The 68,985-nt window shown below is 52.1% G+C and overlaps 1 protein-coding gene and 8 non-coding genes across 9 annotated transcripts; 3 read left to right on the top strand and 6 right to left on the bottom strand.

Moving 5' to 3' along the window:
• Positions 1-9,615: 9,615 nt before the first annotated feature.
• LOC112545608 (small nucleolar RNA U3) lies at positions 9,616-9,831 on the bottom strand. Its single transcript, XR_003089134.2, has one exon. It is a non-coding gene; the product is annotated as a small nucleolar RNA U3 (small nucleolar RNA).
• A 4,696-nt stretch (positions 9,832-14,527) lies between these two features.
• Positions 14,528-14,609, bottom strand: TRNAF-AAA (transfer RNA phenylalanine (anticodon AAA)). Its single transcript has one exon. It is a non-coding gene; the product is annotated as a tRNA-Phe (tRNA).
• Positions 14,610-16,505: 1,896 nt separating this feature from the next.
• TRNAI-AAU (transfer RNA isoleucine (anticodon AAU)) lies at positions 16,506-16,579 on the top strand. The gene has a single exon. It is a non-coding gene; the product is annotated as a tRNA-Ile (tRNA).
• A 2,128-nt stretch (positions 16,580-18,707) lies between these two features.
• Positions 18,708-18,779, bottom strand: TRNAE-UUC (transfer RNA glutamic acid (anticodon UUC)). The gene has a single exon. It is a non-coding gene; the product is annotated as a tRNA-Glu (tRNA).
• A 2,135-nt stretch (positions 18,780-20,914) lies between these two features.
• On the top strand, positions 20,915-20,986 carry TRNAC-GCA (transfer RNA cysteine (anticodon GCA)). Its single transcript has one exon. It is a non-coding gene; the product is annotated as a tRNA-Cys (tRNA).
• An 11,907-nt stretch (positions 20,987-32,893) lies between these two features.
• On the bottom strand, positions 32,894-32,965 carry TRNAG-UCC (transfer RNA glycine (anticodon UCC)). The gene has a single exon. It is a non-coding gene; the product is annotated as a tRNA-Gly (tRNA).
• A 2,172-nt stretch (positions 32,966-35,137) lies between these two features.
• Positions 35,138-35,219, top strand: TRNAS-AGA (transfer RNA serine (anticodon AGA)). The gene has a single exon. It is a non-coding gene; the product is annotated as a tRNA-Ser (tRNA).
• A 10,227-nt stretch (positions 35,220-45,446) lies between these two features.
• Positions 45,447-45,519, bottom strand: TRNAK-CUU (transfer RNA lysine (anticodon CUU)). The gene has a single exon. It is a non-coding gene; the product is annotated as a tRNA-Lys (tRNA).
• Positions 45,520-53,916: 8,397 nt separating this feature from the next.
• LOC142821472 (zinc finger protein RFP-like) lies at positions 53,917-58,674 on the bottom strand. The gene is made up of 5 exons (XM_075912471.1): positions 58,408-58,674; positions 58,077-58,099; positions 57,250-57,365; positions 55,166-55,213; positions 53,917-54,480 (listed from the first exon to the last, which is right to left on the bottom strand). The coding sequence occupies exons 1-5, from the start codon at positions 58,672-58,674 to the stop codon at positions 53,966-53,968; spliced, it is 969 nt and encodes a 322-aa protein (XP_075768586.1). The 3' UTR covers positions 53,917-53,965.
• Positions 58,675-68,985: the final 10,311 nt, after the last annotated feature.

Genomic DNA, 68,985 nt, shown 5'->3' with positions numbered 1-68,985 from the left:
TTGCCTTGAGTGCATTCCCTCAGCAGTGTTCAGGCCTGGCCGGCCAATCACAGCCCTGCCCTCTCCAAACCTTCTGTAGATTACTGTTGCTAATGGAAACGCACTGTTAATTACATAATTAATCAAGCCATTTTGCTAGGGATGCATCTGGGCAGTTGCATTTGAATTATTAAAGAGATTAAACCTTTTAAATTTCTCATGTTAGTTGATCAAACTTTATTTTAAATTAAGTAAAATATTTATGTCCAATACATACTGTGGAGGTAGGCCTCACTAGCCTGGCCAAAGACTGAACTGTATGCAGTGTATACTGTGTCAGAAGGGAGCTTCCTAAGAAAGTTGAGCAAGAAACCACAATGCTGTTAAACAAACAAACAAACAAAAAATCGCACTGCTTGCTGTATATCGGGTCATCTAAGAGTAAAGTGCCTTACTTCCTCTTTTCTCTGTAAATTTCCACTGTGACTTTGTAAGAAGGTATAAATATCTCAAATGTTTGTGTGTGAGGAGAGGCTTGTATCGGTAAGGGGTAACTCCCTGCCATCTGCAACACCACCACCCCCAGCTGGGATATTAAAATGGTTTTGTCTGACTTGAACCCTAAACCTAGGGTGTGTTTATTCCACAACAGTTCTGATGCTGTGACTCAGATCCACACATCCTGCTTTTCGCTCGGGAAAAACCATGGGCCACTCCCTACCTAACTCCAGGCACCACAAGCAAGGTGAGGAGCCTTTTAAATCCCTACTTTGAGAATCAGTAGAGGGCTTCCGGTTGGCTTCAGGTGCTTGGTGGAATTGCTGGATCCAAACCTTTAAACTCAGGTCAGTTCAAAACCAGTGTGCCTGCTTAAAAAAACCCCACAGTTCTGTCAGGAATTTGGAAATAAGAACATTCTGGAGGGAGAGTCTGGTATATAAGTCCAGTTGTTAAATCATGCGTTTGTTGAGTGTGTGAATGTAGGTGACTGAATGCATGATTCCTGAGAAATGACCATTGAGTCTTGTCACCTCCTTAGGATAGACTCCTGGGGCATCCATCAGCCACCCTGGCTGCCCGCTGCAAAGGAGCAACCAGCTCTAGCAGTTAAAGTCTTGGATGGTATGAGGCCTCAGTGGTGACTAACTCCATTTACCCCTCCCTGTGTCTAGCTACATCCTGTTACCGGGGGGTCAGGATCACCTCGGCGACAGAAATCGCGGGATGATGCATGGACAGTGCAGACTTCCCCACTAGTGTACCTGTGTTTCCCTGTGTAGATGAGGTAATAGGTACTGGACAGTCAAAGGAGATTCCCGTTCCCCCTTAAGGGGACTCCAGCATACTATATGTATGTGCATTGCTCTCCTAAAACTTGCAGGTTTCTGGATCAGTGGGATGCGTACACATAAAATGATTCATCTAGACAATTTCTGGTGAAAGGTACTTTTAACATAGGTAAAATAGTGCACTTGAAGGGTGCCTTGGAATCCAGAGGATCTAAGATACCCCAGGTTCAATGGGATGCCTTTTTCAATTGGTATGAGGTGGTGTCTAAAAGGAAAACTGAATTTCAAATTAGGAGTCTAAAAGATTTGCACAAAAACAAAAATAAAAAAAAATCTTAAATTACATTTAAAACAAATCAAGAAAAATGGGCTGTTCCTTGAAATCCAATCTGCAGTGGTATAAGAAAACGTCCAAGCTCTTAAATAAATCCCAGGTAAGGAGTCTAAAGGACTCCCCCAAAAAATTAAAAAGTCAATTGAAATCTTTTAAAACAATCAAATTTAAACATTTGGCTACAGCAGGGGTGTCCAAACTTTTTTCAAAGAGGGCCAGATTTGATGAAGTGAACATGCGTGAGGGCCGACCATTTTGCCTGACATTCTTTGAACCATTAAAATTAAATGCAAATTAACTATTTTATGCAAAGTTTATTGCAAACGGCATACTTTTCATTTCGTCACATGGATGACAAATCTAAACAGGTGTTAAATCACTCTGCCTTTCATATCTGAAGGCCAGATGAAAAAAAAAATCCAGGAAGCTGAAATATATGTCAGGAACATTGTAAAGTACATTACATATTATTGGTAATAAAGGTTGTCTGTCAACTTTTAAGTTCAAAAAATATGAAGAGGAACATAACACCAAGTATACATGTTGTGTCCAAATATATTTATAACTGATTTAGACCAACTGACATTAACTGAGATTTTACAATGTATTCATCTCAATACATATGGATTCGTTGGGGGCCATAAAAGATAGATATTGCCAAATTACCTGGGGGGCCGTATTAAACCGGAACACGGGCCGCAATTGGCCCGCGGGCCGGACTTTGGACATGCCTGGGCTATAGACACTTTGTTAAATCTACTAAAAAAAAGAGATAAGAAATTCTATTAACACTTAACTGGTTAACTGCATAACAGAATGGAATAAATACATTGTAAATGTATTGTAAAAGCTGCACCCTTAAAGGTTAAATTTGCTCTGTAAGAAAACAAATCATACACTTTTGGCTTGCTTTCAGATCCAAGGTTGTATGAATAACTAACTGCCTGTTTAGTTCAGAAGAATGTGGGGCCCACTGTCCCCCATAAGTAAGCTTGTAACATTGTATATGATTCTTTTCTAGAAAAAAAAATTTGATTGCTGGAATAGTAACTAGCAAACGCCTTGTTTTAAAAAAGAGTTTCTAGCAGTAAATTCTCTCATCACAATAATTTGAAGCTTTACACGTTAAAAACCCTAATCAGCAGTACAAGAGGGAAACTAAAACATGCCACCTTTAACTTAATAATTGAACAATAAAGTAATCCACTCAAACCCTCTAAAACTGGTGTGCAAAACAGAAGCATACCATTGAGTAACAGCAGGCTAATCAAAATTAGCAAAGACCTCTGTAAAATATTCTAAAATATAATGTGCCACCATCACGGGGGTAGAAATATTTTCTTTGTCTTTCAAAACATCAAAAAGCGCTGGTACCAGGTTAAAAAAAAAAAAGCAACCACCGTGGTTCTCTGTCATGACAATGTTTTTGTGGTGGTTTGTGTTTTAATGTTTTGCAAATGTGCACAGAATATTGTTTTTAAATAAAAAATATTTTAAGTAAAGCAAAAGTGTAACTTTAAATAAAACAAAATTAATAATTGGGCCCAATCAAAATTTAGTAAAAAATACTAGTGTAAAAATTGTTTAAGCTAAACTTTTGGGAGAGGGGGAACCTATACAGGAAGGATGGGCTCCACCTAAACCAGACTTCTGGCACTAAACATTAAAAAGGCCATAGAGCAGTTTTTAAACTAAGAGATAAGGGAAAGCCGATTGGTGCGGAGACTCACGTAAATCAGATGGAGACTTCTCTTAGAGGAGAATCTGTTGATAGAGATTCTCTAAGCTGTAGTCAGAAAGAGAGGAGGGGAGAGGACAAACCATGGGCCAGAGTAGACAACAACTGCATATAAAGGAATCCAATGCATCAGGGAGGGAAGACAAATAAGCAGTGACAAATTTTTAAAGTGCTTCTACACAAATGCTAGGAGTCTGATTAATAATATGGGTGAACTAGAGTACCTCGTATTAAAGGAGATTGACATAATAGGCATCAGTGAAACCTGGTGGAATGAGGAAAATCTGTGGGACACAATCATACCGGGGTATAAAATATATCGGAAGGATAGAGCAGGCCAGGTGGATGGTGGAGTGGCACTGTATGTGAAAGATAATGTAGAATCAAATGAAATACAAATATTAAATGAAGCAATAGGTTCAATAGAATTGCTTAAAAGTTTTAATAACCAAATTATGTACAACCACCGCAAAGGCACTTAGCCCTACAATGTCACGATAAATTCAACCTATGTATCTGGAAATGCAGCAAAAGGAAGAAGACATTGACAAAGAAATACAAAGCCTAATGCTGGTAAAAGGACAATCGTAAGAGGCAAAAGCAGGTGACGAGACAGCACGGTCTATTCAGTGATTGATCTTCGGATAAAGAGACTATAAAGTCTCAAAGGGGGGGAATGTGGAGGTAGGCATCGCTAGCCTGGCCAAAGACTGAACCGTATACAGTGCGTCCTGTGTCAGAAGCGAGTTTCCTAAGGAAGTTGAGCAAGAAACCACAATCCTGTTAAACAAACAAACGTCTTGCTATTTGTTATCAGGTCAAGCAGAGGGTACCATTTAAGGATAAAGTGCCTTACTTCCTCTTTTCTCCGTAAATTTCCACTGTGACTTTGTAAGAAGGTATAAATATCTCAGGCATTTGAGTGTGAGGAAGGGGCTTGTATTGGTAAGGAGTGACTCCCTGTTGTCTGTGACAACCCCCCCCCCCCCCAGCTGGGTTATTAAGGTAGTTTTGTCTGTCTTGAACCCTAAAGCTAGCATGTGTTTATTCCACAACAGCTGGGAGCAGCTGAAGCCAAGTGCCCTGTTCTACTGTGTCAACAATCTCTGAGGTGGCATGAAATCCCCTCTCCAGTTTCTAACCCTGAAATATCGTCTTTATTATGTCATTCCCGGCCTCCTGATACAGCCTTTGAACTCTGACTGCAGAGCTATGTCTACACTGGTGGGTTCTTGTGCAAGAATCTGCAGAGCGTCCACACTGCCCGCCCGCTCTTGCGGAAGAAGATTTACAGTACGGCATGGTAAGAGAGGGCTTCTTGTGCAAGAGCTGCGCTCTTTTTTAAACAGGTGTAAATCCTCTTGCACAGGGGCTCTTGCACAAGAGGGCAGTGTGGACGCTCGGCAGGGGTTTCTTGCGCAAGAAAGCCCTATGGTTAAAATGGCCATCGGAAAGTTCTTGCACAAGAAAGCATCCACACCACCATGGATGCTCTTGCACAAAAGCATAGCTCACACATGGCAGTGTGGACATGTTCTTGCACAAAACTTCTTGCGCAAGAACCCAAAAGTGTAGACATGGCCCAGATGAGATGGAGAGATGCCAAAATAGACTAAGCCATATTGAGAGAGGCTTCTGCCAAAGCCAGCGATTGAACCAGAGACCTTCAAATCTTCAGTTTAACACTCTCCCAAATGAGCTACTTTGACAACTGTTAGCAGCTTTCTAAGGCCAACATTTCTCTCAGGCATGTTTTTCTCTGCAGCAGTGGTTTCCTTCTTTCCAACACTCCTTCCCAATCAGCCTTTTTCTGAACCAGCAGTTCTACCAGTGCCCAGGGGAGGCCTCTTCTGTGACCCAGAAACACATAGGAAAATGTGATAAAAGGGCATCAAAAGGTAACACTGGGAGTTGAACCCAGGATCTCCACTTTACTAGACAGGTGCTTTAGCCAACTGACTGCAGAGTTTGGTGAAACTGTTCTATTCTATGGTCCCAGACAACATCACTGACTGCAAAAGTGCCACCATTCCCCATTTCCCTGCAGCCCTGGCAGTGTCTGGCTCTGTGGACACAGATGGCTACTGCTCAGTGGGCAGAGGCTCTAACATGCACATCTCCCCCAGCCACTGGGGCTGTAGAGTTGCCTTTGAGGTTTGGCACAGTTGAGGGGAGGAAGAAGTGCAGCAAATGTTGATCACCTGGCTTGTAAATCCCTTGGTCCTAGGGTTTGGGTTGGAGTCCTCAGGAAGGGACCTGGCCTTCTTCGATTTGCTCATTTCTTGAGGGCACAGAATTAAGGAGAGAGAATTTTTTAACCCCCCAGCAATCTGAGTTGGCCAAGGAGTTAGTAAGAAATTTTTTGTCAACATTTAAGTAGAGACAAGGAAACCCTCAGGGGTGTTTCTGTGTGTTTGTAGACCAAGGTTCATTCAAATGGTTTGTTTTTTTGTGGACCTGCCTCGACCGCACTCCTAGAGACTCTGAAACAAAGAAGACACATGAGAAGAACCCAACTTTCTTCCTTTTGCTGTGACGTGGATGGATCTAGCTCAGGTGTCACTCAGGGGGTCTGTCTGCAAGTGAAGTACCTGTGACAGCACCTGTGCTCCTCTGCCCCTCATCAGCAATGCCATATACTTGGGGGAGCACATGCTCTGAGACTTGTAGAAAAAACAACCTGGACCAGGCACCATTAGTCAAACACCCTTTGATAGCTCAGCTGGCAGAGTGGAGGACTGTAGCACGTGCTTGGCAAGTAATCCATTGGTTCAGTTTGGTTGTTGAAGGAGACAACACATAACTGGCTCCAGCCCCCACTCAGTAACCTGGGGAAATGACCCACCGGGCTTGGGCCCCTCAGAGGCAACAATTCCCCACTGGCCAGGGCAGAGCCTCCCTCTCACACAGTCCTGGAGCCTTCTCTCCCTGGTCCTGCCTCCCCCATTTCACTCAGCTCTCACTGATTGGTTGTACCAGGGAGGGGCCTCACTACTAGTCAGTGTTCCTGTTCCAGGAGCAGGGTGAATTTTGTCTTGTGAACCAATATGAGGTCGTGTGAGTCTGTTCGGGGGTGAGCCCCCGCAGCACCTGCCAGTTACTAACAAATATCTTAGCTACACGTTATGGGAGAAAGACACTAACCCAGGCATGTCCAAAGTCCGGCCCGTGGGCCAATTGCGGCCCGCGGTCGGATTTAATACGGCCCCCGCTTCTCCCGGCTCCCTGGTGCTCCTTTTAATTGGCGCGCGCAGCGTGCCGCTTCGGGCCGCGCTGCCGCCGCGGTCCTAGACCCTGCCCTGTAGGGCACGTCCGCAGCCCCGCTCGGCTGCGGGTTCGCCCTGGCCCCGGGCCACTGTGAGGCCAGCGTGCCCTGCACTCTCTGACCCCGCGGGCCCTCCGCTTTGGGGCTGAGAGTGCGGGGACAGCCCCCGCTTCCTCCCCCTCTCCTGGCTCCCCGGCGCTCCTCTGAACTAGCACGCGCACAGCGCGCCGCTTCCGGCCACGCCACCGCCATCCATGGCAGCCGCTGCGGTCCTAAAGCCTGGCACGTAGGGCACGTCTGCAGCCCCGCTCCCCCGCGGGTTCGCCCTGCCCCCGTGAGGCCAGCGTGCCCTGCGCTCTCCTGTGCTGCAGTCCAGATCTCAGATTCACCCTTCACATTAGTGTAGGCAAGTTTTTTTTTCAATTGAGATGAATACATTGTAAAATCTCAGTTAATGTCAGTTGGTCTAAATCAGTTATAAATATATTTGGACACAACATGTATAGGTGGTGTTATGTTCCTGTTCATATTTTTTGAACTTAAAAGTTGATAATATGTAATGTACTTTACAATGTTCCTGACATATATTTCAGCTTCCTGGATTTTTTTTTCATCTGGCCTTCAGATATGAAAGGCAGAGTGATTTAACTCCTGTTTAGATTTGTCATCCATGTGACGAAATGAAAAGTATGCCGTTTGCAATAAACTTTGCATAAAATAGTTAATTTGCATTTAATTTTAATGGTTCAAAGAATGTCAGGCAAAATGGTTGGCCCTCACGCATGTTCACTTCTTCAAATCTGGCCCTCTTTGAAAAAAGTTTGGACACCCCTGCACTAACCCAAGGGATAATTAACACTGGGCTGTGGCTAGTCTCTGCCTTCCCCAGGGCCAATAGGAAACAGATGGGAGACAAGCCATGAGGCTGATCCAAGAAGCTGGCTAACTCCAGTGTGAGAAGCACATGGAAATAGACCCAGAAGCAGATGAGAGAACAGCATGAAGACATCAGGGCTACGTCTACATTTGCATGATCTTGTGCAAATACTCTTTAGCACAAAGGTTCTTGCCAGGGCCGTCCTTAGGCATACGCAGAGTATGCAGTCGCGTAGGGCACCACACTTTCTGGGGCACCACTCTGCTGGCCCGGCATGGAAGGGAAGCATACGCGTGCGCTCTGCACCCGAGCCAGTAGGGGCACTGCCAGCTCTTACGGCCCCACCAGAAGACACCACCGGGCCTAGGGACTCTGGCGAGGAGGCCAGCAAGCTGACCCTGGCTGGGGAAGGGGAGTTGACAGTCCTTGCGGCAGTGTTGGGAGGAGCCGGGTCTGCACCGGGGACAGGGTCACACACGGTGAGCCAGAGGGGGCGGGGTAACGCGTGGCTTGGCGTTGCAGTGCCATTTTTAAAAACAGCCAAGCCGCGCCTCAGCAGGAGATGCGCTGAGCAAGGCGCAGAGGCATAGAGCATCGCTAGAAGCGGGACTATCATCTTGTGATGGTCCGGGGCTGCGAGCACTGAGTGGCCCGGCTCCGGCACGTAGTCTGGAGCCCGGGCTGTGGGGACTCCCAGGGTCCAATCGCAGCAGACTCCAGCCCAGCAAACGGGAAGGAAAAAGGGAGGTGAGGTGAGGCAAGGTGGGGGTGGGAGAGGAAGGGGCTTGTGCTGATGGGAGGGGGGCAGGTCAGGAGAAGAAAGGGGAAGGCACCAAGGGGTTGGGGTGCAGGAGAGACTAATGTGGTGGGGGGGACAAGTGCAGACAATGAGGAAAAGGGCAGGAGGGGAGGTGTCAGTGGGAGGGGGGACAGGGTGATGCTGAGAGAGGAGAGGGCATTGGGAACTGGAAAGGGAGGTGCCGGGGAGAAGGCTTAAAAGAAGGGGTGGGCATGAGAAAGGTGGGGATGGAGCAAAGCATGTGTGAGGGCACAGAGGGACAGGAGGGGAATGGAGCAGAGACTGGTGAGGGGGTGGGCATCAGGAAAAAAGAGGGCAAAGGGGGAAAGGGCAGTAAGGGAAGAGGAAGGAACCAGGAAGGTCCAGGGCTAAGGGAAGGTGCAGGTGCAAGGGGATTCTGGAGGTGAAGCAGAAAGGCAGACACCTGCAGGTAGAGGCCAGCACCAGAGGAGAGAGGCAGAACAAGTATGGAGAGGGAGGTGTTAGATGAGGAGAGGTAGCTCAGCTGATCAGAGTGGGGCTACTGGAGGAGTGGGCACAGGGGGGAGAGAAGGGCTGGTGGAGGGGGGCATGTCTCAGGAAGGCTGAGGGCAGTGAGAAGGGCAGGAGTCAGGAGGGCAGAGGATGGTGGGGGGCTGGAGGCAGCAGGCACCAGGGGAACTGATGGAGCAAGGGGAGGAGACATGGCAGCAGAGGGAAAAGGTAGAGGTTTATAAGATATTTATTAATAACTTGGGCGCCAAAACAAGCCACATGAACTCAGTACTGGTGCACAACACAAAATTCATTCTGCTCATGGGAGGAAACTCTTAGGCTATGTCTACACTGGCACTCTTTGCGGAAGAGTTCTTGTGCAAAAACTCTTCCAGAAGAGAGCATCTACACTGGCATGTGCCTTTGTGCAAGAGCATCCATGCCAGTGTAGACGCTCTCTTGCGCAAGAAAGCCCTAATGGCCATTTTCACCATAGGGCTTTCTTGCGCAAGAAATTCATGTTGCCTGTCTACATGGCCTCTTGTGCAAGAACAGTTGCGCAAGAAGGCTTATTCCTGAGCGGGAGCATCATAGTTCTTGCGCAAGAAGCCCTGATTTCACTCATTAGAATGTCAGTGTTCTTGTGCAAGAACTCCCCGTCAGTGGAGACAGGCAGCAAGTTTTACCGCAAAAGCATTTGCTTTTGCACAAAATCATGCCAATGTAGATGTAGCCCAGCATCAGTACCAGAGCAATACAAATAAAACCAGGAATTAAGGAAAAGCCAGAACAGGATGATAAAGTGAAGCACCTGTTGCTCCCTACTTCAAAACTAACTTTGAACTTTTTGACATTAGCCAACCACTCAGCCTGTGCTCTCTTCCTCTAGTTTCCTAATAGGAAAGAAAGAACAATCATCAACAGCAGACAACAACGACATTAAAGCAACACTGTCTGCTCACTTCGTGCTCAGAAGAGAACACTATCACTCATCCTCATGGCTACCAAGGCCAAACATTTTCAGCTACATTTCTTTAGTTACCAACTATAGAAACAATTGCCAAAAGCACAGTCTTATCAGAGCCCTCCTTGATACACACTCACACTCATGTGCATTCACTTTCTCCTCATGGGGAATGTTTTCACACAAAACTTAGAAAACTAAAGAACAGAAATAATCTCAGCAAAGTGCTTGTCCCATTCAAACACACTCCACTAGATTTAGAAATCTGCATATTAGAATATGCCCCATGTCCGTTTTTACAGAAATATGCCTCCTGATTAGCATGTGGAGCACCTGGCACCCAATCAAAATCTCTTGCTGTTTCTTCCTGAAACTGCAGTTCCTGGGGCTCCTTTAAGTTAGCTGTAACAAACTGTCAGTCTGTGGACCAGCTGGGTCCAGGAACCCGTGCCTGCCAGGCAGAGGTGGAAAGTGACTAAGTAGAAATACTTGATTACACTACTCAAGACCTTTTTTGGGTATTTCTACTTTACTCAAGTAATTTATTTTTGTCACTCTTTGACTTTTAATCCAGTTGGGTTTTTATAGACAATATTGTACTTTTTACTCCACTCCCATTTCCAGAGGCGCTGGGTTGCTCACGACTTGCACCATTCTGATTTGCTAAAGCCCAGCTGCATATGCAAGCACCAGTCATCCAAAAAACAGCCAATCCACAAGCACAATGCCCCTGACAAGGAAGGAGCTTTTTAATAGCTGCTCTGACACCTTGTAATTCAAACCCAGTATCCCTGCAAGCCCTGCCAGCCTGAGACCTGAGCGAGCAGGGTGGCTGCCCAGGGTTTCGTGCTGAGGGGGTGATATGAGCAGTCTCATGTGACCTTACCTGGGGCCAGGCAGCTAAACAGGAGGGAACCCAGCAGCTTGGGTCGGGGGGACAGAGGCACTTACTTATGTCGGGTGAATCCTCTTCTCTGGGGGGAGCAGAAGCAGGGTGGGTGGGTGCCGGGGGCAGGGGCTCCCCATTCTCCCTGGGACAGAGGCCCCTGTAGAAGCCCTGTGGGGGGAGGTGGGGCAGGCTGTGCTGGAAGAGGCTGGGGGTGGGCAGCTGAGTGGGGTGGGGATTGAAGAACAGGACCCAGAAGCCTGATGCTGAAACTCCCCCTTAATCTGGAGTTTCACACCCTGACGGATCAGAATAAAGTGTCTCAAAGGAGCTACAGCCCCACAGCCCAGCCTAGGGATGGCTCAGCCAGTGGTTTAGATGCACCGGGACACAGAGAGACTCAGGAGCTGCTCAGAGATAACCACTGGCGAGAAGCAGAACAATTCCCTGAGCAGTCGATTGGTTCTGGCTCATTTGCTGGGACTTAAGGAGAACAACAAATTCCTGTGACTGGCCCCTGCTCAGCCAATCAGAACTGGGACTAGAACTGGAAGGCTATGTCTACACTGGTGGGCTGTGTCTACACTGGCAGGTTATTGCGCAAGAAGGGCCACACTGCCCACTCGCTCTTGTGCAAGAAGTTTTACAATAAAGTGTGGTAAGAAAGGGCTTCTTGCGCAAGAGCTCTTCTCTTTTCTAGCAGATGTAAGTCTTCTTGCGCAAGAGCTCAGGACAGGGGTTTCTTGCACAAAAGAGCATCCACACTGCCATGGATGCTCTTGCACAAAAGTACAGCTCACACAGCAGCATGCATTCTTGCACAAGAACCTGCCAGTGCAGATATAGCCCATGGGACCTTTAGGAACAAAGTCCAGCCCCCTGCCTCACAGCAGGACTAAACACCATCCAGATCTCACCCAAGAAGGGAAGCTACTAGGAGTGGGGTTTGAACCAATGCAGACAAACATCCATTGGATCTTAAGTCCAACACCTTAACCACTCCGCTATCCTGGTGGTGTTAGGAAAATCAGACATGAGAAAGGTCTCTCCCCAAACAGCCCAGGGACTCACTCTCAGAGCATCTGCCCGTCCCATCTCTGTGCCAGGGCTTCCCACCATGAGGGCGAGAGATGCCCCCTCCCCACAGTGAGGAGGGAAGCAGGGAAAAGGGAAGCCAAACAAGACAAAACCCAACGTCCCCAGGGATTCTGAGGGACAAAGGCCTGGTGGGGAAAATTCCCTCCCCCCCTTCACCCAGTGTTTTCCCTGCCTTGCATTTGGCCAGCCCCCATGGATCAGGCCAGTGTTTCCAGCCTTTGTGTTTATACCATGGACTGTCAAACCATTCACAAACCTTTGCCAGACCGGTAACATTTTATTTACATATCACTGTGCATGCGCAGACTGCACTGAGCACCGCACCGGGCTAAAATCTACTCACCACGGGTGGGTAGATTGCCCTAATTGCCGAGCCCTGCATATCTGCATACACATTATTCAAATAAGTGTAAATATCTGCAAATGCTGATCTGCTCACTCCCCCAACCTTGCACGTGCTGGGAACTGGGAGCAGTTTCCCTGGACCCAGGCTGGGATCAAAGCCCCCTCTGCTGGGAGCAGCCCTGGGCTAGATCCGCCCCCTATACCCCTGGGGGGGGCTGCTCTCTGCAGAAGGGAAGGGGGTATCTCTTACCTGCCCCCGCAAGGGGCAGGGACTGGGCTGGGGGCACTGCCCTGGGAGAGGTTCCTACATCGCACCGGCACTGCGGGAGATTCCCCCTCCTGGCAGGTGGCACTGGGGGAGCTCTGAGGCTCCAGAGCAAAGGCCTCCAGCCCCCCAGTCCCTGGGATTAGGAGGTCCTGGAACCAGGCCCCCTGGAGTAGCACTGTGGGTAGGGGGCTCTGACCCACAAGGCGGCTGGCCCCAGAGACCAGGGCCTAAGCTTGCCCAGGCTCACGCCAAGGGGCTTTCTGTGGTGCCGGACGGGGGAGGGAGGCCAGGCCCAGGCCAGTGGGAGAAGGGGCAGCGCTTGCCAGGGAAGCAAGGGGAGCTGCAGGGAGTGAGATGCGGCGTTTCTGCCTGGTGTCACTCAAGGGTCCTTCTGCAGGTGAAGCGCCTGTGACACCCCTGTGCTGCTGGGTTCTCCTGCCCCTCCCCTGGGAGGCCGTCCCCTTCAGGGGGCTCTTGCCCTGGCACTTGTCCAAGGGCCACCTGGGCAAAGCAGCCTGCCCTGGGCACCTTCCATAGCTCAGCTGGCAGAGCAGAGGCCTGTAGTAGGTGCTTAGCAAGTGCCCGTAGGTTGCTAATTCAACTTCAGCTGAAAGGAGAGATTCTTCTCCCTCCCCTTGGCTGCAGGCCTGGCATTAGGACCAGGTGGCTGCCTGGGGTCTGCCCCTTTGGGGCCTGCTGCTACAATTGACAAAAAGGTTTTGGGTACCAGCTGCCAATCAAATGTCTTGGGCTGTGCAGGCCTTGAGTCATGGCAAGAGCTGGAGGTGAATGGCTGCACTTTGGAATGGGAAGGGGGTGTCTGGAACCATAAAGTAGAACAGTTTTAGGGTTGCTTCCCAGGAGGGCACCATGGCTTAGTTGGCTAAAGCACCTCTCTAGTAAGCAGGAGATCCTGGGTTCAACTCCCAATGGTTCCTTGTTGCCAGGTCAATGTGTCTTTTCTTCCCACCATTCTTCAACATGTATCTTGAGTTGGTTTTACCTTCAGTTGAGCTTGATGGTGCTCTCACAGTGGGAGTAGGATAGTAGCAAAGAACAGGAGGTGCCCTGGGGGTTTGGTTTAGTGAGGCTTAGCTAGACTTGCTAAATCAAGCTCTGGAAGATGGATTGCAGTAGCGATCTCCACCTGAGTGAAGACATGGCCTAATGATGCAATTAGTTAGATGTCGACACTAACAGGCTCACTATAGGTAACTGATAGAGGCTACATCTACACTAGAAGTTTTCTCTGTAAAAAATACGTTAATGAGGAACTCAATTGCATGAGTCCTGATCTCATTTGCATATTTTCTGCCAATGGGATTGTTGTGCAAAAACAAGCAGTGTGAACATTTTTTTGCACAAATCCCCCTTTTTCCACAAGATTCTTATGCTCCCAAAAAAGAGGTTTCCTGATCTTGCAGAAAAAGGGGGTTTTGCACAAACAGAAAACTTCCATGCTGCTTGTTTTTGCACAACAACCCCAGCACAAAACCAGTTTGTCAGAAAATATGCAAATTAGATCATGACTCATGTAACTGAGACCCTCATTACCAGGGCTCTGCAAATAATGTAATCTACTCACCCATGGATGTAAGTAATTACATCCCAGAAGAGCTGGAGCAGAGCGATCTGCGTGTGCGCAGAGCGCAGAACCATGCGAAACCGTGTGGCTGGCGAGCAGAGCTCCCCGCTGCTTGGCAAGCACTGCTCATTAGCACATCTTTTGCTGAGAAAACTCACAGTGTAGACACAACCGGAGACTCTGGTGCTGATCATGCAATAGAAGCACATTATGTTTAAACAGCTGCCATGTGAATGTACCTGAAAGTCACAAGGATCAATGATCTGTGTGAAAGGCAGGTGGCCAGTAATTAGAGCCCCATGTATGTTGTGTGCATAAAGGAAGGTAGGAATGTGCACTGGGTAGTCTGATAATGGTGTTTAGTGAAAAGTAATAGGTGTAACGGCGTTGCGCAAGAGGGTTTTTCTTGCACAAGAAGGGACAGTGTAGACGCTCCTTCTGGTGCAAGAGCCTCTTCTGAAAAAAATGGTGGCTCCTTAGCTATGCAAATGAGGCTCATGCAAGAAGCTGCAAGTGTAGACATAGCCCAGGTGTCCCTTCTGCTGCGCCAGGCACGTTCTTCTCCGGGGTCTCAGGACTTGAGTACCTTGTTGCCCTACGAATGGGTGTGACCAAAACACAAACCTCACTGTGAGCAGGATTTGAACCTGCACAGGGAAGCATTATTAGATTTTTAGTCTAACGCGTTAACCACTCAGCCATCACAGCACCGAGTCCTACCACCTCAGGGAAAATGGTAAATAATTGCAGTGCCCAGGCCTGATGTCACCTGACACAGCAAACCATTTCAACAGTCATGCAGAGGGGTCCTGGCTGCTCTGGTCTGAGGCTGCCTTGGAGGTGAATTCTGCTTCCAGGTCTTCTCTCCTCCTTCTTGGTCTTCTTCCTTCCTTTCCCTTTCCCTCCTTCTTCCTCTTCTCGTTTCCCCTTTTCCTTCTTCTCCCTGGTCTCCTTCTTGGACCCCAGTTTATAGAGTGAAAATTGAGTCCTGCTTAACCAATTATTTTAGTATAATTTTACTAACCAAAGATAACATACTATTACGATTTACCTAACCAATCATACTGCACCACCTTTGTTGATTTTCCCCCAGCAAAATTAATTATACAGCAGACAGAAACAGTTACAATCCAGACAGCGAACACACAGACAAACAATAGGAAAGCGAGGAGGATAATCAAAGAATGCCAATCGCACAAACACAACTATTGCTAAGGAGTTTTTTGCCAGACAAAGTGCTGTTAACTAAGTTTTCTCCACCCACCTTCAGATCTGTTTCTTCCTTGGTGACAGTGGGTGTCATTAGGATCCAAGCCCTTTCTCATAGCCTAGTGTGACCCTATTGAAACACCATTTAGATGGAATGCAAGCCCAAGCTCTACAGTTAATTGCTGCCACTCTTCAGTCTGGCTGCAGAAGGCTTTACTTTATATTTGCCAAATAGCTAGAGGTCTTCCGCTGGATCCATATTGTTACAGAACCTTTCCAAGTATAAGACCCACAAGCACAATCAACACAACTGCAAGGAGACACAAACCCTTAGTGTTCTGACCCAAAGTCAGATGCCTGATCTTTTAGGCCACACAGTGTTGGCCTATTTAGGGATGGACATTTTGAAGTGTGTAAGAAGGGAGCAGTCTAGGTAGGCCCCCTCACCCTTTGTTCTGCCAAAGCCGGTGGGGTGGGGTGGGGTGGGGTGGGGTGGGGCTGGTTATGGGGAGGCAGAGTCCTGTTCCTGTCTCAGGGCGTCCCAGGGATGCTCCTTGCAGCTCAGGAGGAGAAAGGGGCTCTGGGTGGAAGGAAAACAAGCAAAGCTGGTCCCAGTGGGCATGTGCTGAGGCTCCAGTTCAGCCTAATTGAGTCACTGCAGGCTCATGTAGGTTCCATGATGTAAGGGGCAGCACTCAGACTCTGAATCCTGTGAGCTGAGTTCAAATCACCGTAGAACTTGCTGGGGCTGGGTTGGTTGTTGCAAAACCCTCCCACTTTATGAGCTTTGAGCTCCTTGTCTGCAGGCTCCCCAAAGAGAGAGTTCTGGGTGTCTGGAGCTCAGTCTGATGCTATGGTTTGGCTGAGATGGGCTGGGCCCTAAAACTTAACCTGCCTGGAGCTTGCTGCTTACCCTTGTGGTCCCCAGGAGCTGCCAGGCTCTGACTCTTGCCCCCCTGGCGTTAACAGGTGCCCCCCTCTAAACACTCTTCTAAATTGGTCTTTCTTGTCTCTCTCGGCATTTTTCTCCTCAGCAGTGCACAATAGAGAAGCTGTTGCCAGTGGCCCTGCAAGGAAAGATGAGCTTTGCCTTCCCCCCTCAGCCTGACTTGCTACTTGGCCCCATTCCTGCCTCTCTTCACAGGCTGACCCAGTGGTTGAAAGGGGCTGCGGCTGCTGCTGACAGGGAAGAAGCTGGGAGGCAAGATGCTGGCAGCAAGAGATTCTGACTACCTCTTTGCCCTGGGTCTCAGTGCGCCATGCCGGCCGCCAGCCACCTTGACCAAACCTCAAACTAGCTGGACTAGCCAGCCAACGTCACAATGAGTTGCTAGTGGCCCTGTCAAAGAAGAGCCCTCGGCAGCTGCAGAGACATTTGTGAGCTCAACTACCGAAGGCCGGCTAGCTCAGTTGATTAGAGTGTGGTGCTAATAACGCCAAGGTTATGGGTTCAAGTGCCATGTTGGCCACACAGTTGTTTGCTGTGGTGACTACTTCTGTCCCTGTCAAACACATGCTTTAGCTGCCTGCTATGGACAGGGAAGCAAAAACAAGCAAAAGGCTGAGAGTGTTGCAGGACTCAGGCCAGAGAACTGATAGGAGGAGGCTCCAGCCTGCACAGACCCAGAGGCTAAAAGGGCCTTGACCTGGTTGGCTTTCTCCAAAAGCAGGCAAAACTCTTCTCTTCCTTCCATTGTCCCCAGTGGGGTGACCTGATGCCCAAATTCCTGCTGCTGCAGTGGCTGGCCCAAGGCTCCCTGCAGGAGGGGGGCTCCATATGTCCAGGAGACTGGGACCATGTGCACAGCCCCCAGCGCTGCTACCAACCACCTGGTCACGTGCTTCAGTGGCCCAGCAGCCCCTCCTCGGAACCTGCTCCTGCTCAAGGCCCCCCTGAACCCACCCAGGCTCCTGCTCCTCTGACTTCTGGACTAGCCAGCCCACATCACAGTGAGTTGCCCGTGGCCCCATCAGAGATGAGCTCGTGGCAGCAGCAGAGATGTCCCTGCAGCTGCCTGTGGGGTCTTTCCCAAAGGGCCACTCATGGGCCTGCTGGCTCAGCTGTTTAGAGCTTGATGCTAATAATGCCCAGGTCATGCCCAGGTCATGGGTGCAAGCCCCATGCTGGCCACAGGGGTGTTAGGTTTGGTGACTTGCCTTTGTGTAGCTGCCTGCTATGGACAAGGAAGGAGAAAGAAGCCCTTAGAGGTGAAGCAGCAGGAGGGAAGCAAGGAGCAGAGTGTCAGCTGCCAGGCGAGAGTCACAGGTGCCCCTCTGCCTCCTGGGACCACCCCTCCCTGAGCCGCCAGCCCCCTGTCTCTCACCGTGCACCCCTTGGGGAGTCCACTCATGCTCCCATTGCCTGGCGGTGACAGAAGCGATGGAGACAGGCTCCAGGGGGCAGAGTTGCCCCACTGGGAAAGTTCCTGCTACACAGGGGAGAGGCAGCGGCTCCCTCCACATGGTCTCCAGCCGGCTCCCTGGGGGTGGGGCCTTGGCTGCTTCCTTGCTGACCTAACAAGAGATCTCTTTGCCCCGCCTCCATGAACTCCTCACAAAGCTGATTGGCTGGCTGAGAATGCCACCCAAGGGGACAATTGCTCAGCTGCTCCCTGAGTGACAGAGCAGACTGATCGGAGGTGTCAGTGGAGCAGGTCACCAGCCCAGCCCCTGAGCTCAGCTCATGCGGGAGACAGCCAGGCAGGAGTCAAAGCCAGGCAGGGCCAGGGGTCGGGAAAGGGGCGACTCAGAGAACAGAGACAGGGGTGCAGTAAAGAACATCCAGAAATCCAGCCTAACTCCTTGGCCGGCTGCCATGCGAACCACAACTCCATCTGTAGCCAGCCCGCCATGCTTTCCCTGCCCAGTCCCACAGCTCCTTAATGAGCCCTGGACAGCACTGGGGAAGCCTGAGTCAGACAGTGCCCAGCAGAACCCAGCAAAGGTGGAGGGAAAGGCTGGTACTTGGGGTGGGGCCGGGGGCTGTTCTGAAAGGCTGCAGGCGCCATTAGACCCTTTTGTCCTTCCCTGTCTCACCCCAGCGCTGAGCAACACTCAGTGTCGGTCTGAGCATCCGTCCTGCTCTGGGACGTGTCTCTGTGGCAGGAACCTGCCCAGGTGGCTCCAGCAGTGAGGCCCCTCCCTGGCAGCACCGAGCAGTGAGAGCTGAGTGAAGGGGGAGGCAGGACCAGGGGGAGAAGGCTCCATGACTGTGTCAGAGGGAGGCTCTGCCCTGGCCAGTGGGGAATCGTTGCCTCTCCGAGGGGCCCAGGCCTGGTGCGTCATTTCCCCAGATTACTGAGTGGGGGCTGGAGCCAGTTCTGTGTTGTCTCCTTCAACAACCAAACTGAACCAATGGATCTTGTGCCGTGTGTGCCACAGAGCTTCCTGCAGGGCTGCCCACATGGGAGAGGGGAGGGGCAGTTTGAGTCACCCAGCTCTGCCCCTTCTGAAGGGCTTGTGAAAATGACAGGTGCTGCCTTGGCAGTGAGGGAGAGGTGGGAAAGGGGCCCTGAGTGAACCTCTTGGGTCACAGCTGCTGTAACAATGAGGTAAGATGAATGAGTGGACAGTTGTCATGTGAAAACTGAGGCTGGTTTCCCTGACTGGGAATTGAACACAGGCCACAGTAGTGAAAGTGCTGAATCCTAGCCACTAGACCATCAGGGACACATAAACAGGGGTCTTCCCTTACCTACACTAGCCTTTCACAGGCCACTTTCTGTCCCCTTTGGTATGTGGGTTCAGTCTCTATTACCCAGAGGGGACAAGAACAGAAACCAAACAGAACATCATAACAGCAAGACTGGGCCATGTCAGTTGCCCAACTAGCCTAGGACCCTGTCTCACAACAGCAGACAATTTCATTGCCCAGTGGGAATCCTCGGGACAGACAATTGTTAAGTGATCCCTCCTGGTGCCCATTCCTAGCTTCTAGAATACACAAGCTAGGGACACCTGCCCTGTCCATCCTGGTTAAATGCCATTGGTTGACCTTTCCTGCATTAAATTATCCAGTTCTGTTTTGGACCTTCTTGTAGATTTCACCTTCACAACATCCTCTGGCAAGGAGTTCCACTGGGCACAAAAATGCTTCTTTTTAATTTATTTTTAATTTGGCTACTTACCAGTTTCATTCTGTCACCCATGATCTTGAGTTGGAGAAAAAAAATTCTTATTGCTTTCTGCACCCGTGTCAGTATTATATGAAACTCTGTCCCATCGCCCCTGAGTCTAGACTACATCTAGACTGTGCTCTCCCCAACATCCCCTCCCGCAGAAGAAATGCAAATCTGTGGATCCTTTTTGAGGAAGAGATTTTTCCAATATTTGGCCCCGTGTAGCCCACCTGTGGTGGGTGGGGCAGGGAAACTGCTCACAACCAGGGGAATTAGCTCCGGGGGCAGAGCCCTCACTTAGCATGTGAGAGGCAGTGGGATCAATAACCACATTCCTCAGTGTCTGTGGTGTTCTCCTTCCTTCTTCTCACAGGCAGAGTCGGGGGCTCTGAGCACCCAGAGACCCCTCCCTCTTCCTCCCTGGTCTCCGAAAAAACCCACCAAGTAGGGCACGGAGCCGCTGGGCCTAGGGGAGTGTTGGGAGAGGGGCTAGTGCTCCCTTTGCACACAAGAGGTAGGAGGATTCACTCCCATCTTCTCCTGCCTGTTCGCTGGTGCTGAGGGGCCGGCCCCTTTCCTGCCGCCCCAACTCTTATTCCCACAATGCACTTTGTGCAGGGCCCGTTGGTCTTTGTGCCAAGGTGCGTGGCTGGGAGCCAGGACTCAGGACCCTTCCCCAAATATACAACCCTCCTCCCCACCCTCTGTTCAGCTCACACTGTCTGGCTGCCTCCAGCATGGGCTGAGCAGGTGACCTGCCCTACAGCTGGGAGAGCATCAGGCACCTGACCACAAGTCTGATGAGTCTGGGGACCAAGCTCCATTGGGCCTCACACACCCAGCACAGGAGTAAACCTGCCCCTGGGGAACCTCAGGACAAGGAATGTAAAACCCACAGAGCACAAGGCACTGACAGCCACCAGCCCAGCCCCAGCCGGTCCCACAGAGACTTGAACTCACATTGCAAGAGTCAGAGTCTTGAGTGCTGCCCCTTACACCATGGGACCTACATATACAGTTTCTTGGGGGGGGGGCACCTGGGACACTCAGGTCTCAGACTGGCTTCTGCTCTCCTGGCTTCCACCAACAGCTTCATCTCTCAGGACTCTCTGGCTACGTCTACACGGCACATTGATTTTGGAATGAGCTGTTCTTGAATAGTGATTCCAAAATAGCTTATTTTGAACTAGCACGTCTACACTGCAGGGAAACCTCAGAATAGTCCGAGGCAGGCTCCCCTAATGCAGACGAGCTACCGATTTAGAGCCCTGGGAGAAATAACTTAGAATGGGCCTAGGGAGGGGCCATTTTGAAGTAGCGGAAGTGGCGCATCTCCACACGCATTATTCTGAAATAGCTAATTGGGTACAGGCGTTATTCCTCGTAGAGTGAGGTTTGCAGAAGTTGGAATTTAGCTGTCTGATATTTCAGAATTTTTCACATTAATGGAATTGCTGCACAGACTTTGGCATTGTTATTCTAAATGGCCATTATTCCAAATTAACTTTTCTGTGTAGACATAACCTCTGTCCTGACCCAGCTCTGCTGCGTTCAAGACAAATTTCTCGTTATGGTCCATCACAGTCTGGGGTCAGTGGGGGGTCCGTCCCACCTGAGATGTGTCACACAAAAGCCTCGTGTTCCCTGTCCAGTGCCTAACAGGGGCTGCAGGCATTTGTTTTGCATGGGGGTGTAGCTCAGTGGCAGAGTGTTTGACTGCAGATCAAGTGGTCCTTGGTTCAAACCCGAGTGCCCCCTTGGGAAATCTCCTTTCAATAGAAACAATTACTTCTCCAGTTCTATTGCATCCTGGATTTCTGTTGTATGTGCATGCTTTAAAAGAATACAAACTATTAATGTTTTCTGGCACCAATACACATAAACCAGGCAAACCCTTCCCACAGCTGGAACCAGCTCAAACCTAGTGTGCGTCTGGTTTCTGTTTCCATCCATTCAACAAGGATGTGATCTAGATGCCCATGGGCAGGTCCGTGGTCTCCATGGGCTGGGCTGTGCAGAAGAACAAGAACCACACCCAGCTGGGGAGGAAGGGCTGCTGTCAACCTTCTGGAGTTCGATTTAGTGAGTCCAAGTAAGACCAGAAAGCACCTGACTAGTGGCCAGAAGTCTGCTCTTTGCTGCCTTTGGTCTTGCTGTGAGGGCATGGCCAAGCTCAACTGCAGGAAGCTGACTCCAGCTACGTAAGGAGGGATGGTGGGAAGAGCAGAGACATTGGCCAGGCACCATTGGGGGCTGCCTCCCTTACCTCCCCCGTACCTGGCAGGTACCTGGGCCAGCTTAGCCATGGGGCCGCTCTCTGGGACAGCAAACACGGACACAAGGCAGGATTCTCTCATTCTAGAGCCATTCATTGGTTTTTCACCTGTCACAGCTACAGACTAACAGACCCCCCCCCCCCCGAAGGGAGAGACTATGTGGCCCCCAGACCTTTTGTTTGCTGTTGCCCAGATACAGAGCATAGCTCTTGCACAAGGAGCCCTCTCTTACCACGCCGTACTGTAAATTTATTCACGCAAGAGTGGGCAGGCAGTGTGGATGCTCTGCAGATTCCTGAGCAAGAACGGCTGTACTTGCGCAAGAAGCCGCGAGTGTAGACATAGCCTAGTGTCACCGTCTAACTAATTGCACCATTAGGCCATGTCTTCACTCAGGTGGAGATTTCTGCTGCAATCCCTCTCGGGGATTACGTCTACACTGCAGGCTTTTTGCACAAAATCTTGCAGAGCGTCTATACTGCACACATGTTCTTGCGCAAGTAAATTTACAGTACAGCATCTGAAAACAGGGCTTCTTCCGGAAGAGTTATTCCTCTCCCCATGAGGAATAAACCCTCTTGTGCAAGAGCTCTTCCACAAGAGGGCAGTGTTGACAGGCAACATTAATTAATTAATTTCTTGCGCAAGAAGCCCCTATCTGAAATGGCCATCAGGGCTTTCTTGCGCAAGAGAGCGTCCACAGTGCTATGGATGCTCTTGCACAAACGCACATGGCACTGTGGACCCTCTCTTGTGCAAGACCTTTTGCAAAAGAACTATTCCACAAAAGAATTGTTGCACAAGAAGCCACCAGTGGACGCTCTACCTCCACTTAGATCCCCAGGAGGCACTGGGGAATACTAACTTTAAATGGCTCTGGGCAGGAGTTATTTTGAAATAGCAGCAGTAGAGGGACATTATCCCTCGTGCAATGAGATTAACTGATTTGGAACTAAGCCATGGCTGGCTTTTGGGGTGAGTGAGTAGGAAGAGAGAGGGGCCACTGGAGGCTCTTGGCCCTTTGGATGGCTCTGTGAAAAAAAAAGGGACCACACACCACTGAGGAACATGGGTATCAATCCCACTGCCTCTCACGTGCTAAGTGAGCACTTTAGCACTGGAGCTAATTCCCCTGCTATGTGCTTCTGGAATTGTCGGAAGTGGTGCTAAGCTGCAGGACTTCTGTCCATCCCTGGGAAGTTGACACTACCTCCATTTTCACTTGAGGTAAGTAGTGGGGCTTCTCGGAGGTGGAGGGGAAATGGGGGCGGGGCAGACAGGACACCTCACGAGCGACTGGTCGAGGCCTCGCGATCGACCACTAGATCGCGATCGACCTGTTGGTGACCACGGAACTATACGGAGTGTGCTTGTGTGTGTGTGAGAGAGTGCATGAGTGTGATGTGTCATATGCATATGATAAACATTGATTAATGTATGTATGTTCAATAAATGTGGTGTGTTGCCTTCTCCCTCTGAAAAAAATCCCAGGTGCTTTTTTTAAGCATAACACAACCACAGTTAAGTTGCGGCCCTTGGCACGTGCTGTGGGAATCATTGTGGCTCCTGTGTGAGCAGAACAGAGGATTGGGGGCGGGGAGGATTCGTATATTTTGGGAAAGGGTCCTGAGTCCTGGCTCCCAGCCAGGTGCCTTGGCCCCTGCACAAAGTGCATGGTGGGAATAAGAGTTGGGGCAGAAGGAAAAGGGCAGGCCCCGCAAGCAGGTGGGAGAAGATGGGAGTGAATCCTGCTTCCTCTCATGCACAGGGGCATCACTTTTCCCATGGAGCTAATTCTGCCCCACCTGCAACCTGTCTCCAGTGCTCCTGCCATTGCCTGGCCCAGGAGGGTTGGTGTCCAGCAGCTCTCTGTCCCAGCGTGGCTGGCTTTTGGGAAGAGTAAGTAGGAAGTGGGGCTACTGGACCCACTTAGCTCCCTGGCTGGCTCTGCCAGTAATAAGGAGAATGGGGCTTGCCCCCACCTCTGGAGAATGTGGGTATCAAGCCCACTACCTCTCACATGCAAAGCGAGCACTCTACCACTTGAGCTAATTCCCCTGCTATGAGAGAATCATCCTTCTTGGAGGCTCTTCCCTTCTCCACAGGGACGTCTGCCTTCTAGGTCAGTTAGTCGAGCAAAAGGAGAAGGCTCCAAAAAGGCCTCAAGGGCAACTCTCAAGGAGACTCCCTGCAGCAAAGCCATGGGGGGGGGGGGTCTCTGAGATGGCCCCTGCCCTGCAGCCTGTCCCACCTGGCCATTATCATTGATTCTCTGTGAGGTCATCACCTCCCAATCTCCTTTAGCCAATAAGCTGAGGGGCTGCAAAAGGCCCTTGTGATGTCACTGCCACACCCACCCCTGCCCTCCAGGGTTAATGTCCTGCCCCAGGCAGCCCCTTCGCATGGCTGAGCTGCTCCCAGGGGTGAAAGTGACACATTCAAACCAATCCCCTTGGTTCTAACCAGGGCCAGACAGAGGCATGGGTGAGCCGGGCACCAACCGATGGAGGAGGCCTGATGGCAGCTGTAAGGGGCGCGCATCAGGCACTGCACACCCAGCTCCTGCAGCACCGGCCCCGTGGTGCCGGCCAGTAGCACCCTTCCCCCCATGGCTGCGGGGCCTTACATGGCCCAGCGCGCACACCAGCAGCGACAACTGGGCCAGACTGGGCTGAGCTTGCACTGTGCACCCTAGAGGTGGGCTCCGGGCTGCACTCCAGCAGCCATGTCCAGGCCGCGCATGTGCTGTGTGCCAAGGGGCAGCGCCGCGTACCTGTGCCCAGGGCACCAGAATACCTCGGGCTGGCTCTGATTCTAACCAACGTTACTCCTCATTTTTTGCCCTCTGTGCCTTCTCCCACAGTACAGACCAACCACCCCACAACACACCCCCTTCCCACTTTCCTCTCCCCTTCCCCTGCTGGTAACACAAATAGGACTTTTCCTGTTCTTTCTCTGGTATTTATGTGGGGAATGTAGAACTGGGGAGGGGCTGGAGAAAGGACCTGAGACGCAGTGGAGGCTAGGAGGAAGGGCTAAGGCTGGCACCTTCCTCTGATGGTCCCACTGCCTCATATCAGGGGCCTCAGCAGCGCTGGGGGATGGCTCCAGGGGGAGAAGCCGGTTCAGGGGAACTTGAGCTAGTGGGCCACTGAAGCAGGCCACCAGCAGCAGCCCTCTGTGCAGGGCACATATGATCCAGGCCTCCCTGTCATATTGAGTCTCCCCGTGTGGCTTGGGCTCCAGAGCCTGCCCCCCAGCTGGTGCCTTGATGCCGCCACTGCAGCAGCAGGAATTTGGGCATCAGTTCCCCTGCTTTTGGGGACAGGAAGCCAGGCCAAGGCACTTTTAGCCACTGGGGCTGTGCAGGCTGGAGCCACCCCCTACCCAATCTCTGCGTTGCTACCTGCAAAGCACACATTTTTGCTTGTTTCTGCTTCCCTGTCCATAGCAAGCAACTAAAGGAAGGGAAGTCACCAAACCAAACACCCCTGTGGCCAGCACGGGCCTTGAACCCATGACCTCAGTGTTATTAGCACCACACTCTAACCAACTGAGCTTGCTGGTCTACAGAAATACAATTCACCAGTGGCCCTTTCAAGAAAGGCACCTGAGACCGCTGCTGGGCCTTCTCTGCAGCTGCCAATGGCTCTTCTCTGACAGGGCCACTGGCGACTCACTGTGATGTGCGCTGGCTAGTCCAGCTGGTTTGAGGGTTGGTCAAGGTGGCTGGCGGCCGGCAGACCCAGGGCAAAGAGGCAGCCGAATCTCTTTCTGCCAGCACCTTGCCTCCCAGCTTCTTCCCTGTCAGCAACAGTCACAGCCCCTTTCGGCCCCTGGGTCAGCCCAGAAAGGAAGGCAGGAATGGGGCCTCAGATTCCAGGGTTCCGAGTTGTGAGCGCTGCCCTTGATACCATGGGACCTGAACCAACCACCCCTCACTCAACTGGGCCAAACTGGTGCCCCAGTTCATGCCCACTGGGACCTGCTTTACTTGGTTTCCTTCCACCCAGAGCCCCCTTCTTCTCCTGGGCTGCGAGGAGCATCACTGGAATCCTTTCTCATAGCCCAGCACAGGGCCATCTCTCCAGTAACAAGAGATGGGGCTGGTTTCAGGATTTCTTTTAGCCCAGCAGAAAGCAAGGGGAGATGGAGGAAAATCAACCCCGTTTGCAAGTTTTATGTGACAGGAGGGATGTGAGCTGGGGAGCCCACCCCTTCAGAAGGGCATTTGGATGCACCCAGGGGCAGCAAGAATTCAGGCCCTCAGGCCAGTGCATTGGGGACAATGTGTGAGCCGTCCAATAAGCATTTTCTGCTCCTACTGGGGAAGGCAGCTGGGCAGGTCCAGCCTGCAGCCCACGTCCCTTTCAGCTCCAGGTGCAGGATGTAACAGAGAAGGGAGAAAAGTCCATGGCTAGAGCCTCCTCCCAGCAGTCTGGCCCTGAGCAGAGTCTGTGCATGATGGAGCCTCTCCCAACAGAGCTCTGGCCTGTTCTCTGCAAAGTGCTCAGCTGTTTCATTTTTCTGCAGGCCCATTGTATGTGTCCCTGGTGGCTTCATTTACAGTTTTGAGTCTTTACATTTGCATCCCTTTTTGGAAAGAGGGTGCAAGTGTAAACATACCCTATGTGTGTGTAAACATAGCTAGAGCTGGTTTCCTTCAGGTGAGCCTGTCTGTGTCCCTACCGCAGGAACCCAAAGGGAGCAAAGAGCAGACGTACTGGAAACTGGTGGGGGTACCCTCTGAATTTGATTTAGTGCGTCTTTGTTGGACTTGCTAAATCAAACTCCATAGGATTGATTGCCGCCATTCCTCTCCCACTAGGCATGGTTCTTGTTCTTCTGCACAGACCAGCCCATGGAGATGAAGGACCTGCCACTGGGCATTCAGATCACACCCTTGTTGAATTGATGGGAACAGAAACCAGACACACAGCGGCTGTGTCTAGACTGGCCAGTTTTTCCAGAAAATCAGCCGCTTTTCTGGAAAATCTTGCCAGCTGTCTACATTGGCCGCTTGAATTTCTGCAAAAGCACTGACTTCCTACTGTAAGAAATCAGTGCTTTTTGCGGAAATTCTATGCTGCTCCCGGTCGGGCAAAAGTCCCTTTTGCGCAAAACTTTTGCGCAAAAGGGCCACTGTAGACAGCTGCGATTTGTTTCCCGCAAAACAGCCCCGATCGCAAAAATGGCCATCGGGGCATTTTTGCGCAAAAGCACGTCTAGATTGGCCACAGACACTTTTCCGCAAAAAGTGCTTTTACGGAAAAGCGTCCATGCCAACCTAGACGCTCTTTTCCGAAAATGCTTTTAACGTAAAACTTTTCCGTAAAAAGCATTTCCGGAAAATCATGCCAATCTAGACGCAGCCAGCAGGTAAGAACTTGTTTCAGTTGAGAGATGGGTTTGTCCGGTTTACAGGCATTGACCCGGGAACACATTAGGGTTTATAGTAATTTTAGGAATCCCCACAAAATAGAAACCCAGAATGTGGCACGAATGGAAATGCAAAGGCTTCAATGAAGTGCTGGTGGGGGTGGCCTCTGGGTTTGACTTAGTGGGTCTCAGTTGGACTTGGTGTTTGAAATTATGCAAATGAAGCTCAGGAAGTTCAAATCCATGCTTCATTTGCAATTTTGCTCATCTGGATTTGCATTCCTCCCTGGAAGTGAGGAACAGGGGGCATGGATCCCACTCTGTCCTGCAAAGGAATGAAATAGCTGAGCACTTTGCAGAGAACAGGCCATCACCCTGCTGGGAGGCGGCTTCATCATGCACACATTCAGCCTGCTGGGAGGAGGCTTTAGCCATGGACTTTCCTCCCCTCTCTGTTACTTCCTGCACCTGGGGCTGAAAGGGACGTGGGCTGCAGGCTGGTCCTGCCCAGCTGCCTTTCCCAGTGGGAGGAGAAAATGCTCATGGAAGGGCCTTTTCCAGAATAGCAGTGAAGTGCAGACATAGCCTGAGTGTTGCTCAGCACTAGTAGGAGACAGGGAGGGACAAAACAGTCTAATGGCACCTGCAGCCTTTCAGAACAACCCCCAGCCCCAACCCCAAGAACCAGCCCTCCCCTCCACCCTCACTGGGGTCTGCTGGACAGGTGTAGACGGAGGCATGGGCAAGCCGGGTAGCTGCCCAGAGCGCCAACCAATGTGGGGTGCCTGATGGCAGATTTAAGGGGCAGCCCGGCTCCCGCAGCACCTTCTCACCTGCATCCCTGTGGTGCAGGCCAACAATGCTCGCCCCCAACAGACGCAGGCCCCACCTGGGCCAGGCCTGCTGCTGGGAACTGCCTGCATTCAAGGCCACCCCTGTGTCAACCTAAGGATTGCTGGTCTATAAAAGCTGCCTTGGAAATGAGGATGCAGCTAAAGTGACTCTAGTGGGACTTGAACCCACAACCTTTGAATGTCTAGCTATGCTTACAACAGTTTTCTGTAACTTAGAAGTCTAATATGCTTTCCATTGCACCACAGAGCCTGATGAGTTGCTGAGCTTGATATCTCCACCTCTGCTTTGCAGCATGGCAATTGCTGGGGGAAAAGAAAGGGGAGCCAGATCTGTCTCTTTTGGGAGAGCAGGTAGAAAGAGGGAGGGGGCCACTGAGCCCCCCCAGTGAAAATAAGGGCTAAGAATTGAGCTGCACTTGGAGAATAGAGTCAGCAACCCCACTGCTTCGTGCATGCTAAACAAGCGCTCTACCACTCGAGCTGATTCCCCTGCCTGCAAATGCCTCACCTATCTTGTTCCAGAGCCCTCAACATCCCTGCGGCTGCCCGAGGCTCCTTTCCGAAAGGGCTGCTTGTGAGACTGACACCTGTGGGCCTGCTAGCTTGGAGGTTTAGAACATGGTGCTCATATCACACAGATGTGTCTTAAGAGCAAGCCCCTTGTTTCAAACCATAACGGGCTTGCTATTCCGACGTCCCTGCAAACCTCATGGCAGGAGGAGTGAGGGACATTTCGCAATAGCGATTTATTTGGAAATAAGTGCTGTGTAGCCAGCACCAAATTACAAAATAAGCTATTTCAAAATTGACTTGAAATAAGCTACACAATTGTATCGCTTATTCTGAGCTATGGGACACACCCCTAGTGAGTTAGAGCACAGCTCTGCCCCCAGCTCCCTGCTCCACGCACTGACTCCCTTGCTACCATGGGGCAGTTTGCATTGGCCTCTTCTCTTGGCAACCAGGCTTCAGCCAGGACTGAGATTGTCAGGCAGGAGAATGTGACCCGGCTCCCTGCACCTGGGCCCTGCATTTCTCATCCCTCCAGAGACAGATGAGTGTAGATTATGAAACTTTGTTGTTGTTGTTGTTGCCTTGGAAACTCCTCACAGACCTTCCCCTGGGGGCCCTGGCAGCCGCTCACATTGCACAGCTCACTTCGAGGTGAGGGTGCTGTGTAGACGTGCCCGTCCTGTTGAGGACCAGCCTGCTGGGGGGAGGCTCTGGCCACTTCCTTTCCTCGTCTCTCTCAGACTGTGTCTACAGTGCAGGGCTACGTCTATACTGCAGGCTTTTTGTGCAAGAGCAGCTGTTCTTGCCCAAAATCTTGCAGAGTGTCTACACTGCAGGCACATTTTTGCTCAAGTATATATATAGTAAATTTATACTTCAGCATCAGACAACAGGGCTTCTTGCACAGAAGTTATTCCTCTCCCCACGAGGAATAAGCCCTCTTGTGCAATCACTCATCCACAAGGAGGCAGTGTGAACAGGCAACAAGGGTTTCTTGCTCAAGAAAGCCCTATAGCTAAAATGCCCATCAGAGCTTTCCTGCGCAGGAGAGCGTCCACACTGCCATGGGAGCTCTTGCAGAAATGTACTTCTCTTGTGCAAAAGCACATGGCAGTGTGGACACACTGTTGCACAAGACCTTTTGCAGAAAACAGTTCTTGAGCAAGAAGCCTGCAGGGCAGATGTAGCCAGGGGGTGTTTGGGTTTGTTACCAGCACTGAGCTTTGTATAACAATCCAGGGAACATTGTGAAAAGGCAAAACCTTCCAGCTCTGGGTGTCCCTGGCCAGTCAGCAAGTGGCACAAAGGTTCCCTGAAGCACTGACTTCAGGTGGTTTGAAACAAACCCTTGCACCTGAGAGGTGATTAAGGTGATAGACTGTTCAAATCCCATTCTCACAATGTGTTTGCAGCCCTCTCTCTTGCCTCTCCCAGAAGTTCAGTGCCAGCCCCTCCTGTACCCTGCCTGCCCCAGCCCCTCCCACTGCAGCCTGGGGAAAGGGGAAATCTCCACAGAGACACTCCCAGATGGGACCCTCAATCCCTTCTGCCCTCAAGGGGAAACCTCACAAAGGAGATTCCAGGCAGCCAGGCCATGGGGGTCTCTGAGATGCCCCAGCCCTGCAGCCTGTCCCACCTGGCCGTTGCCATGGACCCTCTGTGAGGTCACTGCCTCCCAACCAACGAGCTGAGGGGCTGCACAAGGCCCTTGTGATGTCACTGCTTCCTTTCAGGCTCATATCCTGCCCCTGGCCAGCCCCTTGGCATGTGTGAGCTGCTCCCCCTCTGCCCCGTCACTCAGGGCTGGTTCTGGGGCTCAAGCAGGGAACATCAGAGGCTGCTCAGGGGGCCACATTGCTAGGACCCATGGAAAGCTGATTTTCATAGGGGTGTGATCAGCCCTTCCTGTGTATCTGGCTTCTTCAAAAGGGGCTTAATCAGGAGCTAAAAGTTGAAGAAGGGACATTTAGAAGGGTGAATTTCTGTCCTTGTGATGGCTTTCTGTATGCCCCAGTGGCCTAATGGACAAGGCATGGGCTTTCTAAGCCAGGGGTTGTAGGTTCAAATCCCACCTGTGGTGACAGTTCTCTGTCACTGACAAAGAGCTTATCTTCTTCCTTTCTTCCCCTCTGAGAGACAGTTGGCAAGTTTGCTCTACAGTGGTTGTTTCCCTCTCTACAGAAGCTGTTCACACCCCTCACTAGCAAATGCTGGTGTAAGATGCAGCTATCCAAAGTCAGAACAAAGGGGCACATTTTGCCCTAGAAGGCCCACGAGTGACAGGCAGAGCAGCATCTGTCTAGAGACAAAGTGGAGCCTGAGGATGAGAAGGCCCATGAGAGGCAGAGACTCCAGAGCAGTGGGGCTTGTTATTTGGTCTGGCAAATGGACAGAAAATCCCCAGGCCCTGAGCATGGTGCGGGCAAGGCCCGTGGGGCAGTTTGCCTGGTGGGGTTTGGGGGGTGGAGAAGCTGTGAAGCTCTGTGAGTGGATAAGGTCCCTGGCTGTGCTGCACCACCTGCCGTGTGTGTGACTCAAACTGTCCCTCGTCCCCTTTTGTGTGTCTGTTGCGCTTCCAGTGTCTTTCCTCAGGCACGTTCATCCGGCAAAGACCCCACCAGGGATCTTGTATCTTCCTTTGTGCAACTCAGCTGCAGACACTGCCAGGGCTGAAAGGAAATTGCTGCACTTTGAGAGTCAAAGGTGTTGTCTGGGACCATAGAGTAGAGCAGTTTCAGCCAACAACCTGAGGAGGGCACTATGGTTCAGCTGGCTGAAGCACTTACCTTGTAAACCGAAAAGCTTGGGTTCAACTCCCAGTGGTACCTTATTGCAGCCATTGCTCACATTTTCCCAGGTCCTTCTGGGACAGAGAAGAGGCCTCCCCTGGCCACCCATAGAACTGCTGATTCAGGAACAGGCTGATTGGAGGAGTGTTGGAAAGAAGGAAACCACAAGAGAGAAGCACCTGATGCCCACAGACCCTCACTCTCCATGGCTGCAGGAGCTGCAGAGGTTGCACCCTCAGGCTCTCTGAGCACGGACACCCCCAGTGAATCACAAGGGTGTGTGGTGCTGGCTCTCCTGCCCCAGCAATTGCAGTCAGAGCCCTGCCTTGCCAGTGCCAGTCACAGCAGCCTCTGCACCTGCTCCAGGCTTGTGGTTTCCTTCTTCCCAATTCTCCTCCCCAATCAGCCTTTTCCTGAACCAGCAGTTCCATGGGTGGCCAGGGGAGGCCTCTCCTGTGTCCCAGAAGCTGCCAGGCTCTGAGTCTTGCCCCCTTCGTGCCCTCCTCTAAATTCTCTTTTAAATTGGTCTTTATGGTCCTACTCAGGGTGTTTTTCTCCTCAGCAGTGCACAAGAGAGAAGCTGTTGCCATTGGTCCTGCAGGGCAAGACGAGCTTTGCCTGCCCCCTCAGCCTGACTTGCTACTTGGCCCCATTCCCGCCTCCCTTCCTGGGCTGACCCAGGGGCCGAAAGGGGCTGAGGCTGCTGCTGGCAGGGAAGAAGCTGGAAGGCAAGGTGCTGGCAGCAAGAGATTCCGGCTGCCTCTTTGCCCTAAGTCTCAGTGTGCCATATCGACTGCCAGCCACCTTGACCAAACCTCAAACCAGCTGGTTGAGCCAGCCCACATCATAGTGAGTCACTAGTGTCCCTATCAGAGAAGAGCCCTTGGCAGCTGCAGAGACAGATTTCAGCTGCTGGAGGCGCCTTTCTGAAAGGGCCATTTGTGAGCCGTGTTCTGGTTGGCTGGCTAGCTAAGTTGGTTAGAGCATGGTGCTGATAATGCTAAAATCATGCGTTCAAGCCCTATGCTGGCCACAGAGTTGTTTGCTGTGGTGACTGTTCCACCTCCCTTTAGCTGCCTGCTATGGACAGGGAAGCAGAAACAGGCAAGAGGCTGAGGCTTTTCAGGAAACAGGCCAGAGAACTGGTAGGAGAAGGCTCCAGCCTGCACAGACCCAGTGGCTAAAAGGCCCTTGGCCTGGCCTGCTTTCCCCAATAGCAGGCAAAACTCTTCTCTTCCCTCTATTGTGGGGCTACTCATGGGCCTGCTGGCTCAGCTATTTAGAACTTGACACTAATAATGCCCAGGTCACAGATACAAGCCCATGCAGACCCCACAATAGCCAAATTAGTTTTGTTTGAGCTGTTCCCCACGAAAAGCAGTGAGAGGGAGCCCTTGGCTGTGGGACCCACTTGTGCCTGTTGTTCAGGGTTAAATAAGATCTCCCCCAGGAGGTTTCCTGTTCCCTTCCTACCTTGCATTGGCTGGGAATCAAATCAAGCAAGAGGCAGCAAATGCCAGGCACTGTCATGTTCTGGGCCACAGCTAAAGACCCTCTTGGAGCTGTGGTCCGAGGAGGAGTCTCTGCAGGCCCTGCAGTCCAGGTGGAGGAATGCGGACATTTGTGGCTGAATGGCCAAGCAAAGAAAGGCCACCTCCTTTCTACCCCCGCATCCTAGACCAAGTCAGAGCCAAGGTCAAGGAATTGCGGCAGGGGTATGTGAGGGAAGAACCATATTACTGTGCATGCTCTTGGAGAGGGTGAGAGGGAGCCAGCCCACAGCTGCAGGACCTGTTTATGTAGGGTTCAAGTGAAAAAACCTCAGGAAGGAACTTTGATGATCCTTCTTTACAGTGCATTGGCTGGGAATCGAACCCAGGTCAACTGCTTGGAAGGCAGCTATGCTTACCACTATACCACCAATGCCTGCTTGCAAAGCTGCTAGGAAAATTAGTGAGGCAAGGCAATGTCTGCCATGCGGCTAGCCAGAGGCAAGAGGGTGCCTGTGTGGTTTGGGTAAAGCATAACTTCTTGGCCATTAGGCAAAGACCAGAAGTGGTGATGCTGGGCTAGTGGTTGCCCTGCACTCTCCGTGGTATGAGGAACTGGGTGGGAGAGGAGTCCCAGGGGTTGTTGGGTGGGAGAGTAGAGTTTATCAGACTTTGGGCTAAGCTCTAGAGCAGCCAAGGGAGAGGTGGGGAAGTGGCTTCTGAATACTCTGTGTCGCCCGGGGATGAGGACCAAGAGCCGTCCTTGTGTTTTTTGCCATAAAGTGTTGTTTCTGGGTCCTTTGGCTAAGATGGAGCACTTCTGCCTTCCGGAGAGCCATGTCACAGGCACAAGCACCAGAGACCCCTCCAGGGACACATCACAGGCAGGGCCGGACTGCACCATTCCGGTGCCCCGGGCTGACAGTTCAATTGCGCCCCGGGTTGGGGGAGGGCGCATACGCGGAGCTGGTGGCAGCAGGATGAACGTGCCTGACCCAGCCCGGCTACCAAGCATGTCCCCCCCCCACCCCGGGCAGCCGCTGCTGGGTGGCTGCTGGGAGCTACTGCAGCCCACAATCCGGGAGCCGGGCACGCAGCGCCTGATGGCAGCTATAAAGGACGGCTGCCCGGCTAGCCCAGGCCTTAATCTGGCCCTGGTCACAGGACCAAGCAAGGGGCAGAAACATGGCCACTGTCATTGTCTGGGCCAGAGATAAAAACCCTCTTGGAGCTGTGATCTGAGGGGGAGTCTCTGCAGGCCCGGCAGTCCAGGCGGAGGAATGTGCACATTTATGAACATAAAAACATCAGAACGGCCGTACTGGGTCAGACCAAAGGTCCGTCTAGCCCAGTAGCCTGTCTGCCGACAGTGGCCAGCACCAGGTGCCCCAGAGGGGGTGAACCAAAGACAACGATCAAGCAATTTGTCTCATGCCATCCGTCTACAGCCTCTGACAAACAGAGGCCAAGGACACCATTTCTATCCCCTGGCTAATAGCCTTTTATGGACCTAACCTCCATGAAATTATCTAACATATGGCCCAATGGCTGTTGCCCTTACAAAGAAAGGCTGCTTCCCCCCTCCTGCATACTAGACCAAGCCAGACCCAAGGTCAACGAATTGCGGGAGGGGTATGTGAGGGCCCGTGAGGGCAGGTCCTGCTGTGGGGAAGCACCGCAGCACTGTGCATACTGTGAGGAACTGGACCGAATCCAGGGGTGTGAGGAGCCCCTGTCTCCAAGGATAGTTGTGGAGTCTGGGATGGAGACACCTGGGCAGCAGCAGCTGCAGCTTCAGGATGACAACGCTGCTGACCTGCAGCGCCAGGAGACACAGGAGGACTCCCAAACATCTTCAGGCAGCGGGGAGGGAACATCCGGTGAGTGCTGGGAGGTTGCAGCACACAGGACATGTCTACACTTGCAGTCTCCTTCAGGAGAGTGATGCTAATGGAGACATTTGAAATTGTAAATTAAATTGGGATTTAAATATCCCGTGCTGCATTTGCATAATCATGGATGGGCGCTGTTTAAAAATACTTTATTATGAAATAAAAAACACTGTTTAGATGCAGTTATTTTGGGAGAAAACCCTTCTTCCGAAATAACCCTTAAACACTCCCCTCTGGTCTGGACCTAACAGCAGTGTCAGCGTTTGCTAGTCGGGGCTCTGGACAGCACCTGCACAGAGGAAGATGGCAACTGCGGGACGCCCTGGCCAATTGTCCCAATGTCTCACAGCAGAAAAGTAAACAAAAGAGGCCAATGCAAACAGCCCCTGGCAGCAAGGGAGTCAGCACGTCCGTGGGCGGGGCAGGGAGCTGGGGGCAGAGCTGGGCTCTAACTCGCGGGGTGACCTTGGCCCATTCAGTGAACCTCTCTCTGCCTCCATGGCCCTGTCTGTTCAGCAGGGACAGCAACACTCACAGGCCCATAGGAGGGGGCTGGTTTGATGCTTCACCACATGGCCCAGCAAGGAGCCCCCAAGCTCCTCCTGTGCTCAGGGAGCCAGGTTTGCTGTGTGAATTCTGTGGGGCAGGTGCCGTCAGGCCTGGGCACTGGGATTATTTACCAGTTTCTCTGGCCCCAGGGCACTACTGCGCTTGCAGCTGTGATGGCTGAGTGATTAAGGTGTTGGACTAGAAATCCAATAGGGTTTCCCTGTGCAGGTTCAAGTCCTGCTCATAGCGAGATCTGAGTTTTGGCCACACTCCTAACCAGGCAACAAGCTGCACAACCGGACAGCCACTCTCCCTATCCCCAGTCAATCCCTTTCTGCGCCTTTCCGAGAGAGAGACGGGTCCTGGTGCCTCATTATGGGTCCCTGAGCTCTAGGGAAACTCTCAGCTCCTGCAGTCTCTGCCCCTTGCCCAGCACCCTATGGCTCAGCCCTACCCCTGGGGGCTGCCCTGCTCCAGTGGATGATAGGAGTTGAGAGGATGGAGCATCTGAGCCTGCCCCCAAAGGTCTATCCATGAAGGGCAGAAATGTTGAGGATATGATGTGGGTCACTCCTCCCAAGGCACACAGCCCTCTCCCCCCCCGCCCTGTGTTGGGAGGAAAGGGTCTAGAGAAGTATTGGGGGGGGGGGGTCTTGTTCCCTTGCTCTGCCTTGGCCAAAGAATTAGTAACAGAATATTTGTCCAAGTTTATGTACAGAAAAAGCCTACAAGCATGTTTCTGTGGGGTAGTGGTTATCGTGTTTGCTTAATGTGCAAAAGGCTCCTGGTTCAAAGCCAAGCAGAAACTGGGAGTTCTGCTCTGATTTGTGGCTCCCCAGGTAAACACAGCTCCTGCTGCTTGGGATAAGCCCAACTCCAGGCTGAGTAAACCAAGGAACAGCAGGAGCCCTGCCCTAGAAAGGGAGGGGCCAATGTATGTGAGTTCATGGCCTAGACAGACAGCCCCAGGCTGGGAAGACAGAGCTGCCTGACATCTCTAGCACTCATCAAGCCCAGGGGGGCACATCAGTGCTAGCAACATGCTCATGTGGTGCCATCTTCGAGCCAGGCCAACAGGGAGTGTTTCTTAGGAGGCCACCTGATTTCCTGCAAGTGTAGCCCTTGTACCTTCCCCCTGGCAGGATAGATACCCAGGCTATAGCTCAACTGTCCTCCTACAGAGTAGCTTGCAATGACAGCTCTAAGCAAAGCCATTAACTTGGGGTTATTAGCCACTATTAACACATGCCAAAGCCTGGGATTGAACCACGGACTTTCAGATCTTCAGTCTAACATGCTCCCAACTGCACAATCCCATTGGCTGGTTTCAGGCCACATGAAGCACCATCCCCCCTCCACTCAGGCTCTTATTCACCAACCCACATGGCCCCTGCAGCCTGTGTGGGGGCAGGGCAGGCTGCCTGAGAAATGTGCTGAGCTGCTGGCCGGGAGTGAGCCAGGTAAGTCTCCCAGCCAGAGCCTCCCTTCCCTCAAGCCACTGGTACCCCACGTAAACCAAACTTTCTGCCCCCCTCCTGAACCCACACCCCTCCCAAATCCTGCACTCCAATCCTGTGCCCTAGGTCACAACCCAACATGCTGCAACCGTTCCTGCACCCCAGTCCTCTGCCCCAAGCTCCTGTCTGCACCAACCTGCATCCCAGACCCCCACCTCCTCCGTTAATAGCATGGAAAAGTGCAGCCCTGGGGAGTGGTTCTCCTTGAAAACTCATTGCCCACCCCTGCTCTAAGCTGTGCAACAGCCCAGCCCCATAGCTGCCATGTCTCCCCAGAGCCCTTAGGCTGGCACCGGGAAGGCCTGAGTCCAGGCAGTGCCCAGGGGAGCCCAGGGAGGGTGGAGGGAAAGTCTGGAATTTGCAGGTGGGGCCAGGGGCTGTTCTGAAAGGCTGCCTTTAGACCCTTTTGTCCTTCCCTGTCTCACCCTAGCGCTGAGCAACACTCAGTGTTGGTCTGAGCATCCGTCCTGCTCTGGGACGTGTCTCTGTGGCAGGAACCTGCCCAGGTGGCTCTCGCAGTGAGGCCCCTCCCTGGCAGCACCGAGCAGAGAGAGCCGAGTAAAGGGAAGAGGCAGTACCTGGGTGCAGGGTGGGGGGGAGGAAGGGAAGACTCCATGGACATGTAAGAGGGAGGCTCTGCCCTGGCCAGTGGGGAATTGTTGCCTCTCCGAGGGGCCCAGGCCTGGTGGGTCATTTCCCCAGGTTACTGAGTGGGGGCTGCAGCCAGTTCTGTGTTGTCTCCTTCAATAACAAAACTGAACCAATGGATCTTGTGCCTACCTGACTGCACGCTGGGCTAGTTCTGTGTGCGCCACGGAGCTTCCTGTAGCGCTGCCCATGCAAGAGAGGGTAGGGGCAGTTAGTCACCCAGCTCTGCCCCTTCTGAAAATGGCAAGTGTTGTCTTAGCAGCGAGGAAGAGGGAGCCTGAAGTCACCTCTTGGGTCACAGCTGCTGTAACATGTGGCAGTGAGGTTAGAAAAATGCCTAGGCAGTGTCTATGTGAAACATCAGGCTGGTTTCCCTGACTGGGAATCAAATCCAGGCCACAGCAGGGAGAGTGCTGTAGCCTAACCACTAGACCACCAGGGACACAAGGGCTGCATCTACACTGGCATGAATTTCCGGAAATGCTTAAAACGGAATACTATTCCGTTTTCAGTTTTTCCGGAAAAGGAGCGTCTACATTGGCAGGCTGCTTTTCTGGAAAAGCCCTTTTTCCGGAAAAGCGTCTGTGGCCAATGTTGACGCGCTTTTCCGGAAAAGAGCCCCGATCGCCATTTTCGCAATCAGGGCTTTTTTCCAGAAAAGACTACTGGGCTGTCTACACTGGCCCTTTTCCGGAGCAGTGTTCCGGAATAAGGACTTATGCCCGAGCGGGAGCAGAATAGTTTTTCCGGAATAGTGGCTGATTTTGTACAGTAGAGCATCATTGCTTTTCCGGAAATTCAAGGGCCAGTGTAGACAGCTCGCAGTTTATTCTGGAAAAGCGTCTGATTTTCCAGAATAAGTGGCCCAGTGTAGACACAGCCAAGAAGTATACCTTTTTGCTCACCCACACTAGCCTTTCACAGGCTATTTTCTGTCCACTTCAGGATGGGGGGATGGTCCATTCTCCCTTGCCCAGAGGGGACAAGAACAGCCAAACAGAACATCAGAACAGCCAGACTGGGCCATGCCAGTTGTCCAACTAGCCCAGGATCCTGTCTCACAACAGCAGCCAATTTCATTGTCCTGAGGAAATCCTCAGGACAGACAGTTATTAAGTGATCCCTCCAGTCACAGCTCCTGGAATACACCAGCTAGGGTCACCTTCCCTGCCCATCATGGTTAAATGCCATTCATTGTGGCCTCCGGGGCTTCCAAAGTTGAGTAGCTCTGAATTAAGGGTTCTTATTAATGTCAAGAACCTCAAGCAATGTAAAGTCAGAGTGTGATAGGACTGGAAAGGAAAACATTTTCACCTGAAGGAATTTTTTCCAAGGGGCCACTTGGGGGGTTGAACCAAGGGGTACTTGATCTGCTGTCAAACACTCTACCACTGCACCCCCATGGAATTTGGTTTCTACATCCCTTATTGAGAACTGGGCAGGGAACAAGAGACTTTTGTGTAACACACATCTCAGGTGGGAGGGACCCTCACTGACCCCAGATTGTGATTGGTCCTAACAAGGGATTTGCCCTGAAAGCAGCACAGCTGGAGCACAACAGAGAGTTTTGAGCAATGAAGGGGAAGCCAGGAGAGCAGAGGCCAACCTGAGAGCCCAAGGGGGGTCCCCATTAGGTGTCAGCTGTAGGGGCCAAGGTGAGAGGCAGCAGGACCCACTTGGGCCTTCCCCCCATGGTTAAAGTAGAACCTCTGCAGAGAATCATGTTCCTACTTCACCACATTGCATTGGCTGGGAATCAAACCCACGTCAACTGCCTGGAAGGCAGCTATGCTCACCACTATACCACCAATGCCTGTGCTGAGCACATCTGTGAAAATTAGTGAGGAAAGTCCATATCTGCCATGACGCGCACTTGAGGCGAAAGGGTGCCCATGTGGTCTGGGGTAAAGCATAACTTCTTGCCCGATTGGCTAAAATCGTGGGGAGGGAGAAAGGGGTGTGATGTTGGGGCAGAAACAGCCCTGTGGCTCTCTGTGGTGTGAGGGATTGGGTGGCATAGGAGTAGCAGAGGTTTCTGTGTGGGCGAGTACAGCTTCTTGGCTCTTGGGCTAAGCTCAAGAGCAGCAAAGGGAGAGGCCGGGAAGTGGCTGTCAGACACTGTGGCTAAATCTACACTTGTGGCTTCTTGCGCGAGTAATATGCAAATGAGGCTAAGCATGGAATATCGCTGAGCCTCATTTGCATACCGAATGAGCCACCATTTTTTTCAGAAAAGGCTCTTGCTCAAGAAGGAGTGTCTACACTGCCCCTTCTTGCGCAAGAAAACCCTTCTTGCGAAATGCCGTTCTTCCTGTCAAGTAACAGGTGTAACAGCATTGCTCATGAGGGATTTTCTTGCGCAAGAATGGGCAGTGTAGATGCTCCTTCTTGCACAAGAGCCTCTTCTGAAAAAAATGGTGGCTCATTAGGTATGCAAATGAGGCTCAGCGATATTCCAAGCTTTGCATATTACTCACGCAAGAAGCCGCGAGAGTAGACATAGCCTCTGTGTGGCACAGGGATACAGACCAAGAGCTACCCTCATGTTTTTTGTCATAAAGTGTTTCTTGGCCGTTCGGCTAAGTGGAGCGCTTCCAGCCTCTTAGAGAGCCATGTCACAGGCACAAGCCCCCAGAGACCCCTCTGGCCCTTCCAGGAACACATCACAGGACCAAGCAAGTGGCAGCAAGTGCTGGGTACTCTCATGGTCCAGGCCAGAGATAAAGCTGTGGTCTAAGGAGGAGTCTCTGCAGGCCCGGCAGTCGAGGTGGAGGAATGTGGATATTTATGGCCAAATGGTTAATGGCCTAGCAAAGAAAGGCCACCTACCCCCTCCCCAGACCAAGTCAGAGCCAAGGTCAAGGAATTGCTGCAGGGGTATGTGAGGACCCGTGAGTGCAGTTCCCGCACTGGGGAAGCACCGCAGCACTGTGCATACTGTGAGGAACTGGACCAAGTCCTGGGGGTTGGGGAACCCTGTCTCCAGGGACAGTTGTGGAGTCTGGGATGGAGACACCTGGGCAGCAGCAGCTGCAGCTTCAGGATGACAACCCAGATGACCAGCAGCTCCAGGATGAGGATGAGGATTCACGGAACGTTGTGACCCTCCCCCTGGAACCGGTCCCCCAGATGAAGGAGGCCTCCCAAATGTCTTTGGGCACCGAGGAGTGAACATCAGGTGAGTGTTGTGAGGTTGCAACACACAAAGGGCAGGCGGAAGCACAGGGGATGATGCGCTATTGTGACACGTCATGCTGATCATAGGTTGAGGGACACCACACATGTCTGACCCCATAGAGGGACGTCCTCCCCCAGCCATGTCTGCAAGGCACCACCTGCTCCTGTAGAATGTGCTGCCAGCGGCTAATTTCCTAACACTGGATGCAAACAAACAGATGTAATTGGTGTGTAGCTCAGTGGTAGAGTGTTTGATTACAGGTGAAGTGGTACCTAGTTCAGCTCCAAGTGTCCCCTGTCACATTACCGAATTGGAGAGAAGCAGCCAGATCGCTGCTGCACCCCTAGGTGGGGGTGTTGGTCCCAGAAATTGGTATAAAAGGGAGCCATGTGGGGTACTGAATGGGAGCTTATTGTTTGCTGATCTTTTGTACGCTATTTATGTGAGTGTATAATGTCTGTGTGTGTAGGTAGGAATCTGTAATCTGTGTGGAAGCTGAATATTTCTCTGAATGTGGTTAAGCATTGCTATGGACAGGCTGATTAGCCAGGCCCTGTAGGACAATGGCACTTGATGGGCCAAGGACACACCCAAAGAATGGGGACTGTCACCTGAGAGCAGCCAGCAGGAAACACAGAGGTTGGCCTCTGACCAGGTGACCTGCTGCATACAAGAAGAGGCCAGGAAGGAGGTATAAAGAGGCCATGTGGTCGATGCCATTTTGTTCTCAGCTCAGCACTTCATCCCAGAGGCAGCACTGCAGGGATCGAAGAGCCTGGAAGACCTGTGAACCCATCCTGATGTTAGGATGTGCAACAAGAACTTTTATACCAGCAGCTGTAACATCTCTGCTAGAGCCCGCATCGAGGACTGGGAGTTTCGGTGCATGTAATGTACTATCCTTTAACAACCTTACTCTCATGCTTTTCTTTCTTGTGATAATAAACCTTTAGATATAGATTCTAAAGGATTGGCCCAGCGTGATTTGTGGGTAAGGTCCAGGGGGTAAATTGACCAGGGATCTGTGGCTGGTTTCTTGGAACCGGACAGGACGTGTTCGGGGTAGGTGGGATTGGGTGCTAGGACCCCCCACCTGTGTATGAGGCCCGGGGCCATCTGGGGCACGGATATTGCTGCCAAGGGGGAGGGAAGGGCTGGGGGCTGTTTTGAAAGGCTGCTGGCACCATTAGACCCTTTTTTTTAGCAGTGAAGGAGAGGTGGGAAAGGGGCCCTGAGTTAACCTCTTGGGTCTCAGCTGCTGTAACATGTGGCAAGAAAATTGACTACAAATGTGTTTTGTGAAAGTTACAGGAGGCTTCCCTGAGTGGGAATCAAACCCAAGCCACCACACTGAGAGTGCTAGACCCTAACCACTAGACCACCAGGGGGACATAAAATAGTCCTCTTTGATGACCTACACTAGCCTTTCCAGAGAGAAGAGGCCAATGCAAACAGCCCCATGGCAGAGAGGGAGTCAGCACGTCGGTGGGTGGGGCAGGGAGCTGGGGGCAGATCTTGGCTCTAACTCACTGAGTGACCTTGGCCTGTTCAGTGAATCTCCCCTGCCTCCATGGCCCTGTCTGTACAGTAGGGACAGCAACACTCACAGCCCCACAGGAGGGGGCTGGTTTGATGCTTCACCCCATGACTCAGCAATGAGCCCCCAACTCCCCCTGTGCTCAGGGAGCCAGGTTTGCTTTGTGAATTCTGTGGGGCAGGTGTCATCAGGCCTGGCCACTGGGATTATTTACTAGTTTCCCCGGCCCTCTGACACTGCTAAGATCAGGGCTGAGTGGTTCAGGTTTTTGATTAGAAACCAATAGGCTAAGCAGGTCCACAAAATCCACTAGTTCTGCAGCCCCAGAAAAGTAAATCTGAACCTCAGTCCACCCTGTCCCTTCCCCCCAGAGCAGTGGGGGTTTGTTTCAAAGTACTCAAAGCCAGCACTGCCAGGAATCTTTGTGTCACTTTGCTGGCTGGCTGGGGACACCCAGGATGGGAAGGTTTTGGCTTTTCACAGTATTCCCTGGGCTGTTGTACAAAGCTCAGTGCTGGTAACAAACTCAAACACCCCTTGGCTACATCTACCCCGCAGGCTATTACACAAGAACTGTTTTGTGCAAGAGTTCTTGCGCAAAACGTCTTGTGTACTAGCACGTACACACTGCCATGTGCTTTTGCACAAGAATGTCTGTGGCAGTGTGCACGCTCTCTTGTGCAAGAAATCTCTGATGACCATTTTAGCCACAGAGGTTTCTTGCACAAAAAGCCCTGTTCCCCATTCATACTACCTTCTTGTGTAAGAGCTCTTGAACAAGAGGATTTATTCCTCATGGGGAAAGGAATAACTTTTGCCTAAGAAGCCCTCTTTTCCTATGTTTTGCCATAAATTTACTTGTGCAAGAACACGCGTGCAGTGTAGATGCTTCTCAAGTTTTTGCGCAAGAACGGCCATTCTTGAGCAAGAAGCCTGCAGTGTAGAGGTAGCCCCTGGGTGCCCAGAGAGGGGCTGTCTAGTCACAGTCTGGCTCGGCGCACACTCTGCAATGGGAAGATGTCCACGGAGCAGGCAGATGGCAGGGGCACACAGCTCTGGTGGGCCCAGCATCCAGAGGGGCGTTTCCGATATGAGTGTTTACTGATAGTGTCCATCTCTGGTCTGATTTCACAGTGTGGTGAGACACTGGCACCCACAGCAGCATGGATGGGGTGGCTGGAGGGAGTGGCTGGCGGGCGGCCGGTAGGAGCAGTGGCAAGTGGCCAAGGGAGTGGGTGAGCCTCATTTGCATTTCTAATGAGCCACCATTGTTGTGGAAGAGGCTCTTGTGCCAGAAGGAGCATCTACACAGCCCCTTCTTGCACAAGAAAAACCCTCTTGCGCAATGCCGTTACACTTAGCCTCATTTGCATATTTCTGGCACAAAAACCTGCCAGCGTAGACATAGCCCAATTGTTTTCACTGTCAGGGGGCTCAGTGGCCCCTCCCTCTTCCTACTTGCTCTCCCAAAAGAGACAGACTTGGCTCCCCTTTCTTTTCCCCCAGCAATTGCCATACTGCAAAGCAGATACCAGAGACAGCAAAGCTAGTGTTCTGTGGTGCAATGGAAAGCTTGTTGGCCTATGGTGTACTAATGCAGGTCAGTTATTCAAAGGTTGTGGGTTCAAATTCCACCAGAGTCGCTTTAGCTGTTTCCTCATTTCCAGGGCAGCTTTTACACAACAGCCAATCCTTAGGCTGACACTAGAATGAGCGTTAGTCCAGCAGACCAGAGCAAGGGTGGAGGCAAGTGCTGTTCTGAAAGGCTGCAGATGCCCATGGACCCTTTTGTCCCTCCATCTCTCCTACCAGTGCTGTGCAACATTCGAGCTATGTCTACACTACACTGTTCTTTTGAAAAAGCTCGGTAACTTGTGAACCCCAGTTTGCATAGCTTTTTCTGCTTCTTTTTTCGGAAGAGGCTTTTTCGACATTTTGCCTATCTACACTGGGCCAAATGTGGGGGAAAAACCCTTTTTTGGAACATCCCTTCTTCATAAAATGAAGTTCACAGAGATGCCAAAAAAGCATGTCTGCTCTTCTGAAAAATTTTGTGGAAGAACAGATGTGTTCTCTGGACTAAAGCGTTGTCTCTCTCGTGCAAACAGAACCCTGATGTAGCATCTTATTTCAAGTTTAGGGATCAGCGTAGACAGAGGGTTGACATATAGTAAACATTTTGAGCTACAGAAGTTGTCATTTTCATCTTATTTTGAAAAACGCTTCAGTGTTTACACAGCACCACATTTCGAAATAACCTGCTGTTCGGAAATGTCCCTTCCTCCTCATGAAATGAGGTTTACAGGGATGTTGGACTAGCGAGCCCATTGTATTTCAAAATAAGGGGGCACTGTTAACACGCAGGGTAGATATTACAGATGCCTTAGTACCCCGAAATAGCGCTGCAGGGTCAAGGTCACCTTATAGGACCACAGCAAGGGGCAGGTTTGATGCTGAATTTTCAGCTTTCTGCTCTTGGAAGTCTTTGTTGCTGTCTGCAGCCTGACCCTGCAACGCCAGGGCCCCAGCCCCTCCCAGACTGCCCAACACGAGACAGAGCTGCCAGGTGGCAGGCGTCTTCAGACTCGCAGCAGGGGGCAAAAATCCCTCTCTAGGGAGCCTGCAGGAAAGGGAGCCAAAGAAGGTGGATTTTGAAGACTCTGCCTCCCCACAGCCAGCCCCACCCCACAGGCTTTGGCAGAATAAAGGGGGGAGGCTCTGCTCACCCTACTGAGTCCCACTGAGATGTTGAGCTTTTGTCCTGCCCCCCTCAGCTTGGCCTCCCTCCTCTGCCCCATTCCTGCCTCACTTCCTCCTTGGGCAAGTCACACAAGGGAAGCAGCAGGAGGAGCCAGCCCCATACGCCAGCTTCCAAGGGCAGGGGAGGCTGAGACACAAGTGTCCATCGGGTGCCTGGCCTGACCCATCTGGCTTCCCCAGACTGGCACCAAGGGGCATTCTCAGCTGATGTCACCCCTTCCCCCGTTGCATGGGAGTTGGGCTTATCCCAAGCACAGTCTGAGTAGCAGGAGCTGCATATATCCGGGGCGCAGCAATAGGAGAAGACCATCTGTTTCTGCCTGGCTTTGAACCAGGGACCTTCTACCTGTTCAGCAAATGTGATAACCACTACACCACAGAAACACACACCAAGGCTGAAACTTGGACGACAGTTCTGTTCCTAGCTCTTGCTAACACCCTGCTCTGCGGGAGAGGGGAATGCACCTTGTGAACACTTCACCTCTTGTTCTCATGGAGGCGACTAACCCGAGCTGCCAGCTCCTCATTTCCTCACCAGCCCCTTGAGATTTGTAGCTCAAAGCTGGAGCTGCTGTGGAAGGAGGTGAAGCTACAGAAGCTGACAGGGGACAATCAGCTGGCGGAGGGTTATTTTTTCTCCTCCCTGGGCTGATGTGGCTGGAATTGAGGAGAAGAAAATCCTCTTCCCTTCTCCTCAGAAGATAGAAATTGCAGTTGGTTCTCTCTGTGGTTCTACTAAATCTGGACCCCAGGACTAGACTTTTGCTTTCTAAAACCCTGGTGAAAGCTGAGAGCAAATTGCTTGTAGGCTGAGAAAGTGAGTTAAGGAAGGGCATCGCCCAGCATGGGGCTTGAACCCATGACCGCGAGTTTAAGAGTCACATGGTCTACCAACTGAGCTAGCTGGGCTGCATGCAAAAAGTTTCCTAATATCCCATCACAGCATAACAGGAGCCAAGTGTTCTCCACTGCCTGACTCAAGGCTCTTTCGTGCCCCTAATGTGGGGTTCTGGTCTGTGGAGGGGTTTGAACTCGAACCCCATGCCCAACACACCCACTTCTTTCCCCACAAGGAACGGCCCCATTTCCATCTCTCCAGGGACAGGAGAAGGGCTCTGGCCTGTTCTCTGCAAAATGCTCAGCCTGTTTCATTTTCTGCAGGAACGAGTGGGATCCATGCGCCCTGTTCCCCAGTGACAAGTGTGTGTCCTCGCCCCCCTTTCCACAGACACAGCAGGCCAGGGGGCTATGAGCCTCCAGAGGCCCCTTCCTACTTGGCCTCCCACAAAGCTGGGGTGAAAAGCTGCTAGACCCCAGCCCTCCTGGCCAAGCCATGGCAGAGGTAGCAGGATTCACTCCCATCTTCTCCTGCCCATGCCCTGGTGCTGAAGTGCCGGCCCCTTTCCTGCTGCCCCAACTCTTATTCCCCACAATGCACTTTGTGCAGGGGCCGTTGGTCTTTGTGCCAAGGTGCGTGACTGGGAGTGAAGGCTCCGGGCCCTTCCCCAAATACACAAATCCCCCCCTCTATCCTGCTCACACTGTCTGGCTGCCTCTAGCACCAACTGAGCTTAGGAGCCAGGTGGGCTACTGAGCCCCTGACAGTGAAAATAAGGGATAAGAACTGAGCTGCAGTTGGAGAATCCATTGTGCTCTGCACACTTGGGTTCAAATCCCATCCTTGTCGGCTGTTTGCAGCCCTCTCTCTTGCTTCTCCTAGAAGTTCAGTGCCAGCCCCTCCTGTAACCCTTTTCCGTTAAAAGCATTTGCAGAAAATCATGCCAGGCTAGATGTAGCCGAGATGTCTGCCTCAGTGACGGCCCTTTCACGGCCCTATCCAGGCCCTGCAATAGCTCAGCTGGCAGAGCAGAGGACTGTAGCAAGTGCCTGTTAGGGGGCTGGTTCAATTCCAGCTCAAAGGGGAGGCTTCTTTTCCCTTCCTCTAGCAGAGAAGGAGAAAAGAAGGGCTTGCTGGCTCCTAGCCTGCACTGAGCTGCAGCCTGGGCATGCCATGTCCACCTGATCCTGCCATAGCTGACACCTGCCATTGCCTGGTCACCCCTTCCTACCACAGAAGCCCATGCTCAGCCCTACCAGGCCCCTGCCTGGTTGGAGCCCAGGCAGGAATGCTCTTCCCAGACCTGTTGTGTCTTCCCCTGCCTCAGCTCAGAACTGGACCTGCCATGGCTGGGGCACCCTTCTCTCGTCCAAACCCAGTCTGGGACTGGACCTGCTGTGTGGAGTAGAGAGGCCTGTCCTGTGGCCGTAGCAGAAGAGGAACCCCTGGGCACTGACCAGCCCTTGTTGCTGTGGCTCTCAGCGGGGAGGAGGGTCCAAAGGGGACCCTAGGCCAGCGTGCCCCGGAACAGGGCACCTGCCAGGCAGTGTCCGGCTGGGGGAAGGGCTCTGGGTGTTGCTGCTCACCATGCACGGGAAAGGTTCCTGTGCCAGTGCTGGGGATGGGTGGCCCATTGCTCCCATTCTGGCCCCCCCAAAAAAACAAACCCTCGCCCACCCCGTGGGCCTCACCCCAGAGGTTGGTTTGCAGCAAAGTTACTGCAGAGGTAGGAAGCAGGAGTGGGAGGCTGCAGGTGCCTTTATGTGCTTTTGCCATGAGGCTGGTACTTCCTGTCCCCAAACAGAAGCTTCACCACACAGGCCCCTGCCTGGCTCGCTGGCTCAGCAGGTGTCGGCCCTGGTATGTCACTGGGGTTATGGCACACCCCATGTCCCTGGCTGGAGCACCAAGCGGGGGAGGTCGTGCTCATGCCGATCCGCCTGGGGGTGGGGCCCAGCTGCACAGCACAAGTATGAAATTCAGACAGACCCAGAGCTCCCAGGGCAAAGGGGAGACAAACGGACCGACAGGATACTTGCAAAGCAGCGTGTTTGCAGATACCCCCCCTGGCATTTCTACTTTGAGTCCTGGCAAGAGTATAACATCGGTGTTAACAATTTCCTCGCATGTCTCCCCTAATTCACGCAGCACCGCACAAGTGACCTGGGGTAAGTGGCTGGTCTTTGGGACTGGGCACAACCTGAATGTTGGGGTGATCTGTGGTGTGAGGAAGCATCAGTCACAGAGGCCGGCTTGCCCTGGCGACAGGACAGACCAGAGTCCCTGCGGGGCCTGTCTGTGACTCCTTGTTGAGGGCCATAGACCCTCCCACCCAGCACTTGCAGGGTCTCTGCTCAGCCCATTAGGCCAGGGGAGTGGGGGTGGGGCAGAGAGGAACAGGCTCCCAGGCTGCTCCAGGTCCACAGCGGAGGTGAGTGTGGGGAGAGGGGGACAATCCCTGCTGCCACCCCACACCAGGCCCCAGATAATTCTTTGACTTGCGTTGCACAGGGAAAGAGATGGAGCAGGGGAAGAAGGGGTGTGAGGGGGCAGAGCAGGGGTGGCGCATGGGGGAGGGGGAGGTGGAACAGAGGCAGGGTGGGTCCCATGCTCCCCCCCCAAGGGATAGCTCTGCTCACCATGTTCTTCCTGTCATCCAGCCCTTACCTGTGAGACACCTCCCCCACCACTCGCTGTGTCCCTCCTCTCCTCCAGCACTTGCCCGCAGGACCCCCCACCCTTCACTTGTCATGTCCCTCCTGTCTGCACATCCCCAACCCTGAGAGACTCCCCCCTCTCGCCCGCATCTCTCCTCAGCTCTCCTTGACCCCACCCCCTTGCTGTGTCCCTTCCCAACCTCCGCACTCACGGGGGCAGGGCAGGAAGGGTGCAGCGGTGGGGCTAACCAGGGATGAGCAGGGCCTGGAGCGGCTCTGGGGCAGGGCCTGGGGTGGAGCAGGGGTGGGACGTGGGTGGCTGAGATGGGCCAGGGAGGGAACCAGCCTCCCCTGGGGAAGCTTCTCCCCCCCCCCCCCCCCCACATCCAGGCTGTTAGTGCTTGAGGGGCTCACGCTGGATAGCTGGGGCATGAGGTCTCAATACAGAGCCGCCCCCCAGCCTGGGGACGGGCCGTGCTGTGTGGCTGGGAGCAGCTGGAAGGGAGCCCTGAGCCTGGCTCTGCCACATTCTAGCCAGGGGCTCTAACCAGGGGGTGAAATCACCAACCCTCCCTCCCCCTTCCCCACTGCATGTGGGGCAAGGCAGGTGCCTGCCTCATTCTGGCAAGAAATGCCTCAGGCGCCTGAGCCCTCCAACCCAGGCGCTGGGTTCCTGCGGGTGGATTGCTAAGCAGGGACTGGCGCCCCCTGCAGCCCAGACTCAGGCACCTCCCTGTGAGAGGGGCAGGGCTTAGCACACCCCTTCCCTCCTGTCAGCATCTCCCCTGGCTGGCTTAGACGGCTCCCCGGGCCCTGCCTGCTGAGCTGGCTTTTGTGTGGTGACACCCACGCGTTGCTTAGGGAGTTTAAGCCCCTAACTCAGCTGTGCAGGTCACAGTCTCTTCCTGGGATTTTCTAGTGGCCTAAAAATTAGGCCCCATGACACTCAGCATTGTAACTCCTTGGACCCTTCCTGGATTGCACCTTCTGCACCAGCCACCTCCCTGCAGAGCCCTGTGGAGGAGCTGCTGGTTGATAAGGTGTGGGCAGGATAGAGAGGAGCCCAGGCTGGGCAGGGACACAGTGCAGAAAACCCCAAACTCTCCTCCTAGGGGTGAGATATTCCCTGTGGGCACTCCGGGGATGCCCCCCCCCCCCTCAGGCATCAAATCCCTGGCCTCTGCCTCCAGGTGCTGCAGCTGGGACAGTGAAGTGGCACTAACAAGAATTGCTTGTCTAGTTTATTTACAGTAAGTCACCGATGCTGGACAGTGAAAGGACCTGAGAAGGAGGGTTCAAAACCCAGCCTGGAAAAAAAACCTCCAGATCAGCGGCACAGCCATGGGTACACGCATGGCCCCACAGTATGCTAACATCTTTATGGCTGACCTAGAACAACGTTTCCTCAACTCCCGTCCCCTTTCACCCCTCCTCTACCTACGATACATCGATGACATCTTTATGATCTGGACACATGGCCAAGAAACACTGGAGATATTCCACAGAGATTTCAACAACCTACACCCCACCATCAATCTCAGCCTGGACCATTCTACACGAGAGATCCACTTCCTGGACACCACCGTACAAATCAACAATGGAAAATTAGACACCACTCTCTACAGAAAGCCCACCGACTCATACAGTTACCTACATGCATCCAGCTCCCATCCAGAACACACCACACGATCCATCGTCTATAGCCAAGCCCTTCGATACAACCGCATCTGCTCTAACCCCACTGACAGAGACCAGAAGCTTCAGGATCTCTACCAAGCATTTATAAATCTCAACTACCCACCCAGAGAAATAAAAAAGCAAATTGAAAGAGCCAGACGAATACCTAGAAACCATCTACTTCAAGACAGACCCAAGAAAACCAACAATAGAACACCACTTGTCATCACCTACAACCCCCAACTTAAACCTGTCCAACACATTATCAATAAACTACAGCCTATACTGGAACAGGATACCATACTCCAAGAGGCTCTGGGAGACAGACCCATAGTCTCCTATAGACAACCACCTAACCTCAAGATGATTCTTACCAACCACCACAGGACATACCACACTAATACCAACCCTGGTACCTTCCCTTGCAACAAACCCCGTTGCCAGCTTTGTCCACATATTCATTCTGCTGATACCATTATTGGACCTAACCAAGTGAGTTATAAGATCAAGAACACATATTCCTGCGCATCCAGAAATATAATCTATGCTATCATGTGCCGAAAGTGTCCGTCTGCTATGTACATTGGACAAACATCTCAGACACTTCGCCAAAGGATTAATGCCCACAAAACAGATATCAGACAAGATCACAAAGGGTATGTCTACACTACAAAGTTAGTTCGAACTAACGGACGTTAGTTCGAACTAACTTTAATAGGTGCTACACTAGCGCTCCGCTAGTTCGAATTTGAATCGAACTAGCGGAGCGCTTAGTTCGAACTAGGTAAACCTCATTTTACGAGGACTAACGCCTAGTTCGAACTAGCTAGTTCGAACTAAGGGCTGTGTAGCCCTTTAGTTCGAACTAGTGGGAGGCTAGCCCTCCCCAGGTTTCCCTGGTGGCCACTCTGGCCAACACCAGGGAAACTCTATGCCCCCCTCCCGGCCCCGGACCCCTTAAAGGGGCACGGGCTGGCTACGGTGCCCGTGCCAGGTGCAAGCCTGCCAGCACCCAGCTAGCAGACCCTGCACCTGGCACGGCACAGAGCCACCCACCCGATGCCCCCCAGCCCTCCCCCTCTTGCCGGGACCAGGCTGGCGGCTCCCGGGAGCTTGCCCTGGACCGCAAGATGCGGGCACCTTCCTGGGCTAGTGCGGACATCGTGGACCTCGTCCACGATCTCCGCACTAGGCACAGGAAAGTGGCTGTCTAGGGCAGGAGAGCTGCCAGCCTGGCCACCCAGGACCAGGTGTGCATGAAAATCAAGGGGGTCCACTGAGACCCCCGACACTGAGCCCTGAGCTTACAATGGCCGTCCTGGGTCAGACCAAAGGTCCATCTAGCCCAGTAGCCTGTCTGCCAACAGCGGCCAACCCTAGGGACCCTGGAGGGGATGGACCGAAGACAATGACCAAGCCATTTGTCTCGTGCCATCCCTCTCCAGCCTTCCACAAACTTTGGGCAGGGACACCACTCCTACCCTCTGGCTAATAGGACTCCATGGACCCAACCTCCATCACTTTATCTCACTTCCCTTTAAACTCTGTTCTAGTTGTAGCCTTCACAGCCTCCTGCAGCAAGGAGTTCCACAGGTTAACTATTTGCTTTGTCAAGAAGAACAACTTTCTCTTACTAGTTTGAAGCCTGCTACCCATTCCTTTCCTTTGGTGTCCTCTAGTCCTTCTTTATGGGAACTCAGGAAGAACTTTTCTGAATGCACCCTCTCCACCCAACCCCTGCTTTTAGAGACCTCTATCCTGTCCCCCCTCCGTCTCCTCTTTTCTAAGCTGAACAGTCCCAGTCTCTGTAGCCTTTCTTCATCTGGGACCTGTTCCCAACCCCTGATCATGTTAGTTGCCCTCCCCTCTCCCAGCCTTTCTCTTCCCCTCTCCCACCTCCTTTTCCCAGTCTCCCCCAGTTTTGTTCAATAAAGACAGAGTCAATGTTGGAAGAAACGTTATCTTTATTTTGTACATCAATAAGAAGGGGGGCTAGGGAAGGGTAAGTGGAAGGAGGTGAGGGAGGAATGGGGTACGAGCCCCCGATGGGGAGGACTGGGCTGGCTCTGCGGGCTTCTGGGGGTGGAAGCTCTCCTGCAGCCCCCCAATTACTCCCTCTCCCCAGATGGCAGCCTGTGGCAAGTGCAGCCGGGCTGATGGCCGAGTGGTGTGATGTGCCCAGTGTGAGCACTCAGGGCACTCCAAGCCAGAACTTCTTTGCAAGCGGGGCACCCCTTAGAACTGTGTGTCCGGGGTGGGGGTCGGGACCCTTTAAGCGCAGCCCTCGGCTAGCCTGAGACAGCATCTCCACGCTCTAAGTCCTCCTCTGATGCCCTGCCGGCACTGCTTCCGGCCATCCTTAAGCCCTGTTCAGAGTCCACTCAATGTGGACTTGCTAGTTCGAACTAGCAAAACGCTAGTTCGAACTAGTTTTTAGTTCTAGATGCGTTAGTTCGAACTAGCTTAGTTCGAATTTACTAATTCGAACTAAGTTAGTTCGAACTAGCGCTGTAGTGTAGACGTACCCAAAGAGAAAACAGTTTCTTGCCACTTTAACCAGAAAGGACACTCTCTAAATGACTTAGCCACCTGCATTCTGCTACAAAGACCTTTTACATCTGCACTTGAAAGGGAATCCTCTGAACTGTCATTCATGTTAAAATTCGACACTTGCCAACAAGGACTTAACAAGAATTTGAACTTTCTCACCCATTACCAAGACAGTTTCCCCAATTATCACCTGTAATACCATTAACTCACAAACATCCCACTCTCCCTACCTTTAATATCAGCAATTCACAGACACTTACCTTCCTTCCTCCCCCTTCCCACCCCCCCCGCATCTCCCTTCTGTTCTGCAATGTGATTTGTCCTTTTCATATTTGTTCATTTTTTTAATTGTATCCTTTGGTATATATGGTTGTGACTACTTTCTTCCACTATTTGATCTGAGGAAGTGGGTCTGGCCCACGAAAGCTCATCATCTAATAAACCATCTTGTTAGTCTTTAAAGTGCTACATTGTCCTGCATTTTGCTTCAGCCTGGAAGGAGATTTTCACCATGTCTCCAGGACTTTCCCTTTAGTCTTGTTTTATTTTCATTTGCATTTTCCTTCTATTCCCCTCTGGTTAAACAAACCCTTTTCCTGCCTCCCTCAGGCCTCAGGATTAAAAAATAAAATAATAATAAAAGCCCCTCATGCCCAGTGATTTTGAGGGGGACGGTCACCAACCAGTAGAGCTTGGAGGCTCTGACAGGGGATCCTGACTGGTCTGGCTGGGAGCCTATCAAGTGCTGGCACGTCAACTCCCCTCCCCCAAGTGCCCTGCTGCTCCTGCCCAGAGCCTCAGCGCTGCCCCCGGGATCCTCCTGCTTGTTGTGCAGGGTGGGGGAGACAGAGGCAGGGGGCGCTGATGTCACTCTGTTCCTCTCCTTCTGTTCAGAGTGAGGAGGGTGAGACCTCAGCAAAAAGGTGGGGCAAGGGCAGAGCCTCAGAGAAAGGGCGGGGCAGGGCAAGGGTACTTGGGTTGCGGTAACTCCTGGACTGACTTAAATTAAATTTGTGATCTTCTGTTTCCAATGGCTGGAGTTGGCTGTGTGAAGGGGTTTGGTCTGTCTACATCCCTCACCCTCCTCCGCACTCTGTGTGTGACAGTCAGTGTCACCGGCTCCCCAAGAGTCACAGGGGAAGAAGGTGACTGTGCTGCTGCAGCAGGAGCTCTGGCTGGCAGATGGGTACAAACCACTCCCTGCGTCTGTGGAGCTTCCAGCTTCTCCCCAACCCATCAGTGATTAATTCTGTGTCCTCCCCCCCTCCTGTCAGTCTGTTCCCTGCCCGACTCTTAGATATGCCCCCTGCCCAGCCCCCACCTCTGCCTGTCCTCAGCCCAGCAGTTAGTGCCACCCCTGCCCAGCCCCCACCTCTGCCTGTCCCCAGCCCGGCTGTTAGTGCCTCCTCTGCCCAACCCCCACCTCTGCCTCATCTGCATTCTCAAGGGGTTTTCTCTGTACCCTTCCAATCTCTGGAGAGGGAGGGGCAGGAGCTTACAGGGATCATAGAAATGAGGAGCCAGGAGATAGGTAGGGGGGAATCCTCCAAGGTCACAGAGAGCCAGGAGCTGGGTACAGGGGAGTCCTCCAGGGTCACAGAGACTGGGCTGTGTGAGGCTAGAGAGGCTGATTTCAGGGACACAGGCTGAGTGGGGATGCTGACCACACCCCCAGCCAGGGTCGGATTCTTTCCCCAGGGAGGGAGCCCGGCAGGAAAGTGAAGTTCTGGGCCTCAGAACCAGCATCGATAAATCTCACCTGCCCCCGGTCACAGTCCAGACAAACACGGATCCTTCTGGGGGGGCTCCGGGGCAGCGGGGTCACAGGGCAGGTGCGAGCCCGGAACTGACTCTCCCCCCACCACTCCACAGCCCAGATCCCCCCCTCAGGGCTCAGGCTGATTTGTCCCTTAGTGCTCACAGACTCTCTGGCCACCCCCACAGCCCAGTGTCGCCCATCCCCCACCTCCACCTCCCAGCAATGTCTCCCCGAGGTGAATCCCTCACGGCCCAGCACACAGGGCCGAGTGTTGAATCTCTCTGGGGTGTCGGGCAGTGGCTGCTGTGCACGTTCCCATCTCACACGTTTCCCATCCCCAGACAGGACGAGGTGGGGATTCGCCATGTCTGGATCCAGAGTCACCATCGCTGGGGAGAGAGAATCAGAGTGTGAGGGGCAAAGCTCAGTCCTGGGGGCAGCAGGAGGGCTCAGTGGGGGGGGGAGCAGAGGAGGCAGGTTCCAGCTTTAACCCCCAGAGGGAAACTCCCTCCCTGCTGCAGCCTCCACCCCCCGCCCGGGGCACAGAGGGGAGGGGGCAGCATGGGGGAAGAGCCACCTCGCCCCAGAGAGCAGGGCCTGGGCATTAGTCACCCCCACGGCAGTGGAGGGTCCAGGGCTCCTCAGGGCAGCCAGGCTCAATGCGGGGAGCCCAGCTTTGGCTTCTGGCCTGGCCGGGGGCAGGGCCTCTGGGGAAAGGGATCTGGGGTGGGGTCACTGGGAGGGGCCAGCACAGGGCAGAGGCTGGTGCCCAAGGAGGGGCTGCGCTGATCAGCTGCCCCGACACAAAGCGCAGCCCCTGCCTGCAAAGCCCCCTGCCCACAAACTGTGCCCATAGCAAGTGTGTGTGTGGGGGGGGAAGGTGGGGATTTTACCATCCCATTTCTAAAGGGGGGCAGGACACGGCCCCTCATCCTTCTGATCCAGTGTCCCTGGGGCTCCTCCCCATTTAGTGGGCAGGTTTGGGGCTCTGCCTGTCGTGGTCGCTGGGGTTTTGGTTGGTGATTTGAGCTACAAGCTCAGGAAGGTGTTTTCAGTCTCCACTTGAAACCTCACCCTGTCTGAAAGGTCGTCTTGCTCTGTCCAGTGCAGAGGGCAGTGTGTCTGGTGGGGGAAGGGAGAAGAGAGGTGAGATTTCACGAGTCCATATTGCCCACGACATCCCAAATCCTAACACAGAGACCTGGGTTTTTGTTACAGCAGAGACACTCTTGGGTGCATCTACACTGTACAGAAGATTGAGGCTGCTACTGTCGATCTCCCCAGGTTCCAATTAACGATCAACTGAGGACTGCTAATCAAACTGAGAGGGGCTTCTGTAGATGCTGGTAGACCTGCTTTTACAAGGAGTAAGGAAAGTCGGAGGGAGAGTGCTCTTCTCTCCACTTCCTGCTGTGTGGACAGCGCCAAAAGACGTGGGGATTACAGTGGATGGGAAGCTGGATATGAGGCCACAGGGTGGCCAAGAAGGCTAATGGCATCTTAGGTTGCATTAGGAGGCGCATTCCTAGCAGATCTAGAGAAGTAATTATTCCCCTTTATTTGGCTCTGGTGAGGCCACATCTGGAGTAATGTGTCCAATTTTGGGTCCCCTACTACAGAATGCAAATGTAAACATACACTGAGGGATTTGGGCTTGTTTAGCATGCAGAAGAGAATAGTGAGGGGGGATTTGATAGCTGTCTTCAGCTTCCTGAAAGGGGGGGGCGGTTCCAAAGAGGCTGGAGAGAGACTGTTCTTAATAGTGACAGATGACAGAACAAGAAGTTGTAGTGGGGGAGGTCTAGGTTGGAGATTAGGAAAAACGATTTCCCTAAGAGGGTGGGGAAGCACTGGGATGGGTTCCCTAGGGAGGGTGTGGAATCTCCATCCCTAGAGATTTTTAAGTCTTGGCTTGACAAAGCCCTGGCTGGGAAAATTTAGTTGGGGTTGGTCCTGCTTTGAGCAGGCAACTGGACTCGATGACTCCTGATGTCTCTTCCAGCTCTGTGATTCTATGGTTCTAAGAGCCAAATTAAGCTACTTCGACTTCAACTAGGCAATTAATGGAGTTAAAAAGGTTTAAAGCCTCCTCCTTTCTCTCTCACTCAGGCCTCTCCCAGCAATAGAACCCACATCCCTGCAGCCTCACAGCCACCCCAGGGCAATCTGTGAAGAGATTCGCTTTCTCCTCAACATCCCTCCCACCCTGCAGACTCCGCTGGGTTTGGCTCATTCACTTCCTGACATTTGTCACAGCCTAGGCCTGTTGCATAAATAGCAAGGTTCGTCCCCTGGAGGCTAAGTCAATTTGCCCACAGAAGAGAGTCACACTTTTAGGCTGGGTCCAACTCAATTTTATTGGTTGCAACCAAGGTTCGGCTAAGAAGCTCAGTGCTCAAAGCAAAGCCGACCTCGGGCGTAGGCTAAGCATCCTTTTTTATACTTTCTTTAACTTTCTTATCTAACTTGGCATGTCTTGATTTGTTACCTTAGCTTCGTGTTGCAGCGTTATTGGTTAGCATACTTCAACTTTATTCCACTCAGTAACAACCACCAGTATAGCTTAAGCAATAGCAATTAGCAAATTTCCCTAACTCAAGTAATACGTGTAATCCAGTCCTTGAGAAATGGGTCTAAACAGCTCGTTCCCCTTTTTACTACAGCTTCTAAAACATGCGCAATTAGCTAAATGATATGTGCTGTTTCAAGCTTAAGTAATGGAAGGGGGAAGAAGCACACAGTCTTTACTATATTTTACTACAGGCCCAGATCCTGCAAAGACTTTGGCCTCAAAGGAACTTCACCCACTTGGGTCCCTTTGACACGAGCGGTTCAGAGTTTGTGAACTTCTGGCTCTACCTGTGAGCTGTGGGGTCTGTGTACTCAGCGTCTCTGCAGAGAGCAGCACGGAGCTGGGTGTGTGTCTGTCTGTGTGTCGGCCATTTTGTGCTCTAACAGTAGCTGTAATTACAAAGTAGCTTTTGGAACAAATAAGTTTCAATTAATCAACCTGAGTGTCTGGGATGGCAAGTGGGTGCCATTCTCACCTCACAATCAACAGAAGCTTAATCTAATGAGGAACTAAATAACCACCATCGGTCTCTTTCCATGGCCTCAGACGCTTCACTCACTCTCCCCTCCCCATCCCTTCTTGGCACCTGTGAACTGCCTCAGCATCTCCAACAGCGCAGTCGTTTGCTGGGAGATACCCCTGACTCGCTCGTCCAATTCAGGAGAAATCTCCTCTGGCGGCTGGAACAGCCCCGTCTCACACCTGGGGAGAGACAACATCACATGGGGACACTGCACCGAGTGACTCAGTTCTCCAACTCTGGCCAGTGAGTCACTGCTCTGCTGGGCCTGGAGTTCGAATCCCTCCAGTTTTCCCAGCCTGAGAGCAGGGGCCCTTGGCCCTGCAACGTCCCCTCAAAGGTCCCATGAACAGTCTGCAGCTCTGGCCTGGGGAGACCAGCTGGGAGACAAAAGGGGAATTGAGTCTCCACAGCCAACTCACCCCTTGGCCTCCAGGCGCTGAGGGGCAGGAGGTTCCCAGGGGAAGGGCTGTAGGAATCTGTCCACTAGGGACTAGACTGAGACACCAGCTCCCCCCTCCCCAGCCCATTCCCACAGGTCTCCAAACAGCCCTCGGGTGGGACAGACTCTGGGTCCCTGCTGCCCTGGACTGAATGTGCCCAGTGCCCAGCAGTGACAGGCCCATGTTCCACCCCACAGCCCTGAGGCAGCCAGTCCCCAGGGAGGTGACAGCTCCAGGAAACACTTGAGGTCAGACTGTGCCCTGAATGGGGAATTCCAGAGTCTGCTGGGCCAGGGGAGAGCCGCAGGCTGACGCTGATCAAAGATTTGTGCCCAGCCTGTGACCTTTCCCTCCCATCTGGCTGCAGGGCCCTGGAGAGATATGGTGTCAGCATCAGCTCCAAGCTCTATCCCTGCGCTGTGCAGTGTGAGGGGAGTGAGAGACACCTACCTGCTAAAGGTCCTTCTCACATCCTGGAGGAGAGAGAGAGAAAAGAATCTCAGTCCCATTGGGCACACACAAGGGACTCAGTGAAAGAATTTTGCAAACATGGGAACAAGGGGCCCTGCCCTGGCCCCAGGAACATGGATCCCCTGAGCAAATGGGGCTTTGCCATCTCTAATAGCTCTGTGCCTGTGACTCTGCAAAGCACAACAGTCACTCACATGGCAGCAACGCACTCCGAGTTACACCCAGATCTGACAGCTGGACCCCAGCACTTGTGATACACAAGACTCCCTTCCCTGTGTGGGGAGCTGGGACGTTTCTTCCTCAGTCTCACCTGCACGAATTCACTCGCTGGCTTCTGACACGTCCCCTCCAGCTCACCGATCCGCTCTCTGAGATGGGAAATCTGTGCGGAGAGTTTCCCGACAGTGTCAGTCTGGAGCCTCCCAGTTTCCTCGTCCAACTGCTCCAGCTGGTCCAGCAGGAGTCGCTCTTGTTCCTCCAGGAACTGCTGCAGCTGCTGAAACTCGGCCACAATCTTCGCCCTCTCGTCTTGTGTCTGTTTCTGTATGAAAATGGGGAAAGGGCTGGTCAGGGACATGGATGGAGCCCAGGGCCCTTTCATGGGGATCTGAGTGTGCAGCAAAGAGAACTTCTTGGAAAACCCTCAGATTTCTGACATTTGACTCTGTTCTGTGGGTCAGTTTTCCCTTTGGCCCCTATGTCCCTCTTGAAAGGGAGACCCCCGAGTCTGTCATGGGCAGCATCTTCTGCTATCCATGGGCTCTGGGAATTCACATCCAGAGCAGTAGGGGGCAGGACTCAAAACCCAGATTCTCTTTAAACTTCTTCATCAATGTGTGGAACATTTTTTCTATGTGCACTGAAGCAAGTGTAAATATGCACCACCAGCTGAAACACCTAGCTGTTGACATTCTGCCAATTACCTGGGGAGCATCTGAAACTCTCCTGAGCTGCTGCCCTAGCACTCAGTGTACTGGGAACACTGCTTGGCCCCACACTGACACAGATACCCAGGGAGAAAACAGAAGTAAAACCATTAACAGGAAATGAGCAGACCCAGCAGACAGCCCTTCTCCGGGACATTCAGGTAACTGGAGGAGGATTTATGGGAAAGCCACAAAGGTTGGATATAAACCATCCCCTGACATGGAAGCTCAGGGCCTGTCCAGATATGAATCTAATCCAGCAACCCAAGATCATGGCAAAACTAAGGATGTTAACTAGCGATTAATTGACTAGTCAAGTAGTCGATGGACTTTCCATTAACTAGTCGATACGCACTTCCCTATTCCTCCTTGTACATTTCAAAGGAGGAATGCAGAATTCCGCGTGCAGCCCAGGGCTAGCGGGAAGTCCCGCTGACTCCGGGCTGCGTGTGGGTACCAGCTTTGAAATGCACAAGAATCCCCAGTGGGAGTCAGAGTCCCCCGCCGACCCTGGGCTCCATGCTGTGCTGCCGCTTTGAAATGTCATGTGGAGCCGGCTCAGCTGGGAAGTCCTCAGCTGACCCCAGGCTCCACATACACTGCACCACACAGCTGAGCCTGGGATCAGCTGTGCAGTGCTGCCCCTTTGAACGCCGCCATGGTGTTTCAAAGCAGCAGTGCTGCACAGCTGATCCCAGGCTCAGCTGTGTGGCACTGCCGCTTTCAAGTACCCCTTCTTCCCCCCTTTGCTGCCTCTGTCTGATGGGGGGGGTAGAAATCAACTAGTCAACTGATTATCAGATCAGCATTTGCTGTTTTTACAAAAGTGCACGGAGCGTCCTAACGTCAAGAGCATTTTTGCGCAAGAAAATGTGCAGCAGATCGGCAGAACAGAGGGCTTTTTGTGGCATAGCTATTCCTCTTTCTATGAGGAATAACTCCTTTTTGTGCAAGAGTTCTTGTGCAAAAAGGTGTGTGTGGATGGGCAACAGGGTTTTTTGTGCAAAAAGTGCTACTCGAAAAAAGCACAGGCTATTCTGTAAATAGCAATCAGAGCTTTCTTGCGAGAGAGTGTCCATGCAGTCTGGATGCTCTCTTGCGCAAAAGCGCATTGCTCTTCCGATGCGCTTTTGCAAGGTGGACGCGTTCTTGCACAAGACGTTTTTGTGGAAGATCCCTTCTGCAAAAATCTTCTTGTGCAAGAAGCCTGCAGTGTAGACATTGTGTGACAGGGCGCCTGCCCTGCACTGGCCCTTTAAGACCAGGACTCAGGCCCTGAGCCAGGGCTAGAAAGAAAGAGGCCAGCTGGAGCGGTTTAGGGCCAGTGAGAGCCCAGCTGGCAACTATCTAGGCCAGCACAATTGGTTTGTGGAAGCCAGCTGAATCCATTAGGGGAGTGAGAGCCCAGCTGGCAGGTATATATAGCGAAGCACAGGTTGCTTAGGGGAAGCTAGTGGAGGGCTGACTGCAGAGAAAGCAGGAGCTCCTTGGAGGGAGGCAACCGAAGGAGAAGGACTGGAGCAGGGAGCTCTTCCCCAGTGGTTGCCAGGGACTCCAGGAGGGGCCGGGAGGAAGGCAGAGGTGAGTGGGTGCCACCTGGAGACTACCTGCCGAGGGGACACTGGCCTGGAGATTGCAGCCAGCTGGACAAGCCCAGGGGAAGGAAGCCTGGGGATCCAGGTAGGAAGTGGCCCAGGGCAGGAGCGGGAGCTGCCCCTCCTGGCCTGAGAACCTCGGTTTGTTTCGGCTGGATGGCCTTGCTGAGGGAGTTACCCGTTACCTGGTTGCTCACAGGGCCCTGGGCTGGGACCTGGTGGAGTAGGGTGGGCCCGGGTCCCCCTACCTGGGGTGTGCCCTGCTACAACAGTTATAAACTGCTTTGTGGCCTTGCTTAAAGGGCCAGTTATATACTGCTTTGTGCCTATGATGAGCAACCCATACAGACTGTGGAAACATCTTCATGGGGTTTTCATTAAAGTTACCAACAACGGCGAGCATGACTCAGACCTAAATCACAGACACTGATCAGTGAGGAGCCCCAGGGGCACTGTATGGGGGCCTGTGCATAGCTGGAGAAACACTGGTCTATGGGTTTGTGATGCTAAAGGGGTGAAGCTAAAGCACACACAGGACGGCACCTTCAGGCTCAGATTTCACTGCTCAGTTTCAATATGGGGTTGGTTTCAAACAATAAATAGGGTGAAAGGCTGAGAGCTGCCAGGCTTCTACTATATCAGGTAGTTCAAGGCAAGAAACTGCTGGATTCCCAAGGGTCTGGGCGAAATAGAGTCCATGTGTCTGATCCACCCGACCAAGCCATTTGATCCAGCCCACAGATGCCACTCTCCATCTGCAAACCACTCAGAAAAAAACTGTGAGCCTAGAGGGGAGGAGGAAAGGGTTCAGACATTGCTTCCACCCCCAGAACAATCTTCACTGGTTTATGGCCAGAAACAAAGCACTGCGCCCCTTCCCCTCTGGGTCATAAATATTTACACACTCACATGGCCCTGCAGTCTGTGAGAGGGTCGAGCAGGCTCCCTGCCTGCCTGAGGTGCTTGGCCTCTGCTCAGGAGTCAGAGGAAGGGGAAGGACCTGAGCAAATGGCTCCATGTGGGGTATTAGTGGAAAGATCTGAAGGGCATGTTTCTCAGAGTCCTGAGCAAGGAGAGACTTGTGAGAGTCAGCGTAGTCTACAAAGGCAGCAGGGAAACCATCCAGGAGCAGGACAGGATAAATCCAGTCAGAGGATCAGAAGGTTGAAAACAAACACAGAAACTGTTCAAAAGAGAATCCCCCATCAACATTCACCTTGTGCTTGCAGTGACTGTGTAACTCCTATTAAACATGAAAGAGCCCAAACAGGAGAGAAACCCTTCAGCTGCTCTGATTGTGGGAAAAACTTCAGTCGGCGGTCATACATTGTTAGACATAGAAAAACCCATACAGAAGAAGCTGTTCACCTGCTTTCACTGTAGGAAATGCTTCAGTCAGGGGTCACACCTTGTTATCCGTGAGAACTCTCACAGGAGAGAAATCCTTTAACTGCTCTGACTTTGGGAAATGCTATAGCGAGAGTTCAAGCCTTGTTGCATATAGTTGAACCAACACAGGTAAGAAACCCTATAGTGGGGTTGAGCAAAATTTTCTCTGGCAGAATTTTCTCCAGCCTTCCTAAGACTTTGATCCTGTCCACAAGGCAGTGCCAGGCCCCACCTCCAAATGAAGATGTACTGAGGGGGAAGGAGCTTAGCCCCACCCCCTCTTCATGCTTTGTAGCCACTAGAGGAGGCAGCGCTAGGCTGAGTCTTTGCCACCCAACCTGAGGCCGGCACTAGAGGCACTGCTGCCACTGCACTGCTGGCCTCAGGGGCCACATGGCCATGTCAAGGGTGCCTTTGGGCTGCGTGGCTGCAGCAGCAACACCTCTAGCCTTGGACTGAATGGGAGCAGTAGTGGTGCCTCTGGTGTCCGGTGTCTGGTCCTAGACTGTGTGGTTGCTGCTGCAGCAGTAGAGCCTCCCTCTGGGGTGACGAGGACAGTGTGGCTGGAGATGTTGCTGCAAGGGATCCCAAAGCCAGTTAATATTTGCTGTCCTTCCCAGACACTCCCTCCCAATCTCCTCAATTCCCTTTTCCCCGGCAGCCAGCACCCCCAGCTTGCACTGACACCCTCCTTTTTTTCTTGCACCCTCTCTCCTGACCAGACACTGCACCTTCCCCCAGGCCAGACACCTTCCTGATTCTGCATCCTAGTTCCTTCTTCAAGACCCCAACCCTTTCTTGAGGCCCCTGTTACTTTATTGGATTTTAAGGTGAGCATACTCACCTTAAGATCATTGCTGTACTCACGGGAAACTGTTTGCCCCAAATTTTGTACAGATTGGGTGATGCGAGGTGTCAAATGATAGCTGATATTGTGCTGATTCTGTGTGGTTTTCATGTACTTGTTTGGAGTTTGTATGGGAAGTTAAGACTATGGGCTCTGCTGATTCTGCGTATGGACTGCCTGTCATGAGGAAGGAATGTGCAATGAGTTACTATGCTAATGCGTATGGCTCCAAGGACAATGGTTCTCAGGGTGGCCAATACACAGCTGAGGAATGCGTGTGGAAAGCTGCAAAGCAGCCAGGGCACAATGGCTGTTGGCATATGAAACAGGTCACTTGACCATGTAACTAGCTCCAGCTTGGGAGACACCAGAAATGAATATCAAATGCCATGAGGGGGCTCCATCTGCCTTGCCAAGTACAGAGACACGGGAAGGATTTCTGACTCATCCTGATATACAATGTATGCCAAAGACTTTTATGCTAGCAGTTTGTAACATCTCTGCTAAGATCCTGCATCAAGAACTTGCTGATTGATGTATACAATGTATTCTCCTTAACAGCCTTACTCTCAGCCTTTTCTTTCTTTTATTAATAAACCTTTTGATTCTAAAGGATTGGTCCACTGTGATCTTGTGGGTAAGATCTAAAGTATAAATTGACCAGGGATTCATGGCTGGTTCTTTGGAACCGGGTGGATCTGTTCTGGGTTGGAGAGATTGGGCTGTATAACCCCTTACCCCAGCTCTTCCTGTGCCACACTCAGCCCTGGGCTTACACACAGGTATCTGAGGGGTTTTGCTCATGAGGCTTCCTGCAGGCTGGATTGGCAGCTGTAGTACTCAGTGTGACTGGTTTGTGGCCTGTTTTGGAAAGGTCTCCAGTCAAGGGCTGTCAGCAATTTCCCCTGAGTGGATTCCCTCAGCGGTGCTCAGGCCTGGCCTGGCCAATCACAGCCCTGCCCTCTCCAAGCCTTCTGTAGATTACTGTTGCTAATGGAAACTTACTGTTAATTATGTAATTAGTCAAGCCATTTTGCTAGGACTGCATCTGGGCAGTTGCATTTAAATTATTAAAGAGATTAAACCTTTTAACTTTCTCATGTTAGTTGATCAAACTTTATTTTAAATTAAGTAAAATATTTATGTCCAATACATACTGTGGAGGTAGGCCTCGCTAGCCTGGCCAAAGACTGAACCGTACACAGGGTGTCCTGTGTCAGAAGCGAGCTTCCTAAGCAAGTTGAGCAAGAAACCACAATGCTGTTAAACAAAATCGCACTGCTTGCAATTTATCGGGTCAAGCAGAGATTACCATTTAAGGATAAAGTGCCTTACATTCTCTTTTCTCTGTAAATTTCCACTGTGACTTTGTAAGAAGGTATAAATATCTCAGGCATTTGAGTGTAAGGAAGGGGCTTGTATTGGTAAGGGGTGACTCCCTGCCATCTGTGACAACCCCCTCCCCCACAGCTGGGTTACTAATTTGGTTTTGTCTGTCTTGAACCCTAAAGCTAGCGTGTGTTTATTTCATGACAGCTGGGAGCAGTCGAAGGCAAGAGCCCTGTTCTACTGTGTCAACACTCTCTGAGGTGGCATAAAATCCCCTCTCCAGTTTCTAACCCTGAAATATCATCTTTAACGTCATTCCTGGCCTCTTGATACAGCCTTTGAACTCTGACTGCAGAGATCTGTCTACACGGGCGGGTTCTTGTTCAAGAATAGCTGTTCTTGTGCAAGAATCCGCAGAGCATCCACGCTGCCCACCTGCTCTTGTGCAAGAAGATTTAAAGTACGGCGTGGTAAGAGAGGGCTTCTTGTGCAAGATCTATGCTCTTTTTTAACAGGTGTAAGCCCTCTTGCACAGGGGCTCTTGCACAAGAGTGCAGTGTGGACGCTCGGCAGGGGTTTCTTGTGCAAGAAAGCCCTATGGCTAAAATGGCCATTGGAAAGTTCTTGCACAAGAGAGCATCCACACCGCCATGGATGCACTTGCACAAAAGCACAGCTCATACATGGCAGAGTGGATGTGTTCTTGTGCAAAACTTGCACAGGAACCCAAAAGTGTAGACATAGCCCAGATGTTTGCTTACCAGAGATGCCAAAATAGACTAAGCCATCTCGAGAGGCTTTTGCCAAAGCCAGGGACTGAGCCAGGACTCTTCAAATCTACATCTAACACTCTCTCAACTGAACTACTTTGGCAAGTGTCTGCAGCTGTCTAAGGCCGAAGTTTCTCTCAGGCATGTTTTTTTCTGTGGCAGTATACAAGAGAGATGCTGCTCTCTGTGGCCCTGCAAGGCAAGACGAGTTTTGCCTGCCCCCCTCAGCCTGACTTGCACTTGGCCCCATTCCTGCTGCTTTTCTCAGGGTGTTCCAGCGGCTACCAATGGGCAGAGAGTTTCATAGGGTATGTCTACACTACAGCGCTAGTTCGAACTAACTTAGTTCGAATTAGTTAATTCGAACTAAGCTAGTTCGAACTAACGCATCTAGAACTAAAAACTAGTTCGAACTAGCGTTTTGCTAGTTCGAACTAGCAAGTCCACATTGAGTGGACTCTGAACAGGGCTTAAGGATGGCCGGAAGCAGTGCCGGCAGGGCATAAAAGGAGGACTTAGAGCATGGAGATGCTGTCTCGGGCTAGCCGAGGGCTGCGCTTAAAGGGTCCCGACCCCCACCCCGGACACACAGTTCTAAGGGGTGCCCCGCTTGCAAAGAAGTTCTGGCTTGGAGTGCCCTGAGTGCTCACACTGGGCACATCACACCACTCGGCCATCAGCCCGGCTGCACTTGCTGCAGGCTGCCATCTGGGGAGAGGGAGTAATTGGGGGGCTGCAGGAGAGCTTCCACCCCCAGAAGCCCACAGAGCCAGCCCGGTCCTCCCCATCGGGGACTCGTACCCCATTCCTCCCTCACCTCCTTCCAGTTACCCTTCCTTAGCCCCCCTTCTTATTGATGTACAAAATAAAGATAACGTTTCTTCCAACATTGACTCTGTTTTTATTGAAAAAAAACTGGGGGAGACTGGGAAAAGGAGGTGGGAGAGGGGAAGAGAAAGGCTGGGAGAGGGGAGGGCAACTAACATGATCAGGGGTTGGGAACAGGTCCCAGATGAAGAAAGGCTACAGAGACTGGGACTGTTCAGCTTAGAAAAGAGGAGACGGAGGGGGGACAGGATAGAGGTCTCTAAAAGCAGGGGTTGGGTGGAGAGGGTGCATTCAGAAAAGTTCTTCCTGAGTTCCCATAAAGAAGGACTAGAGGACACCAAAGGAAAGGAATGGGTAGCAGGCTTCAAACTAGTAAGAGAAAGTTGTTCTTCTTGACAAAGCAAATAGTTAACCTGTGGAACTCCTTGCTGCAGGAGGCTGTGAAGGCTACAACTAGAACAGAGTTTAAAGGGAAGTGAGATAAAGTGATGGTGGTTGGGTCCATGGAGTCCTATTAGCCAGAGGGTAGGAGTGGTGTCCCTGCCCAAAGTTTGTGGAAGGCTGGAGAGGGATGGCACGAGACAAATGGCTTGGTCATTGTCTTCGGTCCATCCCCTCCAGGATCCCTAGGGTTGGCCGCTGTTGGCAGACAGGCTACTGGGCTAGATGGACCTTTGGTCTGACCCAGGACGGCCATTGTAAGCTCAGGGCTCAGTGTCGGGGGTCTCAGTGGACCCCCTTGATTTTCATGCACACCTGGTCCTGGGTGGCTAGGCTGGCAGCTCTCCTGCCCTAGACGGCCACTTTCCTGTGCCTAGTGCGGAGATCGTGGACGAGGTCCACGATGTCCGCACTAGCCCAGGAAGGTGCCCGCCTCTTGCGGTCCAGGGCAAGCTCCCGGGAGCCGCCAGCCTGGTCCCGGCAAGAGGGGGTGGGCTGGGGGGCATCAGGTGGGTGGCTCTGTGCCGTGCCAGGTGCAGGGTCTGCTAGCTGGGTGCTGGCAGGCTTGCACCTGGCACGGGCACCGTAGCCAGCCCGTGCCCCTTTAAGGGGTCCGGGGCCGGGAGGGGGGCATAGAGTTTCCCTGGTGTTGGCCAGAGTGGCCACCAGGGAAACCTGGGGAGGGCTAGCCTCCCACTAGTTCGAACTAAAGGGCTACACAGCCCTTAGTTCGAACTAGCTAGTTCGAACTAGGCGTTAGTCCTCGTAAAATGAGGTTTACCTAGTTCGAACTAAGCGCTCCGCTAGTTCGATTCAAATTCGAACTAGCGGAGCGCTAGTGTAGCACCTATTAAAGTTAGTTCGAACTAACGTCCGTTAGTTCGAACTAACTTTGTAGTGTAGACATACCCATAATGTGCACCGCTAGTGAGGTTTTTTGCGCTTGTGCAGATGTGTGCTACTGTGGTACGCGCCAGTTACTCACAAAGAGCTTAGCTAAATATAGTTTTATAATTTGATAGAAGAAAAAATTCTGAATCAAGGGATAGTTAACAAGGTACATGACTTCATATATTTAGTATGAAATCAAATAAAAAGAACATTAACACTGCAACACATTCCATAGCTATTTTGTATCTTACGGGAATTGGTCCTTTGAGTTCTAAAACAAAATTGTCCATCTTCTTGATTTAGCAAACTAGCTATGATGATTCATATTGCTACATGAAATGAAATCGTTGTTACACTTTATGATGGAAATTAAATATTCTGTTATTTAATGGACTCAGTTTGGAGGGCTGTTTGGGTACGTCTACATTTGCTTCCTAGTTCGCACTAGAGATGCAAATGTAGGTGACCAAAATTGCTAATGAAGCAGAGATTTAAATATCCCCTGCTTCATTAGCAAGATCACAGCTGATTTGAACCAGTAAGTGCGTGCCTGGACACGGTAGTTCAAACCAAAGCCCTTAGTTTGAACTAATGTTACTTCTCATTTTTTGAGTCCAAAGTGTTGTCCTGGACCATAAACCAGAATAGCCCTGTCCAGGGAAGGCACCATGGCTTAGCTGGTTAAAGCACCTGCCTTGTGAACAAGAGATCTAGGATGCAACTCTCAGTGGTACCTTGTTGTAGTCTTTGTTCACATTTTCCTAAGTCCTTCTGAGACACAGAGAAGACCTCCCCTGGCCACCCATAGAAGTGCTGGTTCAGGAAAAGGCTGATTGGGGAGGAATGTTGAGAAGAAGGAAACCACAAGCCTGGAGTGGTTGCAGAGGCCACTGTGACTGGCAAGGCAGTGGGAGAGTTTGAACTCCCTGGATTTCATGCTGGAGCTCTGCTTAAAGCTGCAGGATATGACTCCAGAGGCTGCTCTTAAATGCCACAGAGTTTGAGCTGCTTGTAGCTCTGCCTTTGTCACAGGGAGTTTGTACTAGAAAGAGGCAGGCTGGGTGACTAAGAAGAAGAGGCTGGGCATTCCCGTCATTGAAGGGTTGTCAGATCATCATGAGAACATTGCCCGGTATGCCACTTAAAAGATGGGGCGGCAGGGAAGAGTAGGAATGAGACTGGCAGGGGGCTGAAGCAGCAGGGTTGGAGTGATCAGGCCAGCTGCGCAGGGGGGCAGGAATGTTTCCGCCTTGTTCTCACAATTATTCTGGAGGACGCTTGGGGGACGTTCGACTCGCCAAGCTCCAGCCAGGGGAGCAGACAGCGGAATCTCTCTTTAAAGGACCCGAAGGCTCCTCCACACCAATATGGGCCCTGCTGAGCCTGCCTGAGATACGATCCTTGCTTTAGGGCTATCCTGTGTAGGGCTTCATCAGCCCAGGGAGCAAAGGGCAGGCGGCATCCCCAACGATGCACGGGGCAGGTCCACGTCTCCAGCCCTGAGAATGAGGTCAGGGGAAAAGTGCTGGGAGGCACCTTCTAGTAGAACCTGGAGCTGCAAAATACGTAGGCATCTCATGCCTTCACTGAGAATGGACCCACATCCTGAAAGGGACAGAAAGTGGCCTTAGAAGAGCCAGTGTAGCTGAGCAAGCTGTGCAGGTGCTTGTCTTCCTGATGGTCTAGTAGCTAGGATTCAGCCCTTTCACTGCTGTGGCCTGGGTTCGGCTCCCAGTCAGGGAAACCAGCCTTGTCATGAAACCTGTCTGGTCTTTGCCCTTTTCTGTCACAGGGAGTGCCAGTGGGTTGAGGGAAGGGAGGTGGAGGTGCTGGGGTGCCAGAGGCAGGCTGTGGCTGGGAGACCTGCCAAGC

This window comes from Pelodiscus sinensis, chromosome 31 (assembly GCF_049634645.1).
Source record: "Pelodiscus sinensis isolate JC-2024 chromosome 31, ASM4963464v1, whole genome shotgun sequence".
In the NCBI taxonomy this organism is placed as follows: Eukaryota; Metazoa; Chordata; order Testudines; family Trionychidae; genus Pelodiscus; species Pelodiscus sinensis.
The sequence above is the reverse complement of the archived record's forward strand: the minus strand, read 5'-3'. Positions and strand labels throughout refer to the sequence as shown.

Bases quoted from the DNA above. Each gene is read 5' to 3' on its own strand.
- LOC142821472 (XM_075912471.1), bottom strand. From the start codon at position 58,674: ATGTCCCTGACCAGCCCTTTCCCCATTTTCATACAGAAACAGACACAA. The intron at 58,100-58,407 runs GTGAGACTGAGG...TCTCTCCTCCAG, and splicing joins CAGCGAGTGAATTCGTGCAG to GATGTGAGAAGGACCTTTAG. The intron at 55,214-57,249 runs GTGCCAAGAAGG...TTCCCCCACCAG, and splicing joins GATGCTGAGGCAGTTCACAG to ACACACTGCCCTCTGCACTG.